The 53,937-nt window shown below is 35.1% G+C and overlaps 1 protein-coding gene across 1 annotated transcript; it reads right to left on the reverse strand.

Moving 5' to 3' along the window:
• Nucleotides 1-5,900: 5,900 nt before the first annotated feature.
• mfng (MFNG O-fucosylpeptide 3-beta-N-acetylglucosaminyltransferase) lies at nt 5,901-44,638 on the reverse strand. The gene is given in 9 exon segments (XM_030152167.1): nt 5,901-6,289; nt 15,568-15,653; nt 16,692-16,857; nt 21,581-21,666; nt 22,979-23,132; nt 26,892-26,994; nt 29,007-29,052; nt 43,892-44,038; nt 44,041-44,638. Coding segments are annotated over 9 exon segments (1,083 nt in total). The 5' UTR covers nt 44,284-44,638; the 3' UTR covers nt 5,901-6,237.
• Nucleotides 44,639-53,937: the final 9,299 nt, after the last annotated feature.

The following is a 53,937-nucleotide window of genomic DNA, read 5'->3' on the forward strand; positions in this document are numbered from 1 at the left end:
TTATGCTAAGCTAGGCTAAGCTAAGCTAACAGAAGGGCTGCGAGAGCAAGGCAATCGGTGCACTGCAGTGCAAACTGATTTACCCACTTCTGGAACTCATTAGTTCATGACAAATGAATGAATAAAAAACAGGTGTTGAACTGTTCCTTCAGGGTTTTCCAGGCTGGTAGATCCCATCAGAACAGCCCACTGGAACGCTTTGGGAAGACTAGACTGCAGTGCATATTCATCCACCAGCGCAGAATGTGTGCGTCATCGCCACAGGACAAGACACTGAGCATGTGCAGAATGGAAGGAATGAAGTCCAAACGGAAAAAAGGGTTCACATGTCCAGGAAGAATTTAGCTCGGAATTAAAAGGGGATTAAACCAGTGACTTTAATCGGATTTAAATTTTTCTGAACTTTTCTTTTTCAACTGGAATACCGTGCTTACATGGTCATCTGAAATAGGATCTAACATTTATTCAGATTAAACCAGGAATAAAAGTTGTCATGGAAACTCTCGGAGTGTCTTTGTACCAGAACAGAACAGAAGGTCTTCATTAGAACAGGGAGGTCACGCTCATTTTAGTTCAGGGACCACATCAAGAAAAATATGAACTCAAGTGGGTCAGACCAGTACGATAAATAACATAATAATATCAGGGCTGACGAAATTAACCCTTTCATGCATGAATTACGAGAACCTTAATCAAGATTTTTGTGTTTTTATTCCTCTTTAGGCATTTTTTATGAAGCTATTTTCCATAGAGTTGCCAAAACGTCCCCTAAACTGGACACCAAAGAAAGCAAAGAAAACAAGTATTTATTGATATACTGTGTGAAAACTATGGAGTAAGAACATTTTATTGCTGTTGATATGATGTTTTCTCACATTTTAATAAACTCTAATATAAGTCATTACTCACTTCATGGAGATAATATGCAAAAAAACCCAAAACAAAACAACTTTCTGTTAATTACAGTCTAATAACAGTAACAAGCAATTGATTTACACTCAAACATGTTAGATCAGGTTTATCAAGAACAGCAAAGTTCCAGTAATGTTATCAATTGTAATGTATGGGATGATGCATGTGTTAGCAGATATGAAACTAAAACAAAATCCATGAATATACAGGAAATCAGCTGTTGAATAATTGCCCACTGTAGTGACCACTATGCATGAAAGGGTTAATGTGGATTAAACCACCATCATGATTAACCCTTTCATGCACAGTGGTCACTCCAGTGGACAGTTCTTCTCCAGCTGTTCTCTTGTATATTCATAGGTTTTATTGTTTTAGTTCTATATGAGCCAACACAGTGGAAACTTATGCAACATCCCATAATACACTGCAATTCATACCATTACTGTAACTTTGCTGTTCTTGATAAACCTGATCTGCAGTGACATGTTTAAGTGTAAATCAGTTGTTATTTGTTGGACAAAAATAGTTGTTTTTTGCATATTATATGAGGTAATAACTTGTATTAGAGTATGGTAAAATGTGAGAAACATCGAATTAACAGCCTTAAAAATGGTTTTATTTCATTGTTTTCATTTTACTTTCTGATATTGGGTTTTAAATACATATTTCTTTACTTAAAAAATTAAATGCATGGACATTTTTGTAACTCCAAGAAAAAAAAAAAACGATTGCAATTTTTTAAAAATTTTTTTAAACACTCCAGAAAAAAAAATCTTGACTAAGGTTCTCATAATTCATGCATGAAAGGGTTCATGTGATTCTGAATGTTAACTGCATGAACCCATCTGCAGCAGAATGACTGTGAATGTCTCCTCCAACACATTCGGCTCAGTTTGTCCCAGTAGATTTAACGTTAACTAGGGATGGGAACTGATAAGAATTTAACAATTCCAATTCCGTTATCGATTTCACTTATCGATCTGATTCCTTATCGATTCTCATTGGGTGAAGGAATAAAAGTGTACAAACAAATTCAACAATTATTGGAAAAACTGGGTTGATTTTATAACACTATTAAGAGCGGATTTTACTTGATTAGAGTAATGTGCATATAGATCCATGTAAACCCTTGGTTGGTGCCACACACTTTAAATGTTCAATGTTCGTCTAAAACGGGAAAAAAATGGAATGTGAAATATACATGTTTTTTCCCTTTAACTGTAGTTTGTAAGGATGCACCGATACCACTTTTTTCCAGACCGAGTACAAGTATGAGTACTTACATTTGAGTACTTGCCGATACCGAGTACCGATACGAGTCCTTAATAATCCCATTCCAGTTCTTAGTTCCTTTTGTAAATGTGCTTTATTGTCATTGTCATTAGTCTGACCGGAACAAGGTGCTGCTACTGACATTTAATGTGTCGGAATGAGCGTTTGTCAGTTAATCCACCAGGGGGCGCCGCTCTGAATGAACCATACTGGACAAATACCACGAAGAAGAGGAAAGTTTTTTGAGAAGAAGAAAGTCAGTAATAACAAACCTGTAGACGACAGAGGTAACACTAATGTGATACTAATATTGCAGCGTTTTCTCTGGTAAGGTTTAAAAGTTTAGCTTCAGCAGGAAGAGAAAAGAGAAATGAGTGATAAGTTTGGTTTTCACTTCTGTTGGTGGCGGTCCGCACCACTCCATACACCCGCTGGTATTCTCATTCTGTTTACGCATCTGCCAGCACCTGAAAACGGATGGAATTACGCAGAGGACGGACAGAACGCTGCGTCCGTATCTGTCTGTGTCTGGAACGTTACTGTCAGTCAGCGTTACTGTTATCATCGTCATTTATTTTGAAAAATCTCTTCACACTCCACACACATTATTCCTCCTCCTCGTACCTGCTGCACTGAATTGTGAATGTCACACGGCCGTAAGTGGTATCGGTGCATTTGTATCAGATTTCTTTTACGAGTACAAGTACGAGTACACACACTGAGTATTGGAACCGATGCCGATACTCGTATCAGTATCGGTGCATCCCTAATAGTTTGAGTTGCTTTGTATATTTTTACTATTTCTGTCAATGCTCCCCTCTTTGAGTATGTTTTTGTGGTTTTCTTTTTTGTTTGTTTATTTTTCTTTACATACATAGAAGTCATGTATACAATGTAAAATACTGAGATAATGCTGACTGAAAAAAACTAATAATAAAAAGATAATTACACAAAAAAAGTGTACAAACAGGTGTGTTTGCATCAACTGTCTTTTATATTTCCATCTGTGCACAGAAAACATAACATATACAGTATGTACAAATAATAAGAACAGATGACGGCAGGCCCGTTTTGGGGGGGGCACTGTACAGTGAAAGTGAAACTTAAGACACTTTACTAATTCCTCTGTGTCTCCTGTTGTTGTGCATCTCATTTCCTTTCTCTCTTTAACCCCAACTGGTCAAGGCAGACAGCCATCCTTCAGGAGTCTGGGTCTGCTCGAGGTTTCTGCTGTTAAAGGGAAGTTTTTCCTTCCACTGTCACCAATCACAAGTGTTTGCTCCTGAAGGACTCTGTTGGGTCTCTGTAAACTTAATTTGATTTTGATTTGAATTGATAAAGCACTCTGACGCTGTCTGTGAAAAGTGCTCTATAAATAAAATTTACTTACTTACTTACTTACTTTCCCCTACCTTCAGAAACTTTTATTTGAGGGGGCAGGACATTTGTTGCCCCCACCTGAACTGGGCCCAGATGACGCTGTGGTCTTCACTCTGCCGCTACATTCACAAGCGTCGCTAAGTATCGTATCAAACACATGACATTCCTGTAAATGAATCACCTGCTGTGGACAAATGTGTGAGCAGATTAGAGGGATTCCAGCCTTTAGAAGACATGGAAGCTTTGACAGTGTTCATCTGGACCTGGTGTGGTCTGTTTGGAGCGTTTCTGCCTTAACGCCATGTTGGCTATGTTCTGACCAAAACAATGCAGCGTACGCGTGACGTCTTCACGCATGCACAGCGAAGGCGGAATTGTTAAGCAGGCAAACGATTCCAAGGAATCAAGCTACTGGGAACCAGTTCTTGATTCTTATCCTAGCGTTAACTCACATGAACAAATGGTCAGCTGATCCAGTAGTGACGGGCAGCAGAACCGACCCATAAAGACGAAAGACCAGAACCAGCAGAACCGACCCATAAAGACGAAAGACCAGAACCAGCAGAACCGACCCATAAAGACGGAAGAGTAGAACCAGCAGAACCGACCCATAAAGACGGAAGAGCAGAACCAGCAGAACCGACCCATAAAGATGGAAGACCAGAACCAGCAGAACTGACCCATAAAGACGGAACAGCAGAACCAGCAGAACCGACCCATAAAGACAGAAGAACAGAACCAGCAGAACCGACCCATAAAGACGGAAGAGTAGAACCAGCAGAACCGACCCATAAAGACAGAAGAACAGAACCAGCAGAACCAACCCATAAAGATGGAAGACCAGAACCAGCAGAACCAACACATAAAGATGAAAGAATAGAACCGACCCATAAAGACAGAAGAACACAAACAGAACGTTGTCACTGTGGATGGAAATATGAGGAGAAAAAAACCCAAGACGGAACAGTCGACCCACAGACAGTATTAGACCCACTCTGCAGGAAGGAGTTTAATATTCACTGAAGCACTTCCACCTTAAAATACCACCTTAACACCAAACATACGGCAGTCTGGATTCTGTTAGCACTGTGGCTAACGGGTCGCCCAGCGTGGACAAACATGTTAAAGTCAGTGGTTCCGAACCTTTTCATGACCCCATTTTAACATCACAAATTTCTGTCGACCCCAGACATTCAAAACAGAGACTTTTTTTTTTTTTTTTTTAACAAAATTCATGTGTTTTTGATCCTGTAATAGTTTGCTATACTATGTTTCAAATCCAGGTTAATGTTAGAGGACATTTAGTCTATATAATGTCTATTATTGTGGACAGAGGCAGTAAATCCAGGTGTAGATTACTGCACAAAGGAAGACTTTTATTTTTCTTGGTCAGGATATGTACAGTCAGTCCAGCTGTCATTTACAAGGAGGACAATTAATACTGAACAAACAAGAACTGAAACTATGAATTATGAAAGAGCTGCAGCATCTGAAACTGACCACAGTGAACATTTGACAGATGAACAGAACCACAGTGCTGCAGTTTCACCACAGTTTGTCATGTCTTTTATTGATTGTGATTGTCAACTCAACATATTTTTTATTAGTAAGTTTTTTTTTTCGTTTTTTTTTTATCAATTACTAGAAATTTCAGGCAACCCTACATGGGGTCCCGACCCCAAGGTTTTAAAACACTGCATTCATTGTATATATATTCCATTCTGTCTTGAGTCTGTTCTTGCAAAATGAAACGTCATTAATTTAGATTAAAAATGAATGATATTTAACCATGATTAATCCAAATTGATCCACAGTGACCCTGTGATTAATCTGATTAAAAATTGTAATCATTTGACAGCACTGTTAATATATAAATAATGGTAACTCTATATTTTTCACTTTATTTTTGTGTGAAAAAATAACATTGACTTCTGAAAATATTTACATATTCAAAATAATCTGAAAAAACTGAAATTTTGAAGTGGAATTTAAACAATATTATGCTTCAACTTATTCTTTATATATGTGCATTATGGATCGGATCTACAAAGGTAAAAAAAACAAGAACAAAAAAACAACATTTATATAAGGCATTAGTTTGGTAAAATTGCTCGTAATTTTCTTTAGACATTTCAGGTTTTTCATATTTTATTGTTAAAGCACAATTTGTTCATGTAAATATTTTTATAATTTAATGTTATTTTTTGCACTAAAACAGAGAAATTTGGAGTTATTATTATTTATAGGGATAATGTAATAATATTTTCACATTAAAGTCATTATTTATAGGTTGTTATGGTATTTATTTTACTTTAGATCATATTGTTCTGAATGTGGAACAAACTAAAATGAGTTCAACACCCTTGACTGTTAATGTCTGTAAATTCATCCTATGGGCCAGATTGGATCCTTTGGGGGGCTGGTTCTGGCCCACGGGCCTCATGTTTGACCCCCCTGGTTTAGAGGCTGTTTTAAGCAGGTGCTGACGCTGAAAAGGAAGGAAAACCAGGGTTCCGTGTTCCGAGTCTGTGGCTTCATCCTCCTGAAACAACGTCTGAACCAATCAGAGCCATTCACCGTCTGTGTCTGATTTTCGGTGTTTGATCTGTTTTTAAAAAATATCATTTCAGTCTCATTTGTCTTTTACGTCCTCCATTTTCTTCTGTGTTGCATTCAGGGACACCAGCTGGTGAACGGGTAGAGCATGCAGTGGACCGTCTTAAACCTGTGGAAGAAGCAGAAGAAGCGCGTCTGAAACTCTGAAGAACACAACAGTTGTTTAAAACCAGATAAAGCTCTGAACTACAGGTGTTAAACATGTGACCCATGGACCAAAACCAACCCCCAAAGGTCCCAACCCGGCCCACAGGATGAATTTAGAAACTGCAAAAGTAACAATAAACGGAATCAAACTCCAAAACAACAGCATAATAACCTATAAATAATGGCAACACCAGTTTTTTTTTTTCTTCGATTTAGGGTAAAAAATGTTAAATTTAGGGCTGTGTGTTGGCAAGAATCTGGCGATATGATACAAATCACAATACTAGGATCACAATATGTCACAGTTTATCAAAATACTGTTAAAAAGGCAATTTTTTTTATTGGTTTTGTTTCTTTTTTTAAAATATTATTTCCTGGAAGAATGGAATTACCCTGTTGATCCCAACAGGATCTAATGCTATATCACCAAATGTTCCTGTGTTCAAACTGAAATTCTGTTTTACAGACATTACAGTTTCAGATCCTGTTCAAATGTTCATATTCTATTAGTTCAGAACTAACATCAGAACAGTATTTTTGTGCGATCCTAACAAAGGAACTAACATGATTTAATAAAGCCGTGTTAAATAAGAATAAATAAAATATAAACAAAAAAGAAAAACAAAAAAACAATTATGAACCTCCACAATATCTGCATTTGAATAATTACCTAAAAATATCGATACAGTATTGTGAAATGAAATATTGCGATATATTGCAGAACCAATATTTTCTTGCAGCCCTAATCACAGTACTGTTAACAAGGTGATATTTTTTGTTTTGTTTCTTTTTTATAAAACATTATTTCCTGGAAAAAACCTATAGTGCAGCATTTGAATAAATAAAGTTTGAACATGTGGCTTTACCAGAACAAAAAAACACTCAAATAAATAAATGAATAATGTTTTCCAGACATTACAGTTTAAGATCCTGCTTAAATGTTTGGATTCTAGAAAGAATCCATAGTGTTCAGTCCGTGAATCATCCAACATCAGAACATTATTTTTGTGCATTCCCAATAAAAAAAACTAACATTTGTCTCTTTCAGACAATAAAAAGTGCTTTTAGGATGCCTGAATTATCCATTATTCAACAAAACTACGTTATCAATTAAAAAAAAACTACATTTATGACCTGCAGTATCACAATAGTACTTTTGTAGTAAACAAACAACTGAACAAAATACCCATGTGAATATAGAAATCAAAGAGTTTGAAAAACAAAAAACAACAAGAAAAGCACTCGGAGAGCACAGACCTCCGCCGAGACGGATCTGCCTCCTGTGTGTATTTGTTTGTTTGTTTGTTTGTTTGTTAGCAAGATAACTCAAAAAGTTACAGAGGGATTTTCATGAAATTTTCAGGAAATGTTGATACTGGCACAAGGAAGAAATGATTAAATTTTGGTGGTGATCAGGGGTGGGGGGGCAAGCCACACGCACGCATGCAAACACACAAAGCAAAGTGATCACAATACCTCCTGGCGGAGGTAAAAATGAACCTGCGCCATGTCTGCATTTGAATAAATACCTAAAAATATCAATACAGTACTTTTTAATATTGATACAGTGTCGTGAAATGAAATATCGCGATATATTGCAGAACCGATATTTTCGTACACCCCAGTTAAATTATGAAAATATTTACATCAACAAACTATCCTTTAACAATAAAATGTCAATAACCTGAACAAATATGAACCTGAAATATCTAAAGCAATGGTTTTCAAACTTTTTACAGTGGAGTACCCCCATGAAATAGACTTTTTTTTGTCCAAGTACCCCCAACTCTCACGTCAGCATTTTTGATTGAAAGAGTCCAATGGTGTCTGTTTACAACAAGGTTCTAATAGTTCTGGATTTTTCATTCTAGTTTAGTTTTATTTAGTTTTGACTTTTTTTTCTCTAATTCAGTTAGGTCTAATTCGGTTTTAGAGCAGGTTTGCTAGTTTTTATTAGTTTTAATTTTTTTTTCTAAATACTTAGTTTTAGTTTAGTTTTAGTTTTAGTTTTTTTTATCTTTTCTCTTCTTCTCTGTCGTCGTATTCAAATAAATCCGAGACAGGACTCTGCTGCTTTCTCCCAACTTTAGTCTCCATGTTTCCAGGTAGAGTTTGGACGAAAAGACGACTGGAAACAACAACTGACCACAAGTGACGGACTGTTAAATATCATATGGTGCCAGCACCTAAAACTACTTGAGGGAAATAAATCGATTTCGTATCAATCTGACATTGACAAAGATGAAAACAAAGGGAATTTTATCCATAATTTTGATAGGTTTTAGTTAGTTTTGTAAGCGCAAAATACAGATTTAGTTGTTGAGTTTTCTTTTAATTATAGTTTTTATTTATTTCAGTTAACAAATATGTTTTTTCAATTCTAGTTTTCATCATTTCATTAGTTTTCGTTAACAATAATAACCTTGGTTTACAAAGTTTTGAAACAAACACCTTATATTTAACTGTAATATTTTTGTTTTTTGTTATTGTTTCGTTGGAGCAGAGACTCCAACTAAACACAATATTCTTTATAACTTCCATTTTGACTTTGCGGAGTTTGGAGGCCAAAGTGTGACTGCAGTAGATGTTGTTTAGACTGAATATGTGGTGAAATGACCTTCGCTGACAGACTCTAAACCCACATGAAACCCTCACTTATTATTGTATCATATTGCTGTTTGCTCCCTTACTTTCAATATACAGATTAAAGCGTCGGTTTGTTTGCCGTTAGGAGACGTTGGGGGTATGTGTGACTTTGTGGCGTCCTCTGCCAACGGCGCTGATACCGATGATCCGCCACCACAGAAGAAGAGCTAAAAATAGTCCCACAACAGATTCTAATGAAGACGTGACGCAACCTTAAATTGTCTTTACACTTTAAAGTTTATAGTTTATATTGTTTCCTCGGGGAAGGAGGTTACACTTCAGTTCCTGGAGGGTTTTTTTTTTGTTTTGTTTTAGATTTTAAGGGAAAGTTCCAGATGAAACCTGACGGAATGTTCGGTCACGGACAAATATACGCTACGTTATGTAGATACGGGTTTGTTTCTTCAAAGTATCAAATTAATTTGTCAGTTTTGTCCTTGAGTGAATGTTGTGGGCGCTGTTTTTCCTGCACTTTACCGTTATTCTGAGCTTCCTGTCGTGCATTTTAAGTATGATGGTTATTGGATGGGTTTGATGCTAACCTTACCTTTTAACCATTGATGACAGTTCTGACGCAAGTAAAATAGTATATCATTTCTATAGTTTAATTTCCAGTTTTTCCTCTGTTGCAGTACTTTTCACCTGAATTATTTTACTTTTACAGCAGTGGATCCAGAAGAAATGGAAGTGGGTGTGGGGGGGTGGGGGGTGTAGGAGCATGGTGGGGTCCAGGGTCGGAGCCCTAGTGGGGGTTCAAGGGGGCAAAGTGAAGCTAAATTAACATTATAAAAGGGAAGTGTGCGTGTCTCTGGCATCACACTAACTCCGTACAGATCTGACTGCTGCAGTTTGTCATATTTATGTAAGTTTATATTATATATTATATTTAAGTTTGTACTTCTTCCTACTCCTTTTCAACCGTGCAAAATTCAGACTTGTATGTGCTTGAAGATAGATTCTGTTCATTCAAATGTCGATTTGTTGTTGTCTTAATTTGCTTTGTTTGTTTTATTTTGTTTCTTTGCATGTTCTAAATAAATAAGTAAGTAAGTCAGTAAATAAATGTATTTTTGGTCAAAGAACAGATAAGTGAAAAGGGCAACGTTACGGCTACTCTTGCATTCAAAAAGAAAAAGGGTAAAAAATAAAAATAGCAGAGTAGTCTGAGGAGGAGGTGTATGACTCACTAAATACCTTAATAAGCACTCACGGAGATATTTCTATATTTAAAAAATGATCAAAATGTATTTTCACCAACAAAAATATTCTCCGTGGTTGACTTCTATTTCACAATAATTGAACAAAAAAAACTTTTTAAGCAGATATAATATGTTTAGTGGTAGATAAACTGTGTCACTCCTCACTCCTTCCTCATGACAGTCAGACAAAAGGCCTGAACCAGCTGTCCTCTGTCCCTAATCCCAGGAGGACGACGGTCCGATCAGGAGGAGGGCGTGAGCAGCTGAAAACAATATCAAATCAATCATAATTCATTAATCAATAGGACCATTTGCCTTATTTTGATTTACCAGTATCCAAAATATTAATAAATAATATAAGTGGCTCCAACAGGCAAATTGATAGGACCAATATTTTAGGAGATATTAGTGATTTTGGAGTACAATAGCCTTACAATCATGTTGCTATGGCCATGACTGATGACGGGGCTGCATGATGGGAAATGAAGTTAAAAACAGGAACGATGCATTTAGTTTTACTTAAAGCTGTGGGAGACTTTTGTGACCAAGTTTTCATCCAATCTGTCAAACCTCAGTCATATCCTCAGTGTCATGATTCTGTTCGTCTGTCGGTCATTACTCAGCTGAATCTCTTCCCTCACGGTGAACAGTTTCTTAGTTCCATCCACCACAAACAAACTGTGTGTTTACAAACAGAGCTGGGAGGGAACTCGGGCATCTGAGGAATTTTTTTGCGACGGGCATTGTGGGAAGTGAAGGCTCGCGCCACCACCTGACAGCAGCAGCTTCTACAGACACGACAACAGAAACGGCAGGAGCTCCCTTCCTTCTATGCATATTCCTCCAGCCGTTTCCGCATCGTGTTTGTTTCATCCATATAATATCATATTGTTGCGCAGCCGCCTGACAGCAAGCCTCCCTTTCCCACAATGCATGTCGTGACAAAAAATTCCTCAGATGCCCAAGTTCCCTCCCAGTCACATGGTTTGTTTCTGGTGGATGGAACTAAGAAACTGTTCAGCATGAGGAAGAGATTCAGGTGAGTAATGACAGACAGACGAACAGATTCGAACAGGTTCGTCTGTCAGACCTCAGTTGCAGAGAAAGTCACTAAATCAAATAGTGAGATGGTCCAGTCGCCTGATTGGTGAGTCCCAGTCTTGTCCCGCCTCCTTGTACACTAAACAGGTCCAGAGGATGGCTTCATCAGTTCTTAACAGTGACTCCCATCCTTTACCAGGTGAATTTCAGCTCCTTTCCTCTGGACGGAGGTTCTTAGTCCCAGGTGCAGGACACAGCGTTTATAAAAACAGCTTTGTTCCTGTCGCCGTCACTGAGCTCCATAAGAAATAGTGACATTGCACTTTACTAACTTATTTAGTTATTCATTCCATTTCTTCGCTCTATTTATTATTATTGTGACTTCAAATTTTTTAAATTTTTTAAATTTTTTAATTTTATGTTCTTATCCTGGTTTTTATCCCAGATTGTTTTTATTTTATCTTGTCTGGTTTTTATTGTGTTTTATTGCATCTTGTTTTTTATTTATTTGATCTTATTTATTTTATTCTTTTACTTATCCATGCTGCTATACTGATGAATGGTGGAACACTGAGCACTTTTTGTCCTGTCTGTAGGCGTGATCAAGTGCCTGTCTTGCATGTTCAATGTATGTGTTGTTGTAATGCCAAGGCAATCACCTAGACTGCAAAACAAATCTACCTACGGGTATAAATAAAGTAACCTTGACCTTGACCTTGAGATTCATGATACTGAGGACATGACTGAGGATGGACAGATCTGATGAAAAATTGGTCACGAAAGTCTCCTGCACCTTTAAAGTCAGTTTGTTCCAGGTCTTTTGTCCTTACTGTTTTGGATCCCAGACCCCTGTTAGAAAAGAAACACCTGGATTCAATGTGTCCACAGACTTTTGTCCATATAGTGAATGACTTCTAAACGTAACTATGATATGAGGATAACAATATGCATTCTTACTATTTCAAGCATAATATTATGGAATGAACAGTGAATTTAACCAGAAATCTGCAGCATCACAGTTCCATGTCGTCATGTCCCAGTGTTCTAGATCGGGGCTCTCAAAGTCATTTTCTTTCAGGTTCCACATTCAGCCAGTAGGCCGGACCAGTAAAATAATAACAGAATAACCTGTAAATAATGACAACTGCAAATTTTTGTCTGTGTTTTAGCGCAAAACCCCCCCCATTAAATTATGAAACTACTTACTTTTATAAACTATCCAAACAAAAAAGATGTGAATAACCTGAAAAAAAAAAGAAATTTCTTCAGAAAAATCAATAATAATAATAATAATAATAAACTTTATTTGTATAGCACCTTTCATACAGAAATTGTAGCCCAAAGTGCTTCACATTGATTGAAAAAAATACAATATTAAAATACATTTAGATCAGTGCAATTTTAACAATATTCTGCCTCCACTTCTCATTTGTCCATGTGCATTATGGATCAGATCTACAAAGACACTAAACACTGAGGAACAGGAAGAAAAGAGTTCAAACTGGGCTGAATTTTCTTTAGACGTTTCAGGTTGTTCATATTTGTTCAGGTTATTCACATTTTATTGTTACAGGATAGTTTGTAAATGTAAATATTTTCACAATTTAATGTTATTTTTTGCACTAAAAGACAAAATTTGAAGTTGTCATTATTTATAGGCATAGTGTAATATTATTTTTGTCACATCAAATCGAGAAGAAAATCTGCAGTCGTTCTTTTTTGTGGGTTCTTCTGCTGTTATTATTTGACTGTAGATCATATTGGTCTGTATGTGGAACCTGAACTAAAATGAGTTCCACAGCCTTGACTGTGGAATTTTTACACTTTACAAACTCATCCCAGGGGCCGGAATGGAACCTTTGGTGGGATGCATGTTTGAGAGCCCTGTTGTAGATGAACAGAAGCTAAAGTTTATCGCTGTGTTCCTGATGAACTTTTTTGTGCCTTTCCTTAAAGTCGCAGACTCAGCGTTCTGTTTGTTCTGTTTAGTGCTTCAGTCTCTTCCTTCTGTTATTTCTCATTCTGGTACTTTGGAAAAACAACCTTTGAATTTCCTCATGTCAACATGAATAAACAGAACAAGACTGAAAAATAAAGAAAAGAAAATGTGCTTAGAAACCTCAACAACTTTACTCAGACAGATGAACTTTTGAACTGTCCCTTTGAGGCTAAAACTGCCTTTAACATAACTCTGTGCGACATCGGTTCACAGAAAAAAAAACAAAAAAGGCCAAGATGGAAGGTTTTGGGGCGATATGTTCTTACCGCTGGCGTTAAAAAGGACCTGGAGCCACAAACACATATGTTGTTCTTTTGTGTTACATCACATTACTTTTAGATCTGGATGGAAAATAAGAGGAAGTGAAAACTGCCCCAGTGTCATGTCTTCAGGTTGGATTAGCTGAGGAGTCCCACAGAGCGCAGGGCTTTTCAAAAAGGGTGGACGGCCCACAGACATGTCCCCAAAAAGACACACAAAAAACACACAATGCGTTGGTAAAAGATCACTGGAATGATGTAGTTGTTTCAGGGCCTGGTCAAGCGAGGAACAGAGTGAGAAAGTACAGTGCAGAAATACTAATCAGTCCATATCTGTTTTTAAAAATGAATTTAGCAGCAACCGTAACAGCTCAAACTGTAGGTTTAAGCAAGTACTTTAACATTAAGGAATAATTACCAAATATTTAATAAAAACATGAATTTAATGAATGTGTGTAAGTAAAAGTAAAGATGTTTTTTTTGCATTTATTTTTATTACTATTCATGTTATTGTTTTGCAAAGTACACTGTAAATAAATCTGTAATCTAACAGAATTTTCACTGTTTTTTTTTTTTTTTTTTACAGATTTTTCCTGTATTTTTAAGATACAGGAAAATATCAATGAAATTACAAAAACAGACTGTGATTTTACATGTCAAATGTAAAATAACATGAAAAAACTGTAACTGAATAACTATAAAATTTCAATTTTTTAAAAGACTTTTTTTTTTTTTCAAAGAAAAATACAATTAAAAATATATTTGCAAATGTATCAGAATTTCACAAATAATTCTTTTCCATTTATGAGATTAAACTGTAATTTACAGTTTAATTCTGTAAAAAAATAAAATAAAATGAGATAAAATTACTGACAACTGTAAAAGAAGTATTTGTTCTGTCAGTTTAACCAGACTTGTTTGTTCATTGACAAATATCTTGTGTAATTACAGGAGGTTTCACAACAAAAATGTTGAATAAATGTATTTTTGTGAATGTGTAACATGAATAAGCACTGATAAACTGTAAAAATACAGTTTTTATCAGTGGATTGGACAACTTAGTGTCATTGAAAATTACTTTATATATACATATATATATATGTGTGTGTGTGTGTAATTTGATTGTTTTTATACATGAAAATATTCTTTATTAAACATTAAAAAGTCCAAAAAATATGCAAAATCTCATGTAAAGTTAGGCCAAAAAACTGTATTTTAATTATGGAAAATTACTGTATTTTTCTGAGATGGTTATTTTTCGTTATTTAACAGTATTTTTTTGGCGCCCCTGTTGCCGGAATATTACCGTTTTATTTATTCATTCATTTATTTATTTATTTTTTACAGTGTAGGATGACAATGAAAAGCACTGATTTTCACAATTTACTCATCTGTTATGTTTTACACTATGTTTATATGACAATATTCATGCAACAAAGGTTCAAAAATTACCCCCTTTTTTCTTCATTCCACTGAGCAATATTCAAATCAAATTAAAGTTTATTTATATCGCACTTTACAACAGCATAAAGAAGCCCAAAGTGCTGTACATCTGAAAGCATGATTAAATTATAAGGTAGAAACAGGTTAATGAAGTACCATAAATATGCATAAAACAAAGACACAACACACAGTGATTAAAAAAAAGACCACAGATTAAAACTTAACAGTGTCTCAGTGCTAAGGGTTAAAGCCAGTCTGAACAGGTGAGTCTTTACCCTTTAAAAAAAATAAAATAAAATAAATAGAACAGTGTAATTTGTACCTATGATGTCCTGTGCAATATGTTATGAGACTGTTCTGAATAAAAAATTGATTAAAAAACAAAACAAAACATGAATTAGTCATCATTGACAAAGTAATGGAGTGAAATAAAATATACAGCAGTTATTCAAGGTTTGGAAAAACTTTTACTAGTTTTCATTTTTTTGGGGGGAAATGCTTAGTTTTAGTTAAGTTTTAGTATTAATTTTATTTTTGCCTAATTTTATTATCAGGTAGCGCATAGTTTTAGTGTTAGCATTAGCATTGGGAGCAGGGAGCCACTGTTTTTCGTTGTAAATGTTCAGAACGTTTTCACCGTAGTCAGACTAACCTGGAGGGGTCTTGTTCCTTAGAGAAGCTCCCTTTCACCTCAATGCTGTTCATTTTATTCTCAAAGATCCCGTAGCTCAGCGTCACCTGCAGACGACCAAAACACACGGCGGTGAGAAGGGTTTCTTCTGTCTGAGCGAGTTTAATATTTAATGTTTAACCCTTTGATGCATGAATTATGAGAACATTAGTCAAGATGTTTTTTCCTGAGTGTTTTTATTCCTCTTTAGACATGAAAAAAAAACAAAACAGTGTGATTGAATTTTTTTTTTTAATAAACCCATTTTTTATGGAGTTACAAAAATGTTCACTCAGCTGGACAGCATGTGTTTAATGTTTGAAGACAAGAAACGTGTGTTTAAAAGGCAATATCAGAAACTGATATTCTGTGTGAAATCTATGAAATAAAAGCATTTTTAATGCAGCTAATCTGATGTTTCTCACATTTTAACATCATCTAATATTAGTTATTACTCACTTCATGGAGATAATATGCAAAAAACAAACAAACAAACATAACTTACTTAATTACAGTCTAATAACAACTAACAACTGATTAAACTTCATTTCAGGAGTTCTAGCATTACTTTAGGAGCACAAGTGTAATAATACTTTATTCTGAACCCCTTGCACAGTTCACTTTTCTTAACACTGATATTTAATTCTTTCTTGTACAGTCCCTTTTGCACTAACAGTTTTGCTGCTAAGTTGAACTGAGCTGCTAAACTGAATTTCAGTTTGTTCCTGTTCCTGTGACAGTGACAATAAAGATCTGTTCTATTCTGTTCTATTCTATTTACACTAAAGCATTTTAATGCAGATCAAGTTTATCTAGAACAGCAAAGTTATAGTAATGGTCTGAATGTCAGTGTATGTGATGGTGCATAAGTGTCCACTGTGTCGGCTGATACGGAACTAAAACAACCAAACCTATGAATATACAAGAGAACAGCTGGAGAAGAACTGTCCACTGGAGTGACCACTGGAGTGACCGCTAGAGTGACCGCTGTGCATGAAAGGGTTCAAAGGATCGCCAGTAGCCCACACCAAGGTGACACGCTGATCCTCCTGGGGTCCACACAGAAGGACAACACACTGCCTTTGTGTGTGTGTGTGTGTGTTTACCTGCTGCGGTAGATTCCTCTGGCTGATGAGCAGCAGGTTTTCCAGGTGTGAGTGGAACAGGTGACAGTGGACCATAGAGACGCCCAGACGCTTCTCCACGATGAAGCCCACGGTGCAGTCGTCTGGGAGACGGATGGACGCAGACGTCTGCTCGAACCTGGAGCCGCTGCAACGCAAATACAAATACATTCAGTCTGACAGAAGCAGGGTGAGAGAGGGAGAGAGAGAGGGAGGGAGAGGGAAAGAGAGAGGGAGAGAGAGGAAGAGAGAGAGAGACCGAGAGAGAGGGAGAGAGAGAGGGAGGGAGAGAGAGAGAGAGAGACAGAGAGAGAGAGAGAGAGAGAGGGAGGGAGAGAGAGGGAGGGGGATAGAGAGAGGGAAAGAGAGAGGGAGAGATAGAGAGAGAGGGGGAGAGAGAGAGGGAGAGAGAGAGGGAAAGAGGGAGAGAATGAAAGAACGATATCGAACGATAGATAGATAGATAGATAGATAGATAGATAGATAGATAGATAGATAGATAGATAGATAGATAGATAGATAGATAGATAGATAGATAGATAGATAGATAGATAGATAGATAGATAGATCAGATGGACAGACATCCATCCATCCCAGCAGTATCCACAAACTTAAAAAAAACTTAAAAAAAAACCCTTAAAACCACAACAGTAAAAACACTTTCAGTTTCCACAGACTCAGTTTAAAGGACACTGTTGTGTTTAGAGTCTGTGCAATGAATGAGTGAATGGAGCAGATACACATACATACACACACACAAACACACACACACACACACACACACACAAAAGTCTTGTTCACAGACACTAGTTTGGTTTCCTCCTCTGCTGAGCTAGCCAAAATGCTATGTTTTAGCTCATTAACGTAGGCTGTGTACTCTGTTGTCCTCTGGGCTCCATAAATGTGGACATTGATTGTCCAGTTGACGCCCTGCAGCAGCTTCACCAGTTCTCCAGCAGCACTATCAACACAAACCTGCACAAACCCCAAACATTATGGAGATCAATGACTCATCCTAATGACCCTTTGCTCAGCTCTGCTTCGGGTCAAATTCACACACTAGTAGAATAGATCGCATAGAGAAGAAAAACGGCTGCGTTCCATGAGAAAAACTGTGCATGTCAGTGGAGTTCCAGCATCAGGGTTTATTTCAGCCTCAATGTTTGGATCACCGCAGCTCTTTAGGAAGACATAAACGCAGAAATTGTTGTAAATACCCACAATCCTTTGATGTTTCCAGTCATGGGATCAACCTTCTTCTAAATACGTGTCATTAGCAGTGACACAAATGAGCGCTTTGCACAAAAAAGTGATTTATTTACCCCAAAAAATTCTGTCAGACTTCTAAAACTGCTCTTATTGTTCTTCATCGTAACCAGTAAACACATGGAAAGAATGTAAAAACTCAAACCAGTGTCCGTGTCCGTCAGCGTCTGTTCTATCTGAGTCAGTCCCAGGTTCTGTCTCTAAGGCTAGGTTCACAGCAGGGCTTAATGCACCATTCAGATTTTTTGGTGAAATTTGTTTTTTTTTTGTTTTTTTTTGTGAGTTCAGTCATATTTCGCATTAAATGCAAAGTCATGTTTTCTTCAGTTTTCTCTGTTTCTAAAATAATAATCCTCAACTTTAATCTGGGATTTAATGAACATGTACATGATCAGTGAATAAATAAATGAAAAAATAAATAAATAAATAAACAAGTAAACAGATAAATAAATAACTAAATAGATCACTAAATAAATAACTAAATAAGTAAATAAATAACTAAATAACTATATAGATAACTGAAGAAAAAAAACTAAATATATAAATAACTAAACAAAATAAATAACTAAATACCTAAATAGATAACTAAATAAATAACTAAGTAAATAAAAACAAAATAACTACATGAAAAAAATTGAAAAATAAACTAAATTAATAATTAGATAACTAAATAAATAACTAAATAACTAGCTGAATAATTAAATAGATAACTAAGTAAATAACTGACTGACTAATGACCTAACTAACTAACTAGCTAACTAACTGATTGACTGACTGACTAGCTAGCGAACTAACTAACTAACTAACTAACTATATGACTTACTAGCTAACTAACTATGTGGTTAACTAATTAACTAACTAACTGGCTGACTAACTAACTAACTGGATAATTAACTAACTAACTAACTAACTGACTAACTAACTAACTAACTTACTAACCAACTAAGTAACTAACTAACTAACTAACTGGTTAACTACCTACCTAACAAACTGACTGGTTACATACCTACCTACGTACCTACCTTCCTACCTAACAAACTAACTAACTAGCTAACTGGTTAACTAACTAACTAACGGACTAACTCACTAACTGACTAACTAACGAACTAAAAAACTAACTAGCTAACTTACTGGTTAACTAACTAACTAACTAACTAATTGACTAACTGGCTTACTAACTAACTGGCTGACAAACAAACTGACTAACTGACTGACTAACTAACTAACTAACTGGTTAACTAACTAACTAACTAACTAACTGAAAAACTAACTAACTGGTCAACAAACTAACTAACTAAACAAACTGACTAACTAACAGACTGACTGACTGGCTTACTAGCTAGCTAACTAACTAACTTTACTGAGTGACTAAGTGACTGACTGACTGACTGACTAACTAACTAACCAGCTTAACTAACTGACTAACTAACTAACTGACTGACTAAATGACTAACTGGTTAACTAACTAACTAGCTAATTAGCTTACTGACTAACTAAGTATATGACTAACTAACTAGCTAACTGGTTAACTAACTAACTAACTAACTAACTAACTAACTATATGACTAACTAACTAGCTCACTGGTTAATTAACTAACTACCTAACTAGCTAACTAACTAACTATATGACTAACTAACTAACTAACTAACTAACTAACTAACTAACTATATGACTAACTAACAACTAATTATATGACTAACTAACTAGCTAACTGGTTAACTAACTAACTATATGACTGACTAACTAACTAGCTCACTGGTTAATTAACTAACTAGCTAACTAACTAAATATATGACTAACTAACTATGTGGTTAACTAATTAACTAACTAACTAACTAACTAGCAAACTGGTTAACTAACTAACTAACTAGCTAACTGGTTAACTAACTAACTAAAAAAACTGGCTAAGTGGTTAACTGGTTAACTAACTAACTAACTTACTAACTAACTAACTGGTTAACTAACTATGTGGTTAACTAACTGACTGACTAACTGGTGAACTAACTAACTAACTAACTAACTAACTAACTAGCTAACTAGCTAACTGGTTAACTAACTAACTAAAAAACTGGTTCACTGGTTAATTAACTAACTAGCTAACTAACTAACTATATGACTAACTAACTAACTAACTATGTGGTTAACTAATTAACTAACCAACTAACTAACTAACTAACTAACTAACTAAATAACTAACTAACTGGTGAACTAACTAACTAACTAACTAACTAACTACATGACTAACTAACTAGCTAACTGGTTAACTGGTTAACTAACTAACTAACTATATGACTAACTAACCAACTCACTGGTTAATTAACTAACTACCTAACTAACTATATGACTGACTAACTAACTAACTAACTAACTAGCTAACTAACTATATGACTAACTAACTAACAACTAATTATATGACTAACTAACTAGCTAACTGGTTAACTAACTAACTAACTAACTAACTAACTAACTAACTAACTAACTATATGACTAACTAACTAGCTCACTGGTTAATTAACTAACTAGCTAACTAACTAACTATATGACTAACTAACTAACTAACTAACTAACTAACTAACTAACTAAGTGGTTAACTAATTAACTAACTAACTAAATAGCTAACTGGTTAACTAACTAACTAACTAACTAACTATGTGGTTAACTAATTAACTAACTAACTAACTAGCTAACTAACTAGCTAACTGGTTAACTAAATAACTAACTAAAACAACTGGCTAAGTGGTTAACTGTTAACTAACTAACTTAATAACTAACTAACTAACTAACTGACTAACTAACTAAGTAACTGGTTAACTAACTGGTTAGTTAACTACTAACTAGCTAATTAGCTAATTAGTTGACTAAGTAACAAAGTATATGACTAACTAACTAGCTAACTGGTTAACTAACTAACTAACTAACTAACTAACTGAGTAACAAACTTAACTAACTAACTAACTAACAAACTGACTGACTGACTGGTGAACTAACTAACTAACTAACTAACTAACTAACTAACTAACTAACTAACTAACTAACTAACTAACTAAATGACTAACTAACTAGCTCACTGGTTAATTAACTAACTACCTAACTAGCTAACTAACAGACAGACAGACAGATAGATAGATAGATAGATAGATAGATAGATAGATAGATAGATAGATAGATAGATAGATAGATAGATAGATAGATAGATAGATAGATAGATAGATAGATAGATAGATAGATAGATAGATAGATAGATAGATAGATAGCTGCATTCTCCTGCAGGTGTTAACCCTGTCAGGACAAACATTCGGTTTGTACAGAATCAGACTAAAAAGCCGCTGTGGAAACATCTGGTGCTTCTTCAAAACACAATTTGCAGTTAATGAGCTGAAAACAAAACTACAAAAGCAGAGGAAGGAGTTTGGGATCAAACTGGAGGTAGTGGAGGAGATCCAGTTTGTTTTTATTCTGCCGTTGCTTCATTTCACACTCCTTTAATATCCTTTTTCTGTCTATTTCCCATGCCCTCGTCTGAACATTCAGTCCCTCGGAGGATACGACCGTGCAGGGTAGAGGGGTGGGGGGGCGTGGGGGGTGTGGGGGGGTTCATACATACCTGGCCCAGGGAACCATCTTCTCCGCCAGATGCCGACTGAGACAGAACCCAGCTCCTCCTGTTGCGAACCAGAACTGGACTTCCCTCTGAGAGACAACAAACACATTTAAGATTTAAGACAGAACGACCAGACCCAGTACAAGTACAAGTATTTACATCTGAGTACTTGCTGATGCCGAGTACCAATACGAGTACTTAATAATCCCATTCCAGTTCTTAGTTCCTTTTGTAAATGTGCTTTATTGTCGTTGTCATTAGTCTGACTGGAACAAAGTGCTGCTACTGACATTTAATGTGTTGGAATGAGTGTTTGTCAATTAATCCACTAGAGGGCGCCACTCTGAATTAACCATACTGGACAAATACCACGAAGAAGAGGAAAGTTTAATAATAATAATAAGAAGAAAGTTAATAATAAATAACATGGCGATGACAGAGAAGGTGATACTAATGTTGATATTGATGAGGGTAGTTGTTCTAAATATGTCAGTAGTTTTTCACCAACTCACACTTGAATTAAGTAATAAATAAATAAAGAAATAAAATCCTGAATTACGCAAAGAAAAAAAAAACTTGAATAGAGCAAAAAAAAAAAAAAAAAAAAAAATCTTAAATTAAGCAACAAAAAAAAACTGAATTAAGAAAAAAAAAAGTTGAATTAAGCCAAAAAATGTTGAATTAAGCAAAAAAGTTGGATTAAGCAAGAAAAGTTGGATTAAGAAAAAAAAAGTTGAATGAAGCAAAATAAGTTGAATGAAGCAAAAAAAAAGTTGAATTAAGCAAAAAAAAAAAAAGTTGAAGTAAGCAAAAAAAAGTATAATTAAGCAAAAAAAAAAAGGTGAATTAAGCAAAAAAAAAAAAAAAGAGTAGAATTAAGGGGGAAAAAAGTGGAATTAAACAAAAAAAGTGGAATTAAGCAAAAAAAAAAAAAAGGTTGAATTAAGCCCGCCCCCCCCCCCCCCGCCCAAAAAAAGTTGAATTAAGCAAAAAAAAAAAAAGTTGAATTAAGCAAAAAAAAAAAAAGTGGAATTAAACAAAAAAAAAGTTGAATTAAGCAAAAAAAAAAAAAAGGTTGAATTAAGCCCCCCCCCCCCCCCCCAAAAAAAAGTTGAATTAAGCAAAAAAAAAAAAAAAATTTAAATGAAATCACAACCATCTCAGAGTAATTTTGGAAACAAAAATAATAATTTAACCCAAACTAACCACTGCAATGATATTTTTCCCATAATATAAAACTAGATTCTGACATTCGTCATTATTATTTTGACCCCCGTTAGAAAAGAAACACCTGAATTCAACGTGTCCACAGACTTTTGTCCACATAGCGGATCTTAAAGGTGAAATATATGTTCTGACCACTGGGGGGGGGGGCTGTAAAAATGCAGATGAAAGACCCACCGTTGCGTTTCCCTCCAGCAGCTCATGGGCGGTGATGGGTTTGTCGAGGCTGGGTTTGCCCACGTAGATGTCGGCGTCCTGGGGGAAAGTCTGCAGCAAAGACAGGAGGGTGTGCGGGTTCACGTAGTTGTCATCGTCCACATGACAAAACCACCTGAGGAGCACAGAGGAGAACACTGCACTGAGACGCACCATGTTTGGTTTGTGTCACATCTGCTGTTTGGATGATGATGTGGAAGATAAACATTTCAAAAAGAGCCGGGTCTTCATCCTCAGGTCCAGAAAAACTCACACTGTTTTATATTTGTAACAGATTTAGGATGTTGAACATGAACTGGAACTCCAACTACTGGGCCCAGTAGTTGGAGTTTTGGGCTCTTTTTTTTTTTTATTTAAATAAATTAGTCAGGTTGCTTTTTGACGCCTGGTTGACCTCTGAAAAGCAGTTACATGGTCAAAATATATAATAAAATAAGCAACAAAATGAACAAAAACAGCCAAAGTGATCAATAAAATGAACAAAAATGAATAATAAACCAACAAAATAATAAGTAACATGAACAAAATAAGTCACAAACTGAAAAAAATGAATAAATAGTAATAAAATAAAAAACAAAATGCACATAAGATATATAATGTAAGCATGACAAAAATATGCAAAACATTTACTAAAACTAAATTAAAAAAAAAAAAAAAAAAAGAAAGAAAGAAAAGACAAGAAGCAACAAAGATTTTAATTTGGTCCCAGTAGTTTTAGTTTTGGGCTCTTTTTTTTTTTCTAAATCAGTCCAGCTGCTTTTAGACACCTGTTTAACTCCATAAAGCAGTTCCACGGACAAAAAAAAAAGAAGAAAATAAGCAAAAAAAATGAACCAAATCAGCCAACGTGATCAATAAAATTGACAAAATGAATAATAAACCAACAAAATAATAAGGAACATGGACAAAATAAGACACAAACCAATAATAATAATAATAATAATAATAATAATAATAATAATAATAATAATAATAATAATAATAATAATAAACTAAATGTAGAAAAATAAACAAAATAAGCAAATAAAATAATAAATAACATGGAAAAAATATGCAAAAACATTTACTAAAATTAAGTTTAAAAAAGAAGAAAATAAACAACAAAATGAACCAAATCAGCCAAAGTGATCAATAAAATTGACAAAAATTAATTCTAAACCAACAAAATAATAAGGAACATGAAATAAATAAGATAGAAATGGAACAAAATTGTGAAAAAAAAAAAAAAAGGTAGAAAAATAAACACAAAAAGCAAATGAAATAATAAATAACATGAAAAATTATATATATATATATATATATATATATATATATATATATATATATATATATATATATATATATATATATATATATATACACACACACACACACACACACACACACACACAAAATTACTAAAATGCAGTATAAAAAAAAGAAAGAAAGAAAAGCAACAAGGATTTGAATTTGGTCCCAGTAGTTTTAGTTTTGTCTCTTTTTGTCTAAATAAAATAAGTAACAAAATAAACAAAAACAGCCAAAGTGATCAATAAAAGGAGCAAAAATGAATAATAAACCAACAAAATAATTAGTAACATAAACAAAATAAGACACAAACGAATAATAATAATAATAATAATAATAATAATAATAATAATAATAATAATAATAATAATAATAATAATAATAATAATAAACTAAATGTAGAAAAATAAAATAAGCAAATAAAATAATAAATAACATGAAAAAATATGCAAAAACATTTACTAAAATTAAGTTTAAAAAAAGAAGAAAATAAAATAAGCAACTAATATTTGAATTTGGTCTCATTAGTTTTAGTTTTGCCTCTTTTTTTCTAAATCAGTAGCTTTTTGACACTGTTTAACTCCATGCAGCAGTTCCACTGTCAAAATTCAGTAAAAACACACACACACACAAAGGAAAATCACCACAACACTGGAAACAACAGGAAAAAAAAAAAAGCCCAAACCATCTATTTTTATATTATATTATATTATATTATATTATATTATATTATATTATATTATATTATATTATATTATATTAGAATAGAATAGAATAGAATAGAATAGAATAGAATAGAATAGAATAGAATAGAAACAATACTGACAAACCTACAGAAATAAGAATAGAACAAATATAAAACTACAAAAAATAAAATCTGAGATAAGAAAGTAGAATAAAATAGAATAAAAAATAAAAAATAAACTGGATAAAACATGAACAAGTGCTATTAACAGTATGTATTTCTGATGAAAACAGTATGTAAATCTACATAAGACCAGATCTATATGAAAATAGTGCATTTATTTTTGATAAATATTAAATACATATTGCTTGGTTATTGCAGGACAGATCATTTGCATGGAATGTGGATTTTGTTAATTGCATTTTACCCAAAAGAAGAAAAAAACAACAGCTTCCCAAAGAAAAACAAAAAAAAACTTTAATTATTCAGACTAATCTTTTGGAAAAAATGTTACACTGAAAATAAAACACAAATAATATTACCCCGCTGTGAGGATCAAAATTTCAGGACTGACAAAATTAAACAAAATAATAATAATAATAACAACACTGTTTATCTGTTCTTTGGTGAAATTAATCCATGTTTAAAGCTTTCCACTAAAATAGACTTTCTGAATTTCTTCCAAAAATAGCAAAACATGCAAATGAAAGGCACACGTTCCAGCGGCACTAGTTTCCTCTGGTTCTGACGGTGAATATTGTCGTTGTGAAACAGATGCTGCTGAGTTCAGATGATGGAGCTGTTGGACGCCAAAGCCAAATGCACACTGAGCGCGTGCAGAAGAGCAGATCCAAACGCTCCGTCCACACTCCGCTGCCGGACAACAACAACAACCAGCGGAGGCGTCCGTCCAAACCACACAGCCTCACTTCCTCCACGCTCCAAGTAACAAAGTGGGGCTTGGAACCAAACTGGAGTGCTCTGTGCTTTTTTCTGCCATCTTCATAACGAGACAGCAGTCCCAGTTTCAGTCCCAGTTTCAGTCCCAGTTTTAGTCCCAGTTTCAGTCCCAGTTTCAGTCCCAGTTTCAGTCCCAGTTTTAGTCCCAGTTTCAGTCCCAGTTTCAGTCCCAGTTTTAGTCCCAGTTTCAGTCCCAGTTTCAGTCCCAGTTTTAGTCCCAGTTTCAGTCCCAGTTTCAGTCCCAGTTTTAGTCCCAGTTTCAGTCCCAGTTTCAGTCCCAGTTTTAGTCCCACACCCAACACAAGCTGCTGAGCCAACGCTCTTATGTTTTAGACAAAACACAAATATGAGCACATTAATGAATGTATGGTTTGGTTTCTGAACAGCTGTGTTACAGGCAGTATGTTCCATTTGGACCCTTTGCTTTTTTTTTTTAAGAGCTGGAAGTGATCATATTCAGACAAAAGGGGCGGGGCTATGGCAGGAGTCATGGTTTGGAGTCATGAAAGTATGACAAAGTAATTAATTTTATTTGTATTTATTTATTTGGTTAGTTTCTCAGAAAGTAATGTTTTATTTTTGGATTTCTACTTCTTTCTTCTTGGTTTATCACCACTTTTGTTGAAAACATACAAGTGAGAAATGCGGACTTTAAATCTGAAACCAAAAAAGAAGGAAACGGTTCTCTGTAGTTCCCTCATATGTGCACCTTTTTAAAAAACAAAAACATAAAAGCTGAATATAAGGAGGATTTGAACTCATCCGTCCGTCCTTGTGTATGTGCTTAGACACCGTTCGCACAGATGGACCTGTTTATTGTCTGAGTCCACTTCTGCTGCTGTTCAGCCTGAACCTTCTGTGGGGTCGTTACAGGTTCAGATCTTCAGCCCATCTTTAAATCCAGAGCAGCCTGAATGATAGACAGATCTAAAGCCGTCTCACCTCTTATCAGACGCCATGAAGCCGTCGTATTCTGCAGACATCTTACAGGACAGAGCCTGCTGACTGTGGTCGGACTGACAGCCGGTTTGGACCAGGTTATAACCTGAACACAGTATAAACACCAGCCATTAGAGCGGTTTGGACCAGGTTATAACCTGAACACAGTAAAAACACCGGCCATTAGAGCGGTTTGGACCAGGTTATAACCTGAACACAGTAAAAACACCGGCCATTAGAGCGGTTTGGACCAGGTTATAACCTGAACACAGTATAAACACCGGCCATTAGAGCGGTTTGGACCAGGTTATAACCTGAACACAGTAAAAACACCAGCCATTAGAGCGGTTTGGACCAGGTTATAACCTGAACACAGTATAAACACCAGCCATTAGAGCGGTTTGGACCAGGTTATAACCTGAACACAGTAAAAACACCAGCCATTAGAGCGGTTTGGACCAGGTTATAACCTGAACACAGTAAAAACACCAGCCATTAGAGCGGTTTGGACCAGGTTATAACCTGAACACAGTAAAAACACCAGCCATTAGAGCGGTTTGGACCAGGTTATAACCTGAACACAGTAAAAACACCAGCCATTAGAGCGGTTTGGACCAGGTTATAACCTGAACACAGTATAAACACCAGCCATTAGAGCGGTTTGGACCAGGTTATAACCTGAACACAGTAAAAACACCAGCCATTAGAGCGGTTTGGACCAGGTTATAACCTGAACACAGTATAAACACCAGCCATTAGAGGGATCAGTTAAAGGAGAATATGAACGTACAGGGAGGGAGGGAGGGAGGGAGGAAAAAAGAAAGAAAGAAAGAAAGAAAGAGGGAGGAAGAAAGAAAAGCGAAGGACTTATGGTTTTATGTACAATAGAAATAAACCACAGATAAAAAGAGACTTTAAAGCTGCATCTGACTTTCAGCACTAATTTTTCTCACACCCAAGGACTAGAACCAGTAGAGTCTGGAACCAGCTGAGTCTGGAACCAGTAGAGTCTGGAACCAGTAGAGTCTGGAACCAGTAGAGTCTGGAACCAGCTGAGTCTGGAACCAGTAGAGTCTGGAACCAGCTGAGTCTGGAACCAGTAGAGTCTGGAACCAGCTGAGTCTGGAACCAGTAGAGTCTGGAACCAGTAGAGTCTGGAACCAGTAGAGTCTGGAACCAGCTGAGTCTGGAACCAGTAGAGTCTGGAACCAGTAGAGTCTGGAACCAGCTGAGTCTGGAACCAGTAGAGTCTGGAACCAGCTGAGTCTGGAACCAGAAGAGTCTGGAACCAGTAGAGTCTGGAACCAGCTGAGTCTGGAACCAGTAGAGTCTGGAACCAGCTGAGTCTGGAACCAGTAGAGTCTGGAACCAGCTGAGTCTGGAACCAGAAGAGTCTGGAACCAGTAGAGTCTGGAACCAGCTGAGTCTGGAACCAGAAGAGTCTGGAACCAGCTGAGTCTGGAACCAGTAGAGTCTGGAACCAGTAGAGTCTGGAACCAGCTGAGTCTGGAACCAGCTGAGTCTGGAACCAGCTGAGTCTGGAACCAGTAGAGTCTGGAACCAGCTGAGTCTGGAACCAGTAGAGTCTGGAACCAGCTGAGTCTGGAACCAGAAGAGTCTGGAACCAGTAGAGTCTGGAACCAGCTGAGTCTGGAACCAGTAGAGTCTGGAACCAGTAGAGTCTGGAACCAGCTGAGTCTGGAACCAGTAGAGTCTGGAACCAGTAGAGTCTGGAACCAGCTGAGTCTGGAACCAGTAGAGTCTGGAACCAGCTGAGTCTGGAACCAGTAGAGTCTGGAACCAGCTGAGTCTGGAACCAGCTGAGTCTGGAACCAGTAGAGTCTGGAACCAGCTGAGTCTGGAACCAGTAGAGTCTGGAACCAGCTGAGTCTGGAACCAGCTGAGTCTGGAACCAGCTGAGTCTGGAACCAGTGGACTCTGGACCAGACTCCACTGGTTCCAGACTCAGCTGGTCCAGACTTTGGGTCTGAGTCGGTTCATAGAACACAGAATTGAGTCTGGTTTCCACTGTCTCTATATGTAAAGTGTCATGATCTGATTTGGTGCTATATCAGTAAAATTCGATTTGAATGTGATTTGTCAGAATGTCCTTCGTACCTGCTGAACTGAGGTCTGCATCCTCAGCATCTGTGAAGATAAAAGTCTAGAAAAGAAAAAAGAAAAAAAGAAAGCTTTAACCACAGCTTCTGTCTTTCATCTGTAGCAGAAAACGCCTTCATTAAGACCTGAACACACACAGACACACACACACACACACACAGACACACACACACACACACACACACACTGGATCAATGTTGTTTTGAATGGAACAAATCTGATGTGGCAAAAACAAGGTTCCCCCGCAGTGATTCTAAAAAAATGACTCATATCACAGTAATACACAACACACACACACACACAGCAACACACACACGCACACACACAGCAACACACACACACGCACACACACACAACAACAGACACACAGGCACCTTTTATGGTCCAAAGAGGATGGATGGATGGATGGATGGATGGATGGATGGATGGATAGATAGATAGATAGATAGATAGATAGATAGATAGATAGATAGATAGATAGATAGATAGATAGATAGATAGATAGATAGATAGATAGATAGATAGATAGATAGATAGATAGATAGATCAACACTGACCTCTGGTGGTGGAAAATATAAACACACCTCTAATTAACTCCTTCAGTCAGATCTGTCAAACTCCTGTTAGTTCAGGTTCTACATTCAGACCAGTTGGATCTAAAGCAGATCAGAACCAGTTAAATAATAACAGAACAACCTATAAATGACAACTCTATATTAAAACTCTTTAAATATTGATATTTACAAACTATACAAACAAAAAAGATGTGAATAACCTGAAAAAATAGAACTTTCTCAAGAAAAGTAAGTGCAGTTTGACCAATAATCTGCCTCAGTTTATCATTTCTACATGTTCATTATAGATCAGATCTGAAAAAAAAAACAAAAACACAACATTTAATAACAGGCAGAATATGGGTCAAATTACACTTAAGTTTCTTTAGACATTTCTATTTGTACATTATTTACATTTTATTGTTAAAGTATAGTTTGTTAATGTAAATATTTTCATCATTTAATGATATATTTTTGCACTAAAACAATGACAAAAATTTGGAGTTGTCATTATTTATAGATTATTCTGTTATTATTTTACTGCTCCGGCCCACTGGAGATCAAATGGGGCTGAATTGGCCCCTGAAAAAACATGAGTTTGAGAGCCCTGGCCTAGATACTCAGCTGAGGCTCTTTGTGTTGTTTCATACTTGATTTGTGGGTAAAATGTAAGACCCTAATAGCGTTAGCATATATATGGGATTTCCAATGCATTTTAGCATTGTGCTAATTGCTAGTATTCACATGCGTTTTTTGGATCCGTGGCTAAATTTAAGCTAATGTTGTGCATATTTTGTATAATATAAAGCTATGAAATGTTGTTTTACGTAGCTCTACAAATTCTTTGTTCATAAAAAATGGTTTGTAATGATAATATGCATTTTGTTTTTGTTTGTACAGTTTCCTGGATGTTTATTGAAGCACAGTTAGATAAATGTACAGCTAGTTCTGGAACACTAGTAGTAGTAGTAGTTTTTATTTCAAGCACATATAATCATCAGATAACAAAGAATCATACAACATGGTAAAAAAAAAATAAATAAATTTTTGCGCTTGAAAAGGAGTGGGAAGAAGTATAACTTGTTGACTCCACCCCCTTTTTACAAACTAATAATCAAACTAGTTCCACTCCCTTTACTTTGTTAACACACATTTTCCTCTGTATATTTTTACAATAACACAAAACATCCATACAAACCATTCACATACACTTTTTCAGTCACCTCACACACAATCAGATTTGCATAATCAACCGTTTTTTATATAGACTATAGTATTTATATTAACTTTAAATATTGACTCCATATTGTTTCATATCCAATATGACCCAAAGGGTTTAGGCTGAAGTACACACTTATTTTGCCTAACCCTATTTACAATTAACACAGAGTTTCCACATGAAAACAAACAAACAAGCAAAAAAAAAATTTCAATGTAATCATTGCTAATATCCAACAGAAGAGAATACATATTTAATTTAATTCAAGTAAGACAGAATAATGTTTATTAGTTAGTGTTAACACTGTCATTTATATAAAACTTCAGTTTTATGAAGCAATTAAATTAAAGCATTCAACAGAAAATATGACAGCTCGCATTCACATGGGTTTTGTGGATCCATGGCTAACTTTAAGCTAATGTTGTGCATATTTTACATAATATAAAGCCATGATATGTTATTTTATGGCCGTATATCTGACACCTGTGGTTTGAGGACAGTGTTTTACTGTATCCAAACCCATCCATCTTGTCCTATTAGCCGTCTCTTTGTCTCAAACTGCCTTTAAATTTTCTATTTAGTTGTTTTATTAGTGATCGAGTACTTCTTCTCCTAAAGGGCCTGTTTTATTTATTTATTTATTTTCACTCTCGTCCATCCCTTCTTCTCATCCCTCCATCGACACAGGAGAAGTAATGAGTGGCCTGGATCAATCTGCCCAACCTCCATCACCATGACAACCACCGCCTCCACCTACTTCAATAATGAGCCGCTACCACAATTAGTTTCCTCTCCTCCGGTCATAAGTCAGTGTAAAGTACCGGCAGTGGAATCAGTCAACCTGGGTTCAGGAGCAGAATGGATGGAGTTTGGAAGGGGGGGGTTCAGACGGAGCTGCATAAATCCCTGCTTGTTTTTCATGCATTTAAAGAGCTATTAGGTAAGATTTGTACTGCGCCGTGGCGCAAAATGACTGTAAAATATGTCTATGAGGGGTTTTGATCAATACTTTAGTGATTCCCCAGGTGGCTGATGGGAAATCAAGCTTTCATACAGAACATTTGGACTCTCACTATTGTCCACTGGGGGGGTTTGAAGTGCCTCGGGGAACTTTAGTGAGAGTAATTGAGGGCAGTGAAAATCATTGTATAATTTAATTAGTTCATCCGTGTAGATTTATCCACCTGCTCCAGGGATTCGAACCAAAGACCCGACCGTTACAGGAATTTACTCCCAACACACTGGTGGCTGTTAAATTACAGGATCGAATCTGTTTTTTTTTTCAGTCAAAACAATAATAAAAGATGCGGTAGATGATGTTGTGAAGTAGTCAGAGGCGTTCGCTGATGAAAATGTATTTGATGTTTCGCATAAATCATTTACATTATGTTCAGTGAAGGAGCTTTAGCGTGTGTCAAGGTCAAGTTTATTAGTATAGCACATTTAAAATAATGCTGTGTTCCAGGCCAGTTTTTGAGCCTGTAAGTCACGACTTCAAACCACAAGTCACGACTTTGTAACGTTCCAGGCAAGTCACACCAAACTGCCTGAGCGCAAGGAACTGTGGGAGTTAGATGTAAACAAACCAGCATGGTGGAGCGTACGTTATGCTCATTTACAATCATTTCTATCGCCAAAGGTGTTTGTTCTTTGGTTGTTTGAGGGAAACAGAGGCAAGAGAAGCTGTTCTACCATTTAGTTTCAAGTTTCTAGTTTATTTGTCATGTGCGTTCAGGTACAAGTACCATGGCAATGAAACACAGTGTGCCACGGCTCTCTCTCCGCCTAATATTGAAAAATAAATAACAACCAAATAACAATAACAATCACAGCAACAATAAAAATACTTAACAATAAAAAGCACGAGCCCCCCTACTGTAAAATAAAAACACTAAATAAATAAATACAATTATAAAAACTGGAAGTCAGACTGCAGGTTCCCAGCTACCTTCTTCTAGCTGAGCCGCTGTTCATCAGTCGAGTAACATGAGGAAAAAAACTGTTTTTGAAGCGAGTAGTCCAGGTTTTAATACTTTGTAAACGTTTCCCTGACGGTAGATAATTAAAGAGTCTGTGCAGGATGACTTGTGTCCTGTATGATGCCCAGTGCCTTTTTCCTGCGGTGGTTTGTGTAGATGTCCTGTAGTGATGGTAATAATGGTGCTCCAATGATTCTTAATGCCGATTTGACTGTTCTGATCAGGAGTGTGTGGTCGTGTGATGTAATGTTCCTCAACCATACCAGTATACTGCCAGTCAGAAGGCTTTCTATTGTGCTGCGATAAAAGTTGATGAGTGTTTTTGTTGACAAACCATATTTTAACAGACATCTCAGAAAGAACAGTCTCTGGTGTGCTTTTTTTATGTTAATTTTATATTTGGATTCATATTTGGTATTAATTCATTCATGTACTTAATGGACTGAAAACTAGCTAATGCTAGAGCAGCTGCTGATTATGCAGAACATTTGCAGATAAATAATGTCAGAACAATAACTTGTTTTAATAAACAATTTGCATAAATGCCGCATCCATGGGGGGATACGTGACGTCAGAACTCAGAACTGGGAGTACATCGATCTAGTACGAGTTCACGGGTGGGAAGTCACAGGTCTGACATAAAAATAAACAAAAATTTTGATAAATGTTATGAGAGAATTTAAAACCAAAGCAAAACATTCATGAATTTTAAGGAAAGAGGATAAAAACAACAGAAAAAATCCACAAATTTTGAGAGAAGCTAAAAAAAAGGTGAAATTTCCACAAATATTAATGACAGATGCTAGAAACGAGTGTGAACTGGTGAGAAAATGAAAACCAGGTGATAAAATCAGATCAGATCAATAAACCACCTGTGGTCTGTTTCTAAACTATATGGACATAAATATATGGACACATCATGTCTACAGCTGTCAGATGTCCTGTTCAGGAGGATCGGACATACAGCAGAAACATCAATATTCTATAAAGAAATGCTAAAAATAAGCAAAACTTTCCCAAACTCTAAAAAGAAGAGACTAAAAACTAGGTCGCAAAAAAAATTACAGAGAAGATAAAAATAAACAAAAAATTTGATAAATGTTATGAGAGAATTAAAAAGCAAAGCCAAACATTCATGAATTGTAAAGAAAGAGGATAAAAATAATAGAAAAATTCCACAAATTTTGAGAGAGAAGCTAAAAAAAAAGCTAAAATGTCCACAAATATTAATGACAGATGCTAGAAATGAATGTGAACTGATGAGAAAATGAAAACCAGGTGATCAGATCAGATCTATAAACCACCTGTGGTCTGTTTATGAACTATATGGACATAAATATGTGGACACAACATGTCTCCAGCTGTAAAATGTCCTGTTCATGAGGATCAGACACAGAAACATCAATATTAATAATCAATATAATATCTATCCCATAATATAAAACTCTATTCTGACATTAGTCCTTATTGTTTTTATATTCCAGACCCCTGTTAGAAAAGAAGCACCTGAATTCAACGTGTCCACATACTTTTGTCCATTTGTGTCTGAGTTCGGTCATTATACTATGAGGCTAATGTACGCATGTGTTTAATTTCAGCTCTTTCTAATGAAGTTAAATAGTTTAGTCTCTGCTTGGAAGTGACTTTTCACCCTGGAAAAGAACAGCTCTTTGTGACGTAGGCGTGTGTTCTTGTGCTGATGTTTGTGTTGGAGGAGTTTAGCTGAAGTTCACTCTGTTCTGCAGTCGGTTTCTCCACTTCCTGTTCTATGACCAGTTTCCGTCTCAGTATTGTTAACGCAGTCGCTGCTTCCCTTTGGCCCAGACGACCTGAATGCACCACTTCCTGTCAAAGCCTCAACGTTTCTGTGCATATTTGTGTGTATGTTGTGTAGATAACAAACTCCAATCCTGTCTTTTGTATTAAAGCCACTGGTGAAATTTGCTTTGAGAAACTTTTAACCCGTAAAGACCCACTTCTACTTTTGTACCAGTTCACAGCTTTATTTTTCTCTATGTTTAACCTTTCTTAACCCTGTAAAATCTGACCCATCAAAAACTAGCTACAAAATTCAAATTTTTGGGAACTGAGATGTTTATTACACCTATTAACAAAATCCAAGCAAAACATTTTGCCAAATAAATTTGTTTGATATATTTATGTGTCACATTTGATACACTGGGCGTTTTTATAAAGCACCTTATATACACTACAAACAAAAAGTTAAGGATATTTCTCTTTTTTTGTCTTTTTTTTTTTGGTCATTTTTGCCATTTGTAAATAAAACTATGCCTGGTCATTAAAAAAAACGTGTTTCAATTCAATTCACACACAAAAAAGTAAAAAGCGCTGTGCAAGAATCCCAACTGAAAAAAATAGCCCAGAAATGTAAAACATCCTTAACTTTTTGTTTGTAGTGTACCTGCAGTATCAAATCTGATACACGTTTTTAAGACAATTTAACTGAGCTATAAAGAATCAATTATCAAGTAACTATGCATTGTTTCAGTTAAAGAATAACAATATAAATGTTCTTCTTAACATAACTTTTGAAAATTACCAAAGACTTTTTTGTTAAATGTGTGTGGATGATTTAACGATAGTGGCCATAATGAATAAGGCAAAAAAAAAGTCCTTCCACTGGCTGCAGTGGGATGATAATCCAATTACTCTCTTCCCTTACTGTGAACAGTTTCTTAGTTCCATCCACCAGAAACAAACCATGTGTTTACAAACAGGGCCGGGAAGGAACTCGGGTATCTTTGGAATTTTGTCGCGACGTGCATTGTGGGAAACGGTAGGTTCACACAGCCGCCTGACAGCAGCAGCAGCAGCGCAACCATATGATATTATATGGATGAAACAAACACGACACGGAAACGGCTGGAGCTCCGCTTCCCTCTAGCTGTTTCCGCGTTGTGTTTGTTGCAGCTGCTGCTGCCAGGCGGAGCTCCGCTTGCTCTGCTTGCTCCGCTTCCACGCTTCAGCCATTTCTGCGTTGTGTTGGTTTCATCCATATAATATCACATGGTTGTGCTGTCACTGCTGCTGCTGCCAGGCGGCAGGGCGAGCCTCCGCTTCCCACAGTGCACATCATGACAAAATTCCTCAGATGCCCGAGTTCCCTCCTGGCTCTGAATGTAAACAAATGGTTTGTTTATAGTGGATGGAACTAAGAAACTGTTCGGCATAATGCAAGAGATTCAGGTGAGTAATGACAGACAGATGAACAGATTCATGATACTGAGGATATGACTGAGGATGGACAGATCTGATGAAAAATTGGTGATGAAAGTCTCCCACAGCTTTAAGGAAAGTATTGATCTTGTTGATTAGATAGAGGTCTCAGAACCTGGCGTAGCAAATATGATACAAATGGTTTTATAGGGTTAAGTGATTTGTCATCATTTATTACAAAATTATCCTCTGTATTTTACGGAGCTTTTTTAAAAAGTGAAAATCAGGTATTTTCTTATATTTAATTCACTGATCATGTAGATGTTCATTAAAGCTCAGATTACAGTTGAGGGTTATTATATCAAAAACAGAGAAAAGTGAATAAACAGTGTCTTTTTCAACAAATCTGTCTTTAACTGAACATAAACCCAGTGTGTCCATCCACTGTCATTGATCCAACTCCATGGGTTTTACTGGTGAATCAATGTTGTAGAAGATGACAGTGTTTCCATGGTAACTATGGAGCCTCTGAACGTCCACATGGGTCATATCTGATGACCATGAACAGATTCTACCAGTGCCTTCCTCTTTCACTCTTAGAATCGAGCCTTGACAGTAAAACCACAGTGGATGGAAAAACAGAAGCAAACGGATCATCACTAACTTATTATTTCTGCTCATGCGTTTCAGTTATTTATAAAAACTGAATTAACTCTAAATCAAAGCAAATGTCTCCACATGATTCGCTCTTTGCACAAATGAAGGACTTATGTCAAATCTTACAGCAAGACACTGATCTGTAACCAGGAGCAGATGTTTCATCTGAAGATGGGTTTATAAGGAGCATTTTTGTGATGTTCAAGAGTCCGCTGTGGTTCTGACAGGTGCCGACCACTGTGTCTAATTCCACCAAGCATCTGAGGAAGCTGCTTGGACTGAAAAAAGTCCAATTTCCAAATTAGTGAAACCTTTTTAGCCTCAGACAAACAGAGAAACCACAGGCACGACAATGAGGAAGATATTGAGAGGGAGGGGTTTGTGTTGGAGAACAGTGGGTCTCAGATGAGCCGGCACTATTTTAGAACACTGGGGGATGTTTTCAGCTGCACATGGGTTTAAAAGGAGGCAGTAGGATAGAATAGAATAGAATAGAATAGAATAGAATAGAATAGAATAGAATAGAATAGAATAGAATAGAATAGAATAGAATTATTTTTGTTTGTTTTGTTTATTTTTATTGATATTGATTTTCTTATAACTATATCCTGATGTGTCAATGTAAAATGTTTAATGGGTGAGAAGAAAGAAAAAACAATAAAAAGTGAATCACAAAAAAGAATAGAATAGAGTAGAATAGAATAGAATAGAATAGAATAGAATAGAATAGAATAGAATTATTTTTGTTTGTTTGTATGTCTTTTTGTTGTTTTTGTGGGGTTTTTTGGTTGCTGTTTTGTCTTGTTTGCTTTTTTTGGCATTTGATTGTCGTATTTTTATTGATACATTTTCTTATAACTATATCCTGAAGTATCAATGTAAAATTTTTAATGGATGAAAAGAAAGAAAAAAAAAACCAATAAAAAGTGAATCACAAAAAAGAATAGAATAGAAAAAAATAGAATACAATTATTTTTGTTTGTTTTGTTTATTTTTATTGATACTGATTTTCTTATAACTATATCCTGATGTGTCAATGTAAAATTTTTAATGGGTGAAAAGAAAGAAAAAAACAATAAAAAGTGAATCACAAAAAAGAATAGAATAGAATAGAATAGAATAGAATAGAATAGAATAGAATAGAATAGAATAGAATAGAAAAAATTAGAAGAGAATGTGTTTATTGTCATTGTACAGGTACAACAAAATTGAAAGGTGCAATTGTCCTAGGTGCCGTAAAAAGTATAAATAATGTATATAAGAGTATAAAAACTAAAATATAAAAGAAAAACCGTGACGGCATAAATATGAAAAAAAAAAAAGAAAAAAAAGAAAAAAAAGAAACAGCATAAAAAAGTGTCACCAGAAGTATGAAAGAAGAATAAAACATCATCATTTGCAATAGGCACCACTAGAGAGTTGTCTCTTTTAATTTGGTTGTACATATGTACAATGACAATAAAGGCATTCTATCATATACCTGGTAGGCAGTAGTCTGTAATCTGGAGTCAACTCTGGGTCTGGACTGGGTTCAGGGTCAACTCCAGTCCATCTAGACCAGGGCCATGGTTATAAAAACCTCTGAACGTCCAAATGGGTCATATCTGATGGCCATGAAAACATGAATAACTGCATTTTACACCAATTATCGATCCACAGCTATTAAACAGTGTAAATCAGTGGATTGTTTTAGTTTCTGGTGGATATTTAGGTCTTTGAGGGTTAAATGAACAACAATGTTATTAAATCTATATTTGGAACTTTTGATTTTTTTTACAAAACAAGATAATTTCCCCCCTAAAATAAACAAAAAACGCAAAAAAAATCAGCTGTTTATATGGAAGGAATGTGTAATTTTTATCTGCAAAACCCACTAAACTACTGATGTAGATGAGATTTAATGAGAATATGACTTTCCTTCAAACTCAACTACATATAAATTCAAAGAAAAATGGACTTTTACAGCAAAATCTCTCATTAACTGAACATAAATCAAGTGTGTGTATGAGTGTCCATGTCAATAACTGTTGTAAAATACAGTTCTTCATCTTTTCATGGTCATCAGATATGACCCATTTGGACGTTCAGAGGCTCCGTAGTTACTGTGGAAACACTGTCATCTTCTACAACAGTGATTCACCAGTAAAACCCATGGAGTTGGATCAATGACAGTGGATGGACACACTGGGTTTATGTTCAGTTAATATATTCTGCTGAAAAAGTCATTTTTTCTTGGGATTTATATGTAGCTGAGTTTGAAGGAAAGTCATATTCTCATTAAATCTTATTTACATCAGTAGTTGAGTGGCTTTTGCAGATTATATCAATGTAAACATCACACATTCCGTCCATATAAACAGCTGATTTTTTTTGCATTTTTTGTTTATTTTAGGGGGAAAATGATCTTGTTTTATAAAAAATTAAAAGTCCCAAATGTAAATTTAATAACATTATTGTTCATTTAACCCTCAAAGACCTAAATATCCACCAGAAACTACAACAATCCACTGATTTATAATGTTTAGTAGCTGTGGATCCAATAATTGGTGTAAAATACAGTTCTTCATCTTTTCATGGTCATCAGATATGACCCATTTGGACGTTCAGAGGCTCCATAGTTACCATGAAATCACCGTCATCTTCTACAACATTGATTCACCAGTAAAACCCATGGAGTTGGATCAATGACAGTGGGTGGACACACTGGGTTTATGTTCAGTTAATGAGAGATTGGACTGAAAAAGCAACTTTTTCTTCAGTTTTCTCTGTTCTGATATAATGTCAGTTGAATTTGAAGGCTTTGGGGTGCCTCAGGGTTCTATTTTGGATCCTTGTTTCTTTGTATACACTGCACTATCATTGTTTTGTGAATGATGTGCAAATCTACTTGCCCCTTAAAGTAAAAATTAAAGCCAGTGTGCAGGTCCTGTTGGACTATCTGCAGGATGTCATCTGTCATCTTCTACAACATTAATTCACCAGTAAAACCCATGGACTGGGATCAATGACAGTGGATGGACACACTGGGTTTATGTTCAGTTAATGATGAAAAAAAGATAAAAAATGATAAAAAACTTTACAAAGTTCTAATAACATGAAAACATAAGCAAAAAATTTACCGGAAATTAAGTAAAAAAAAAAAAACAACTACCAAAAAATGAACAGAATTAGCAAACATGATCAATAAAAGGAACATAAATTTCAAATAAATCAACAATATAATAAGTAACATGGACAAAATACACCACAACCTGAACGAAATTGAAGAAAAAATAATAAGAGCCAACAAGATGTGGAAACCTTACCAAAACAGCTAACAAAATATTATGTTCAGTCATGACAGATTGGACTGAAAAGACACTTTTTTCTTCAGTTTTCTCAACTTTTGCTCAACTTTAATCTGAGCTTTAATGAACATCTACATCATCAGTGAATTAAAATGTAAGAAAATACATGAGTTTCACAGAGAAATGCAAATATGGAGGACTATTATCTAACAAATGGTGGTAAATTCCCTTAGAAATGCTAAATATAGAGGAAAATCATTTGGGAACTGCCCCAAAAGTAGCTCTGGGTCTTTATGGGTTAATGTAATTCGGCAAAGATGGAAGGAAGAGTTTTCCTTTTAACATTGTTTGAATCTCAGTCTTTTCTCTCTTAGTTTCTCTTGTTGATCATTTATTGATCATTGTATTTGGAATAAATATTTAAAGTGCATACAAATATTATAGTCTATATTAAAAACAGTTGATTATGTAAATCTGACTGTGTGTGAGGTGACTAAAAAACTGTATGTGATTGGTTTGCACGGATGTTTTGTGTTATTGTAAAAATACACAGAGGAAAATGTGTTAACAAAGCAAAGAAAGCGGATCTAGTTTAATTATTACCCTGTAAAAAAAATAAACAAACCTAAAAAAACAGTAATATTCCAGCAGCAGGGGTGCCGAAAAAATACTGTTAAATAATGGAAAATAACCATCTCATAAAAATACGGTAATTTTCCATAATTAAAACACAGTTTTTTGCCCTAACTTTACATGAGATTTTGCTTTTCTTTTCTTTTTTTTTTTCTTAATTTTTAATGTTTGATAAAGAATATTTACATGCATTAAAACAATCAAATTCCCTATAAATATATATATAAATAATTTTCAATTAGACTAAGTTGTCCAATCCACTGATAAAAACTGTATTTGGACAGTTTATCAGTGCTTATACATGTTATACATTCACAAACATTTATTCAACATTTTTGTTGTGAAACTTCCTGTAATTACACAAGATATTTGTCAATTAACAAACAAGTCTGGTTAAACTGACAGAACAAATACTTCTTTTACGGTTAATTGTCAGTAATTTTATCTTGTTTTATTTATTTATTTATTTATTACAGTATTAAACTTTAAATTAACAGTTTAATCTCATAAATACAAAAAAAAAAAAAACAGTTTGTGAAAATATGATACATTTGCAAATGTATTTTAACTGTATTTTTCTGTGAAAAAAGAAAAAAAATATTTTAAAAAATGGAAATTTTATGGTTATTCACAGTAAAAGTTTTTTCGTGTTATTTTTCATTTGACATGTAAAATCAGTCTGTTTTTGTCATTTCATTGATATTTTCCTGTATCTTAAAAATACAGGAAAAATCTGTAAAATAAACAGTGAAAATTCTGTTAAATTACAGATTTTTTTTTACAGTGTAGTTTGTAAAAAAAAGGGGGTGGGGGTCAATCAGTTATACTTCTTCCCACTCCTTTTCGAGCACAGAAAAATTGTATTTATTATTTATTTTTGACCACGCTGTATGATTCTTTGTTATCTGATGATTCTATGTGCTCGAAATAAACGACTACTGCTAATACTAGTAGTAGTGATCCAGTAAAACCAGTCAATAATTAAATGAGTTGCACATGTAGTTTTTGGTAGAGTCCCTGTCCATGTGCATCCGAACAGGTGGAGGATGTTCTCCTGTAGCTCACTACATGTTTCAGAAAGATTTTATCTGCATGTTGTCACCATATGTCGCCATTTAACTGGCAATCTAAGCAAGGACACTTCATCAGCCAAGTAAAAAAAAAAAAGAAACAAACTGCTGACAACTGTGAAGAAGGAAGGAAGTGAAGGGTTTCATTTCATCAGACTGCAGCACATGTCTGACACTGGGGATGTTTCGAAGCACATGCAGGAAATAGACCCACAACCTTTAACCTGATCACCACTTACACCAGAAACTTTTTCTATCTGTAAATTCTCAAAAAGGACATATTGTTAGTTAATTTATTTTCAGTTACATATGTGTTTCAAAACAACAGAAGAAGAAGAAGGAAATAATATGATTTGACTGAAAAAGACTCAGGCAGAAGCAACTTTACAGCTGAAGCTGCACAATACATGGTGTCAGATAGAAAGAAATATGTTTGTTTTTCAATTACAGCCAAAACTGTCAAATATAGATGCATATAATGTGAAGTACACTGCTTAAGTTTTAAATTAGCACTATTCCACAGTTCAACCCCTTTAAAAGAAATAGCTACATCTTCTTTTAACCTCTTTTTTTTTTTTTTTATCTTTTTCTAACATACATTTGCATCCATCTCTAAACTCGTATTTACTTTTGCACACATTGTTTTTTTTTGCTTGAAACATGATTTGCATTGCTGTATAATAAACCAAATTTAAACTTCAAAAGATGACCATTTAAAAATGGTCTGATCATAATATAATACAGGGGTGTCAAACATGTGGCCCGGGGGCCAAATGCATCCCGCCAAAGGTTCCAGTCCGGCCCATGGGATGTTTTTGCCAAGTCAAAAATTCCACAGTCTTGAATTGAATTAAGCAAAAAAAAAAAAAAAAAAAAAAAAAGCTTGAATTAAGGAAAAAATGTTGAATTAAGCAAAAAAAAACAAACAAAAAAAACCCCTTCAATTAAGTAAAAAAAAAAGTCTTGAATTAAGCAAAAAAAAAAAAAAAAATCTTGAATTTAGCAAAAAATCTTGAATTAACAACTTTAAATTTTTGTCTTCGTTTTAGAGCAAAAAATAACATTAAATTATGAAAATATTCATATTTACAAACTATCCTGTAACAATAAAATGTGAATAACCTGAACAAATATGAACAACCTGAAATGTCTAAAGAAAATTCAGCCCAGTTTGAACTCTTTTCTTCCTGTTCCTCAGTGTTTAGTGTCTTTGTAGATCTGATCCAGAATGCACATGGACAAATGAGAAGTGGAGGCAGAATATTGTTAAATTTGCACAGATTTTTCTTAAGAAATTTCAGTTTTTTCAGGTTATTCACATCTTTTTTGTTTGGGTAGTTTATAAAAGTAAGTATTTTCATAATTTAATAGGTTTTTTTTTCTTTACCCTAAAACAAAGACAAAAATTTGGAGTTGTCATTATATATATGTTATTATGTTATTAATTCCTTGGTTCGACCCACTGGTGCAGTGGCCCAGAGGTACAACAGCCCAAAAAATTATCCACTATAAGAAAAAAAAAATCATCCACGTTTTCAATTAAGGGGGCGCTGTTTCCCCGGAAGGTCTCTTGCCTTAAAATTAAGGCCACCACAAAAAATTAAAAGCATAGGCTGAAAAGTTTTAAGATAATTTTTTGGGCTATTGGATAATTTTTTTGGGCTGTTCTCTTTTTTTTCTTATAGTGGATAATTTTTTGGGCCTGTGGATAATTTTTTTGGGCTGTTCACTTTTTTTTTCTTATAGCGGATAATTTGGGGGGCTGTTCTCTTTTTTTTCTTATAGTGGACAATTTTTTGGGCTGTTCTCTTTTTTTTCTTATAGTGGATAATTTTGGAGCTAGTGGATAAGTTTTGGGGCTGCTCTCTTTTTTTTCTTATAGTGGATAATTTTGGGGGCTGTTCTCTTTTTTTTCTTATAGTGGATAATTTTTGGAGCAGGTGGATAATTTTTGGGGCTGTTGCACCTCTGGGCCACCGTACACTTGAGATTAAATCAGGTTGAATGTGGCCCCTGAAGGGAAATGAGTTTGAGAGCCCTGATATAATATAATATAATATAATATAATATAATATAATATAATATAATATAATATAATGTCACAGTTTAATTTGATGGTTTATTTCAACTTTTGAATAAAGGATAAATAAAAGTGCTTGGGTTTTTTTTTTTTTTGTTTTTTTTATACAATATATAAACTCATCTAATGGTACTTCTGAAGTCCTGTGAATCTCGGGGGAAGGGGAATACTCTGGTTGACTTCATTTTACCTTCTGCTCTTAAGATATTTGACTAAAAACACTCACGTGCGCTTTGGTTTTGGAGATCCACGTCTCCAAAAGCAGCGCCAGACGCGTCTTATGGAACTTCCCGGTGGTTTTCACAGCGATGTAGATATCCTCCACCTTCAGTGTGGACCGGGTGACACGGGCCTCCTCGGACTCTGCCCCGTTTGGACATTTGGGGTTTGCGGGCTGAGGCTGCCGCTGGTGTTTAAAGCCGCGTCTTGTGCGTCTTTACGCACGGATGGAGGAGCCTGCTGGATGGAGCGGTGGAGCGCACCGGGGGGGCGCGCGCCGTCAACCAGGCTGAGTTTGGGGAGGCTGCTGGTGCGTAAGTGGAAATCCACATAAAGGATGATGAAGACGGTGAAGATCAGAACGGGCAGCCTCCGACGCATCCATCTCTTCTTTTGCATCGTAAAAAAAAAAAAAAAAAGTGTTAAATCCACCAAGAGATGATCCCGTCGGTTAAAGTCGACCTCGTTTTCTTCATTTTTGGTCTAATTTCGTCGCAGCTTCCCCTTCACATCCACGTCTTCCTCTTTTATAAACATCCCATCGTGGTTCCTCCTCAGTAAACTAACTCTAAATTACGCGCATGGCTGAAACACCGACCGTTCACATTAATGAATGAAATCAAATGTAAACCTCATTTTCCTCCGTTCTGCAGACTTCACCTGCTCTCATTTTCTAAAAACTTCTACCTCATCCATATGTCTGACTTGGTCTCAGTCGCAGCTCTGCCCACCAAACTTATGAAAAGTGTCAAGTTAGACGGAAGCAAGCGCTCAGACTTCCGCTTAAAGATAAAATACACCAAAACAGTGAGAAGGACAAGACACTTCCGGTTTAATCTGCCTTTATACGGAAGAACATCAGGGCCACTGGGGGGGGAGGGGGGGGGATTAAGGTCCAGTATAGTTTTTTGGTTATTATTCTGAGGGGAAAAAAATAATTCTAAGATTAAAATCAGAATGCAGAGAAAAAAGTCAGAATTCAGATAAAAAAGTCAGAATTCAGACTTTTGAAATATCAAAATAAGGTCCAATATAGTTTTATTTTATTATTATTATTGTTATTATTCTGAGAAAAAAGTCAGAATTCTTAGAAAAAAAAAGTCAGAATTCAAACTGTCAAAATATCAAAATAAGGTTCAATATAGTTATTATTATTATTATTATTATTATTATTATTATTATTATTATTATTATTATTATTATTATTATTATGAGAAAAAAAGTCCAAATTCAGACTTTTGACATATCAAAATGAGGTCCAATATAGGTGTTTTATTATTATTCTGAGAAAAAAAGTCAGAATTAAATTATTAATAATATTAATAATTAAAATAAATATATTAACATATTAAAAAATATATTGGACCTTATTATATATTTTTATTTTTTATTTATTTATTTATTTATTTTGCAATGTCCCTCATCCTCTTCCGTAGCCTTATATAAACACATACTGTTAAAAAACAAAACAAAACAAAACAAAAAACTGTAGAATTAACACCAAAAAGTTGTAAAATTGCAACATAAAAAAACTCTAAGTGAAATAACAATGCAACGTTGTTTATTTGAAAAGAATTTTATGTTACGATTAAATCAAATATAGCTGTACTTTTTACCGGAATAGAACGTCAACAAAACCAAATTTGTTCGTAGAAATGATGTATTTCTATTGTTTTGAGAAAGTAAAACTGTAAATTGAAAAGCAATGTGGTGCCGTTTAAATTGCAAGACCATAATGCTGAAAAAACAGCCTATTCTCATACTTTTTTCCCCCTCTTTTAAATAAAAAAGCAATAAAAAAGTAAATTCAACATTTTAAACATGTAAACATTACCGAAATCCAATGTGAGTTATATATGTTTAAAATGTTAAATCTACATGTTACTCTGTACAAATGTTTATGGTTTGATATGTTTTTTACAGTGTTGTTCTGGTAACCACAGATGCCAATATTTTCTGTAAAAAACAACGGGATTTTTTTTTTCTTTTCTTTTTTTTTTTTAACAGTTTAGGTTAAAATGTAACTAATCCATTCTGCCTCAGTTTATCATTTACACATGTGCAACTCTCAGATCCCAGTGAATCTACAACTACACAAAACATTTAATAACAGGCAGAATCTTGGTCAAATTGTGCTTATTTCCATAAGATATTTCATGTTGTTCATATTTATTCAGATTGTTCACATTTTTTGGGAAAGGATAGTTTGTAAATGTACATATTTTCATGTAATTGTATATTTTTTTACACTAAAACAGAGACAAATGTGTGCTTGTCATTTTTTATAGGTTATTCTGTTATTATTTTATTGGTTCAACCCACTTTCGATTATATTAGTCTGAATGTAGAACCTGAACTAAAATGATAGTTAATATCCTCAGTATAATTTTTACATTTGACTAATTCAGCCCAGACGTCAGATTGGATCTTTGGCGGTCCGGTTTAGGCCCACGGACCGTATGTTTGACACCGTGCACTAGACCTTTCACAGACACTGCTTCTGGACTAACTCATCATTCTAATCACCTTTTCTAAATCACATTGGTATTTCATTATTTGAATCCATTATTGGCTGTAATTTGCTAAAACTTTTTCTTGAATGGATCCATATTTACAAATGAAATTAAACTGACCAGAAAAATTAAAAAAATATAAATAATGATTTACAATAAAATACATTAAACTTATTTGAATGTCACTACTTTCCTTGTTAATGTTTACTTTCCACTTCAGGTTCCCAGGTTTGTTTTATTCAGGGTTATGTTTGAATTCTGCACCATTATGTTTGTACTGCCCCCTAGTGGAGACACATATTTGAGTTTGACTTCTTGTGTTTTGTCCACTCAGAGCCGCCGTAGTTTCCACATGCGTTCTCGGTAAGTCCTTTTACTTGTCATTTGGACCTAAACGAATATCTGTCTGTAAATATTGGAACATAATAAGATGTTTACTCACCCTAGATACTCATCTGAGACTCTTTGTGTTGTTTCATACTTGATTTGTGCGTAAAAACGTAAGACCTTAATAGCGTTAGCATGTATATGGGATTTCCAATGCATTTTAGCATCGTGCTAATTGCTAGCATTCACATGCGTTTTTTTGGATCCGTGGCTAAATTTAAGCTAATGTTGTGCATATTTTATATCATATAAAGCCATGAAACGCTGTTTTACATAGCTCTACAAATTCTTTGTTCATAAAAATGATTCGTGATGGTAATATACATTTTGTTTTTGTTTGTACAGTTTCCTGGATGTTTATTGAAGCACAGTTAGATAAATGTACAACTAGTTCTGGAACACTAGTGAAGACAGAATAATGTTTATTAGTTAGTGTTAATACTATGTCATCTATATAGAACTTAAGTTTTATAAAGCAATTAAACTGAAGCACTCAACAGAAAATATGATAAAATTGACGTATTAATCGAACACTCAAATATCCTGAGTATATTTCTCTTCTTCTTTTTTTTTTTTTTTTTGGCTTTATTTATCTGAGGATATTTCTTTGTCATATTTCTGTTTGTACCCTCACTTTGGCATCACATTACATTTCTAGTTTCAGATGGATGTTTTAGTAAGCAAGTAAGTAAGTAAATTTTATTTATAGAGCACTTTTCACAGACAGAGTCACAAAGTGCTTTACAGTGTGAAGTACAAATAAACATTACAAATAAAATGCAATTAAAAAAACATTAAGACACAATAAAATACAATTAAAATATGATAAATACATAAAGTGCAATCAGTTTGTAGCAGCCTGAGTCAGTTGGAGTCAGTTAGATATTTTTCACCAAGCTAATAATGTGGTGTTGTGTGGTTTTTAAGACACACGTTTACTAGAAAAAACACAATGTTGTTTTCTACATTGTCGTCTGTTTTCAAAGGCTCCAAAAACAATGCAATGTGCAATAAGCTCCACATAACCATCCAGTATCCAGGTTGAGCATATTATGCACACTTTGCACTTCATTATTTTCACAATTTGTTTTAGGTCTGAATTCAAAAGTTGTTCATTGTTGCATGATTTTTAAATTTGGGACCCATCCACTAAAATCACAATGTAAACCAGGGGTGTCAAATTCATTTTCTTTCAGGAGTCAGATTCAGCCCAATTTGATCTCAAGTGGGCCAGATTAGACTGAAATAATAGTATAATAGCCTATAAATAATGACAAGTCCAAGTTTTTCCACTTTGTTTCAATGCAAAAAAAAACCCCAAAACATTAAATTATGAAAATGTTTACAGTTACAAACTATCCAAACAAAAATGATGTGATTAACCTAAAAGAAGAAATTAAATTTTAACAATATTATGCCTCAACTATCATTTATTCATGTGCGTTGTGGATTGGATCTACTAAAGCAGAAAATATTTAGTAACAGGGAGATTATTGTTGAAATTGCACTTCATTTTCTTTAAACATTTCAGGGTGTGCATTTTATTGTTATAGGATAGTTTGTTCATATAAATAATTTCATAATTTAATGTTATTTTTTTACCCCAAAACAAAGGGAAAAATTTGTATTTGTCATTATTTCTTGGCATAATGAAATATTGTTTTTTTCACACTAAACTAAAAAGAAAATTTGGAGTCATTATTTATAGGTTATTTTGCTATTATTATACTTCAGATCATATTGGTCTGTATTTGGAACCTGAACTAAAACGACTTCGACACCCTTGGGTGTTAATATCCTCAGTGTGATTTTTTTCACTTTGCACATTCATTCTGCAGGTTGGATTGGAACCTTTGATGAGACGGTTTTGGCCCATGGGCTGCATGTTTGACACCCCTGTTGTAAACGGTGTTAAATTCCTACACTAACACCCTTCTACCAAGTGAGAACACAATGGACACTGACACAATTTTGGGGTTAATCATTGAAATATGCCAGGATGAAAAACAAAAAATGAGTTATCCAATTTTTGTGTAGAATACTGAAAAAAGATGGTTTGTGAACATTACAAATGTGGTATTTAAAAATGTCACAGTTATTGAGTATTTGGTAGTTTTGTTCATGGATCAAGTTGATGAAATAGAGGGTCTGCACGTGACGTCACCGCTAGCAGACGTCACTGCGGTTCCGCCCACTGAGTGGCAGAAAGAGGGAGATGAGTGACAGCGTTGGCTTCAGTACTGTCTAAACTGAAGAACAATATTGAATAAAAAATGGGGAAGAGCTGTTGTGAGACTGATTGTATGAGCAGGTTCTTAAAGCAGTGGGAGCTATCGTTTTACAGACACCGAAAGATGAAGAGAAGTAAAAGAAAAGAGAAGTAGATGGATCCACAAATCCAGGAAACCAAACCTAGATCTGTGGATCCTGTTTGGTGTCAGCTAACATTCATTTATGCTGAATTTTTGGGTCAAATAAGACCTGAAATGACCTATTATTTTGGCTAATGTTACGTCTTAGTGCAGCTCTTGGTTTCATGATCAGATCTTTCCTGGTTTTTGTCTCATTTTGTGATTCTGATCCTTGTGCTCCTACATGATTAGTAAACTAACTTAAACTGAGGCTAACCTAGTTTTTCAAATACGGGCGAACTGGAGAATAAAGCTACGACGGAGTATTAGGACCACAGAAGAAAATAAAAACACTGGTCACTACGAGTATAAAGTCATAAAATATCGATATAAAACCTGTAATTTTATGAAAATAAAGTCGAATACAAAAAGAATCACAATGTTATGAAAATAAAGTCGTAGTTATTTTTTTTTAAAAATCAGAATTTAACGAAAATGTCATTTGTTTATGAGATTAAAGTCGTCATATTCCGACAATAAAGCCATAATATTAGCAGAATAATGTGTTAATTTAGAAACAGGCGGTCTAAATCTGCTAATTTCCCAGAATGCAGTGGTGCCCTGCTGGTCCACAGCAGTAGTATCTGTGTTGGATAAAGGACTGGATCTGAACTAGACTCAGTAAATCTGCTCTGTCCCAGCAGATCATGCATATATTCACTGGGGTCAGTCCATGGTCTACTGGAAATGACCTTTGGATCAGCTGGTTCTGGGCCCTAGTTTTGGAGCCTTTAGATCAGCTGGTTCTGGGCCCTAGTTTTAGACCCTTTGGATCAGCTGGTTCTGGTCCTAGTTTTGGAGCCTTTGGATCAGCTGGTTCTGGTCCTAGTTTTGGACCCTGGTTGTCAGTCCTGATGAAACCATGTATATTAGTTTCAGGTCCAAATAGCACTGATCCCCTCCATCCTGGATCAGATCCGGATCCTCCATGTGTGTCCACATGTCAGTGTTCATGGACCACTTGTTCTTTGGTCGCTCGTACAGATCCATGTCCAGTCCAACTGTCCTTCATTTAATTTCAGATTTCCCATGGTCCTTTTCTCCGGCTGTGTTTACTGCTATACTCCGTCATGTTGAGCAGGTTGGTTTAAGACACTCAGTCTGACTGAGAGGGGCGTGGCCTGGGGGGGGGGGGTTGACGTATGTGCATACCCTTTATTTACTGCTGAAATGTCATATTTATTTCCTTTCTAATATCAATATTGACGCCAGTATTGATGTGTTGCATGACTGCGGTAGTCAAGTAATCAGGTTACAGCTCAAAATTGTACTTTGGTATCACTAAATTAATCTGAATCAATCAATTAATACTGACTCGAATCGATATTGGATCTAATAGAATCGAATCATGATTAATCGATTCAGAACCTTATGAATCGAAATCAAATCGATTACGGAAATTGGCCATGATACCCAGCCCTATTCATTTGCTTTGGTAATAAATGTGTGGAATGGTAAAGGGACTTTGTGGACACCGTGTCCATGTTCTCCGTTGGGTTCCAGCTCCACTTGTGTCTAAGCTGCTCTAATACTGTATCCTCTGTCACCTGTTCCCTGTGTTTCCGTCTCCTGAGACCGTTACCAAAGACAGAAAGAGCTTGATACAATTAATTCACCTCAGACCCTCATCGCCACCTTTGTTTATTTGTCCTTTCTCAGAGTTCTCGCCTTACATCCATCCCTTCATCACTCCCTTCCTTTCTCTCCGTCTCTCTCTCCCTTCCTCTTCCCACTGACCAGCTGCTTTCTTTGGCTCCGCCCCCACGCCGCCACCCGGCTCGCCGCGGACCGGCCCACCTGGCCCCGCCCCTCCCGGGTCCCGTAGGTAAACCGAAGACGCCCGGGGCACACCCTGGCCAGGAAAAGGCCCAGGATCGCCTTACGGCCCGGCTGAAAAGGGTCCATTCTACAGCGCAGAGTACATCCCAGCCCCACTTTGAACAAAGGGCCCAGGGAGTCGAGGGACCAGACCCCTTTCAGGGCTTTGTCTGTCCTGCTCCGAGCTCCGAGGTAGACACAGACTTGGACTGAACTCAAGAAAACACATTCAACAAATATCACAGGTACAAAAGCCGGGAAGGAACTTTAACCCATGACGACCCAGTGGTTTGTCTGTGACAGCCCAGGAATCTAATTCTGTCTCTGTTTAACCCTGTAAAATCTGACCCATCACACACCAGCCACAACATTCTAATTTTAGGGAATTGAGATGTTTATTAGAACTTTTAACAAAATTCAAGCAAAACATGTCACCATATAATTTTATTTATGATATATTTTTGTGTCACATTAGGGATGTAATGATATGAAAATTTCATATCATGGTTATTGTGACTAAAATTATCACGGTCATCATTATTATCGCGGTATTGTTGAAATTGTGCTCAAAATGTTCAAAAAGTACTGATACACAAACTGAAATAATTTAACCAAGTTGTATTTTGAAAAAAACAAAACAAAACAAAACACATAAAATAATTGGCATGATGCACTTTCTGTTGCAGAAACATTTAAATATTAACCCTTAGTGGTCTGAGCCTATTTTGTCTGTTTTTCAGTCCTTTTGATTTTGCCTTTATATACTATATAAACAAATGTTTACTATACCCATGTTTGGTATCTGTTTTTTTTCAGCACAACTTCATTTATATCATTTGCCTATTATTTTTTTCACTTTAACCTACTATAAAAACATGAAAGGCCAGAAAACACACAAAAAAAATAAAATCCAATTTGAAAAACGTATATAATTCATTGCATAAATAACATGCAGATACTTAACGAACCTTTTCAAAGACCTTAAAAGTGAATATTGGTTCCAAATATTAGGTATAGAAAATCAAAATTGTAATAAATTAAAACTATACTCAAATATTTGACATAAAAGCACAGCTTTACAGAGGGTTTTTTCCCCTAAAACTGTGGTAATGAAACACGGTTATCGTGATAATTAGAATTTAAACGGTAATACTAACCATTGGCAATTTTACCGCAGTTTATCATTATACCAGTAATCGTTGCATCCCTATGATACATTGGGCGTTTTTATGAAGTACCGGATATCCCTGCAGTATCACATTTAATACAAACATTTGAACATAATTTAACTGTACTGTCAGTTATCAGTAATGAAGTAACTACAGTACCAGTCAAAAGTTTGGAGTTACCTGGTTTGTCTTTATTTTCATGACTGTTTACACTGTAGATTCTCACTGAAGGCATCAAAACTATGAATGAACACAAATGGAATTATGGACTTAAAAAAAGTGTGACATAACTCAAAGCATGTTTTATATTTTAAATTCTTCAAAATAGCCACATTTTGCTTTTATTACTGCTCTGCACATTCTTGTCATTCTCTGGATGAGCTTCATGAGGTAGTCACCTGACATGTTCTCCAACAGTCTAGACCAGTCGTGTCAAACTCATTTTAGTTCAGGGGCCATTTTCAGCTAAATTTGATCTGAAATGGGCCGAACCAGTAAAATAGTAACATAATAATATAGAAATAATGTCAACTCCAAACTTTTCTCTATATTTTAGAGTGAAAAAAGTTAATTTACATTATGAAAAGCTTTACATCTACAAACTACTCTTTCAAAAGATGTGAATAACATGAACAAACTGGAAAAATAAGTGTAATTTTCACAATATTCTGCCTCAGTTTATCATTTCCACATGTACATTATAACTTACAGATCACAGTGGATCTACAAACACACAAAACATTTAATAACAGGCAGAATCTGGTTAAAATTGTACTTATGTCTCTTAAGACATTTCAGGTTATTCAGATTTTTTGCAAAATTATACTTTGTTTTAGTGTAAATACATAAAAATATTTACATTTACAAAGAGAACAATTTGGAGTTGTCATTATTTCTATGTTATGATAGTATTTTACTGAACCCTGACCACTTGAGATTGAATTGTTCTGAATGTGGAACCTGAACTAAAAGCACTGTTGTGTTTAACTTGTTTAGTATCTTAGTGTAATTTTTACATTTCATAAATTCATCCCAAGGGCTGGACTGTGTGTGACGTCCTGCTGTGTGATAAAGAAGGAGGTGAATGTGTGAGGGAATGAATGTATGGATGTTGATATATGAGTGATGCATATTTTGTTTTTATTATGTATTTATATTTTATAGTTATTAATACTATTTATTACTATCGCTATTTTTATGAGTCCGTATCCTGATAGTGCACCTGAATTTCATTGTACATTCTGTATGACAATAAACTATCTTATCTTAAATAAAAGTGTGCAAAAATGAATAAAATACTCAATAAAACAAAAATTAACAAAATAAAAAAATAAATTGAACAAAAGTGAAGGAAAAGTGAATGAAATAAGGACAGAAATGACCAACGAGCAAAAAAACAAAAACAAGAAAATGGACAACAAAATACAGTAGGGTTTTTTTTTGTGCAGAATGGTCTTGATTTATTTTTATTTTTTTTGTGTGTGTGCGTGGACTGGTCCTTTATTTATTTGGTTTGTGTGTGGACTGGTTCTTTATTTTTTTCTTTGTGTGCAGACTGGTCCTTTTTTTGGTTTATTTTTGTTGTTTTGTTTAGCACATTGATTGTTGATTTGTTTTTTGTGCGGACTGGTCCTTTAAGTGGCAGGTGTCAGTGGATGAATGTCATTACTGAGCAGAGGTCAATAATAATATTATCATTATCATCCTTCTTCTTCTTCTTATATTACTGCTATTATTAATATTCTATAACTGGTT

This window comes from Sphaeramia orbicularis, chromosome 1, assembly GCF_902148855.1.
Source record: "Sphaeramia orbicularis chromosome 1, fSphaOr1.1, whole genome shotgun sequence".
NCBI lineage: Eukaryota > Metazoa > Chordata > Actinopteri > Kurtiformes > Apogonidae > Sphaeramia > Sphaeramia orbicularis.